This window comes from Musca domestica, unplaced genomic scaffold (assembly GCF_030504385.1).
Source record: "Musca domestica strain aabys unplaced genomic scaffold, Musca_domestica.polishedcontigs.V.1.1 48, whole genome shotgun sequence".
NCBI lineage: Eukaryota > Metazoa > Arthropoda > Insecta > Diptera > Muscidae > Musca > Musca domestica.
Window position 1 is genome coordinate 5136245 of NW_026712340.1, and position 72089 is coordinate 5208333.

Here is a 72089-nt window from a genome sequence, read left to right on the forward strand (position 1 = left end):
ATAGACATATATATCGCACATATTTTGCTATATATCTGATTTGTTGGATAATAACATCAATGTAAAGGTCAGAAGTAACCTTGTGATGGCTTTGTGATTTCGCCGGGATTTAAAATATTCACGGTTTAATGAAAAATTTTGATTTTTTTCAACACAAAAGATATGGTCTATTTTACCCGCTAAATATTATCCGATGACCACCCAAATTAGTAGGCTTCTTCCCCGCCCTAAACTCTATCTATATCCGAAATTCCGAAAATCCGTCGATTGGTCTATAATTGCGACCTCTATAGCTACTGCAAAATCCGACATTTTTTCAGTATTTGGTCCATTTCAACCCCTAAACATTTGGCGATCATCTCCAAAAACAATAGGGTTCTATTCTGGTCCAAGCCCCACCTCCATTCTAAATTTCGTGAAGATCGGACCATAATTGCGACCTGTAGAGTGATTACAAATTAACATGGACAGACGGACAGACGGACATACATAGCTAGATCGACTCAGCTCGGCGAGCTAGGAAGATCCATATATACTTTCCTATATGGGAAACCAATATTTCGTGGTGTTACATAAATTCTGGCCCAATCAAACTTATAATACCCCCAACACATAGTGTTGTAGGGTATAATTAGCAAAGTGGTGTAGGACATCATAAAGTCGGCTCCGCCCGACTTTAAGTCTTTCTTTACTGGTTTTTTACTTGCTTCGTTGTAAAAATGCTGTAACTTTTTTACGGATAGAAGAATTTTTATATCATACTTGCTGGGGAGTAAATATTTTCATGTTAATATTTTGCGATGTAATGTGGGCTTTTTTCTTTATTCGACTAAAATTGTAGTAAATCGGAACGAATGTATGATAGTCTCATTATCTCACCCCTTTACTCCAATATTGGCCAACATGCTAAAATGCAACAGGATTCTTGCTTCACATGGGGTCAATTCAATTAGTCATACACCCCCTGATATATTTTCAAAATATAAGTTTCGAAATTAATGCAGGGTTTCCTTGTGTGTTTGCGATTCGTCAGATAACATCCAAAATTTGGATTTTTGTGGATTATCCTCATTTTGAAAAAGATTTTTCAATTTTTCCCTCCAAAAGTATATTCCATGTATATATTGTATATCAAAAACTAAGTTTAAATTTTTCCTATTTTCCAACTTTTCTAGAGAGTTTTCTCAAAGTTTCTGACATTATCACTTCAATTACAAACATTATCACTGCAATTACAAACAATCTAAAGAAAATTTGAGTCAAATCAGTCCAGCCGTTCTCAACTGAAGTCATTATCAACAAACGAAATATGATTTTAATATAGATATAAATTTTAAAAAGTAGTCGTGGCCAGCCTTTCTGCTCCAAATATATACTTAGAGATAGGCGGAGAGTCAACAGTATCTCGTATACTAATTTTCAATATCATAGGCTGAGGGTTTATATTTATGCGTTAACCGACAGATATTGTCTTATATTATTTTCTAGCAAAATAACTAATATGTAACATTGGAAAAAATATTACCACCATCACCCCACATTTTTCTTCTGTATGGAAGACAACCTTGTCAGATCTCATTAACTTTACGTTCACGCTAATTGGATTTATATACATCAAATGGCACAGCACCTTCCAACGACGAGAGCGACAGCTATAAATAAATGCATGCTGCAGCTAAGCCAACCCCATCTCCATACCCCTAACGGCTATCATTCAACCATCCATAGGGTCTTTGTTTGCCTTTTGTTTTCAACTTGGACAAATGTCAGGAAACCAAAAACTCGAAAAGAAAAATGTATGAAAACAAGAAGTCAACATAACGGAGCTCTGGCAAAAAAAAAAAAATGAAACCTGAAATCAAGGCAACGCGAATAAAGAAAAGCTGCAACGCGTGCCAATGTTTATTTTGGCTCAAGTGAAAGAAACTTAATTTCTGTAAACATTCCCAATCATAACATGGCTGGCCATGTCTAGCCGTATCAGCCGTCGTGAATACAAGAATACGGGTGCAGCAGGGTAACTCCCTGCCCTGGCAAGACAAACATTATGAATTCATGTTCCAAACTAAGTGGTGGTGGTGTGAAAGGGTGTCTGACTGGCATAAGGTTGCTGACAGTTACTCCTCACTCAATGACTGACTGGTTGACTGACTGCAGTTCATGTCAGCCGCCATTTGATATGTGTCTGTTTGTTTGTGCTTGCACTGTTCTCTTATTTGTATCAATTAATATTTTCTAGGAGATTATGCTAATCTAAATTAATTTTATTTTTATAGCTCTTGCAATACGCTTCAAATGGCCGAAGGATTAAAATGGAATGCTCCAGATTTTTGCTTGTTTGATGACAAAAAAAAAAATGGTTTGTGTTTGATTAACAAGTTTGATGGATTAAATACAACAAAAGGATTAAACGAAAACAAGGCACCCCTTATCCTCATGGGTTGTTGAAAGCCATCAAGATATTTTCTTATTTTAAATCAGTAAATAGTAAAAAAAGGGGAAGACACTGATGTACCTTTTGATAGCATAGACCCATATGTGTGTTATAGTATAATAATAATACTCGGGAGCTGTAGGGCTAAAGAATGAGAAAATATTGAGATGAATGCAGATTCAAGAAACTTAGTATAAATATTAGTTTTTTACAAAACAGACAAATAATGACAGGTTAGCAGAGGTATCTGGTTGTGAAAATACATCGTATTTGTCAGTCAGTAGCATTTTAAAATAATAATCTAAGGATAGTGTCCCTATACGATTCACCTACGAAATTTAATTTTTAAGGCTTATGTATGAATTTACCAATTGAATCGGTACAAATTTTCGTTTAATATTCATAATTAAGCCCAGTACTACTCGATTTAATGACGTTTATAAGCGTTCGTTCGACCCTCAAGAAGTCGTGTATGGGTCAAAAACTTTACAAAAACAACTCTTATATTGGCTAATGAAGGATCCGATATTGTGTTTTGAAAGAACAAAATCAGGTGCGAAAAGGGACAATTTTTTTGTAAGTAAATATTATTTTTTCTAAAAGTTACCTTTTCTTCCAACGAGAGAACAATGGTCCACTGGCTAGTTAAAGCACTTCTCTCCCACTAAGATGCCCTTGCTCAAAGGTGCATTTATTGCCCGACTAAAATGAAATTTTCCAAATAATATTTGTTTGGCCCAAGGACGAACCCTATTTAAATTGATGAAAATCGTTGCAAATTTATATATATATCCTCAACCGATGTAGGGTTAACTGTGCACCAAATGGCTAATATCAGTCCAATTGAACTGAATCTTGGCAATACTGACTGAATTCATCCTAGAAATAAGTTCTTCAAATTTTTTGAAATTCGGTTCAAACATAGCTATAGCTCCCATATGGGGTTTTCATCCGAATTGGGGTTTTAAATCCCTCTCATGCGTAATATGCACTCCGCAACAATGATTTTTGGTACCAGATATCAGATACAGCCCGGAAATACCCCTGTCAATATTATCGAGATCGGATCAGATTTGAATATAGCTCCCATATATGTTTTATCCGATTTTTGGTACCAGCTCAGAAATAAGTGCCTAAAATGTTGTCAAGATCGGTTCAGATTTGGATATAGCTTCCAGGTATATCTTTACCCGATTTCAGGTTTATTGTACACCAAATGGCTAATATCAACCCAAATGGACAAATGGAGCCAAGAAGCCAGTACTTTAAATTTTGATGAAAATAGGTTCAGATGCACATTTCTACAGCCAACAATTATGTAACATCTCGAAATATTGGTTTCCCACATAGGAAAATATATATGGATCTTCCTAACTCGCCGAACTGAGTCGATCTAGCTATGTATGTCCGTCCGTCCGTCCGTCTGTCCATGTTAATTTGTAATCACGCTACAGGTTGCCATTATTGCCCGATCCTCACGATTTTGCATGGAGGTGGGGTTATGGTCAGAATAGAAGCCTTTTTGGAGATGATCGCATAATATTTAAAGGTTGAAATGGACCAACAACTTCAAATGTTGCTGATTTTCCACAAGTAGAAACCAAAAAACACGAAATCTCGCATGAAATTAAAGATTAGGACATCGGGTAGTACGGACCACTACAACGTTTCCATTCTACCGAAACGCTGAAAATAACTTGCAGGCGAAATCCAACTTACACAAAAGGCGAACTTCTGGCTTTTTTATGCTGATTTCGTTGACGAATATAGCAAAATATCGTAGACTAGCAAATCATATAGATGAGTCTAATTTTGGAGATACAGAGGGGACTCTTGCATTTTGAGATAATCGCAAAATATTTAGGGGTTCAAATGAACCAAATACAGAAAAATTTTCCTGATCACACAATTGAAACCAATCGACACGGAATTTAGCATGATAAGAGAGTTAAGGACAGGGAAGATGGCTAGCATTTTGGATGACTATTGGATTATATTTAGCTGTAAAATGGCCCGCAACAACTAATAGCTCGACGGTGTGCGTAAATGTTGGGCAAATGTCCCTGATCAAAAAGCTAGAGTAATATCTTCGAAAATGGAAATGAAAATCTTCCAAAATGGATTTGGACGTAAGGGGACTCTAACATGTTGTAGCGTATCACATTGTCGGCCCCGCACGGCTATATCCTCTGCTTACTTGCTTAATAAAATTCTTATCGAAGTGGTACTAGTGGTACAAAAGTCTCCGACAAATTTGTTGAAAATTTATTAAGAGTTGTATATAGTTTCCAAATTGTGACTACTCTAAAGCCATGATACGCATTCAAATAAGGTTTATAGTTGGTATGATCATATGGTATGGTATGATTTCACATAAATTCAGAATATAAACTTTTTTGTTACGGAAGCTCTATTAAACACGCATAGTGGTGTAGGGTATCATAAAATCGGGTCCACCCGACTTTTGACATTTCCTTACAGTTTTTATTTATTTATTAATTTATTTTTTTTTGGTAATTTCAATTGTAAATACAAAATACTATAAGAGCGAATCTGGGTGAACGGAAAATACTTTTAAATTGAATTTTCATTAAGGTTAGTTTGTAAGGTTAAGGTTTGGAGGTGACTTGGGAAATACGTAGTAAAACCCATACCATTTTTGGGGAAGGTTGAAAGTATTTCACTTTCAAGTTTACAATGGACCCACATCAAACTTGTCTGTCCAAAACAATACCAACTTTTCCATATTTAAATCCTACAAACCAACATTGACGTCAATGTCAATTATTAGCTATATCCCTTCAACCAATACCAAATTTAGTAATAGTTAGTATAGAATATCAAAAATAATCTACATTTCTCCATCCTAGACACCAAAAGTGATTCAAAATTAGTACCATTTAGTAAATTTCGAACAGTTCCATTACGCATTTCCAAAACTACTTTCAACCGACACCCCAGTATAAAATTTCGGAATTCCAGCTCTATATATTCGCGCAATCCCAACATTTCGCAACATTTAGTACATTTTGTATGATTTGAGTATTCATTTGTAAAACCATTCCATATCTCAATCCTAGACACAAACAGTAGTGGCAGTACAAAATTGTACGGTTTCTACTCTATCCCTTCTCCCAACCTCAGATTATCTAAATATAAAATTTCAGAATTTTATTATGTTTATTATGTAGCATCTAGTACTAGTCGAACAATTATAATACACCTTTCCAAAATCCACTCCATATCTAATCCACAGACACCAACAGTGAGATCTATATCGAATTTAAGGATTTCAAGTCTATTATTTCATCCAATACCAAATTTAGTACAATTTAGCACAATTAAAGTACATATTCCCAAGTGCACCTCCCTTACTCAAAACAATATACCAATAGTGATCTCCATATCAGATTTAACATTTCCAAGTCTATCTTAAGACCCAATCTCAAATTTATTACCATACTTTTTGTACAGTTATACTACGCATGATCGAAACCACCTTCTTCTCTCAAAGAAAGACACCAAGAGTGGCATCCGTATCTACTTTCAGGATTTCAGCTCTATCCCTTTACCTAATACCAATTTAGTAAAACTTTGAACTTCTCGTGCAATCATATTACACATTTTCACATATTCATATCTCAATCCCAGACACCAACAGTGACATCTATATAAAATTGTAGGATTTAAGCTTCACCCATTCACACAATACCAAATTTAGTACTATTTCGTACTTTTCGCAAATTTATAGCACACATTTCCAAAAATGCGAGCATATTTCAATTCCAGATACCAACAGAAACCCCAATACCAAATTTAGTACTGTTTAGTACTTTTCGTACAAATATAGGACACATTACAAAACCACTGCCAAATCTCAAAAAAGTCAAAATTGAGAATATTATCTCTATCAAATATCTACTATTCAGTACGTTTCGTACTATTATAGTAAAGATTTCCGAAACCACTTCCATATCTCCCTAACACCAAATTTTAGATTTCAAGCACTATCCGTTCACCTAATACAAAATTGTACCAAATATTGTACTAATTAGTACTTTTTGTGCACTTGTAGTACACATTTCCAAGACCACCCTCTTATATGAAACTTATTATCCAACGTAATTTCAAGTTTTTACCTCTATCCGTTCATATAAAACCAAAGGAATATTTTTTTTAAGTTTTATACCATTTTAGAACTTTTTGAACTTCCAAAAACCCTTTTGCACAAATATCTTGCACTCCATTCGATTTTAAGTTTTTATTACATTTTAGTACTTATCGTATGAATTTCCAAAAATCTAGCCTTATCACACGCCTGCACACCAAAACTGACCTTTATGCAAAATTTCAAGATTTCAGCTTCAGGCGTTCGTTTTGTCATTAATTCTTTTTATACCCTCCACCATAGTATGGAGGGTATATTAAGTTTGTCATTCCGTTTGTAACACCTTGAAATATACATTTTAGACCCCACAAAGTATGTATATTCTTGATCAGCATAAAATTCTGTGTCTGTGGAAATCACTATAGCTTCCGAACGAATTGAAGTAGATTGATAACATTTTACTAAAGTGTATATTATGTCTGCAGGACTTTTGGTATGGAAAATGGGTCATGTGGGTATAGCCCTAATATAACGGTACCTCCGGATATTTGGTTCTTTGTTGATTTTGGCGACATTATTCACCGGAATTCTTTCAAATTTGGTACTTGAAGTTTGAAATGAACACTACAGCCTAAGATAGAAAATTGTCTGCGTAGGTCCACGTCGTTGTATAGCCCCCATATAACGGTTCACCCCGATATTCGGTATTTTGATGAATTTAGCGACATTATTCACCGCAATTGTTTTAAATTTGGTATTTGAAGTTCGTAATGGAAGCTACAACCTGTGACAAAAAGTTGTCTGTGCAGGTCCACGTCTTCGTATTGCCCCCATATAATGGTACCTCCCGATATTCGGTATTACGTTGATTTTATCTACATAATTAACAGATTTTTTTTAAGTTTCGCATTTGAATATTGTAATGGCCTATGACAAAAGTTACCTATGCAGGTCCATGTCGTCGTATAGACCCTAATGTAACAGCTACATTCGGCATTTTTACGATTTTAACAGATTTTTTAACGAATTTGATTGTTTTTGAGAATTGCCAAAATCGTTCCAAATGGTGAGGGTATTCAAATTTCGGCCCGGCCGAACTTACAACTTTTTGACTTGTTATGTATTTAGATATTTTGCTTTGTGGGAAAGCATTGGAAAAGTTTACAACAATTATTAGATTGACTTCAGTTTTTCAGCAAAGCAAAGGTCTCTGTTACTCAAACATATCATGTATGAATTACCACGGACTTACGATGACATATAGAATTTTCTTCAAACTTTTAAAATTTAATTTTAAATTATATTTTAATTGACTAATCACAACAAAGCTCGAGATAAAAAATCTGCTTAATTCGAACAAAATTCCATTTATCGAATACATTATCTGCCTATCACAACATTATTTAAAATAAACATCAAATATTTCAATATTTTCTTTAAAACAAACATGTCTTCTTGCAACAAAAAATTTCACCAAAACATTTTTTAATCATAACAAGTAAGCAAAGGCTACAGTCGAGCGGGGCCGACCGTTGAATACCCTACAACACTATAATAAACCATACAGTTTATATAGGCGAAGTACTCGACAGAATTCCACAAGATATTGAGACAAATAATTAAAGAAAATCATCAGGTTTCGTTCTCTAATTTTCGAAAAATAACAACTTAAACTAATTTGCTCATTTCCAATTTATTGGTAGATGTTGCACTTAAATGGTCTTCCTAGATCTGGAACCAATATTTCCCAAAGACCTATAATCTCTCAGAAGTGGCAAAAGATTAACATTTATTATTGGTTTTTGACTGAAACGCATCTATATGAGATACAGACATTTGACTATATTCTTCAACGAAATCAGCGTTAACGAAATAGTCAGTAGTGTGTCTTTCCTGTATTTGTGAATTCTCCAAAAAGTGACTGGAATGGACATTTTCGTATTTTGTCTAAAAAAGTTGGCAAACTCCTTCACACATTGAATATTTTTGGATGGCCATCCAAAACTGCTTGGCTTTTGCAATGTCCGGTAAACCTAATAATTACAACCTGTTGACAATTTTGCAGTTTTTTGGTCCATTTCAACCCCAAAATATATGGCGATCATCTCCAAAAAGAGTAGGCTTTTATTCTGACCCTCATCTTATCTCCATGCAAAATTTCGTAAGGATCGGGCAATAAATGCGATCTGTATATGATATTCTGATATCCTAACTACTTGGTTTTGTTAGCTGTAGAAATATTACCAAATGTTTAATTCAAAATCAAAATATGCCAAAAATGTGACAAAATTGAAAAAATATGAGAAAATATTACAAAATCAATATTTTCATCTTTAGAGAGATATTTTTATGCGATTTTTTTAGACGTTTTATGTTTCTTGCCAAGAGGCCATTCTGAATTCATGAGAACTTTCGAAATCAGTTCAGCCGTTCTGGACATATAAGAGATTTTTCAAGCATATCTTCTTTGATAAACATATATATCGCACATATTTTGCTATATATCCGATTTGTTGGATGTTAACATCAATGTAAAGATCAGAAGTAACCTTGTGATGGCTTTGTGATTTCGGCGGGATTTAAAATATTCACGGTTTAATGAAAAATTTTGATTTTTTTCAACACAAAAGATATGGTCTATTTTACCCGCTAAATGTTATCCGATGACCACCCAAATTGGTAGGCTTCTTCCCCGCCCTAAACTCTAGCTACATGCGAAATTCCGCGTCGATTGGTCTATAATTACGACCTGTATAGCTACTGCAAAATCCGACATTTTTTCAGTATTTGGTCCATTTCAACCCCTAAACATTTGGCGATCATCTCCAAAAGAAATAGGGTTCTATTCTGACCCCAGTCCCACCTCCATTCTAAATTTCGTGAAGATCGGGCCATAATTGCGACCTGTAGAGTGATTACAAATTAACATGGACAGACGGACAGACGGACAGACGGACAGACGGACGGACGGACATACATAGCTATATCGACTCAGCTCGGCGAGCTAGGAAGATCCATATATACTTTCCTATGTGGGAAACCAATATTTCGAGGTGTTACATAATTTTTGGGCCAATCAAACTTATAATACCCCCAACACATAGTGTTGTAGGGTATAATGAGCAAAATTAAGAAGACGAAAAAGAAAAACTCACCTAAATGAGTGAGTGATGGTTTGTTTATTCATTTTTTGAAATAATCACCTGGCTGACGCGTGCACACACAAACATAGCAATTTTAATTTGTCTGCAACGAGCCAAGGAAAAAAATGTAAGCTGCAACATATTGCCAGCCAGACAACATTTGTGGTAGACGGCAAATTAAGTTGTGTGGTTTTCAGTTTACCCACGTAACCACCAGAGCGAGCGTATATTAACCTGTGAAACGCTCCTTTCAAATCCACAGGTTTGTTGTATTTTCTCGCTCTGTGCATCATATCTATCATTTCGAAGGGAGGGGGTTTATGCAAAACTGAGAAAACCCACTCATAAATCGTTTGATTTCCAGTGTTATCGCTGCGGTGCATAGTCTCCGCCATAGCCTTAAAGCCGACACTTGTAATGCGCCGCTGTCTGTCTGAGTGGAGCCATGGAACATGTAACAAAGCCGAATTTACTATTTTTTGCAACTCTCCAACTTCCTTCTCTCTGGTCGTCCGTCATAGTCATAGCTAGCGAAACAACAAGTCAACGAGCCATCATCAGTCCGCATCCCACACTTTTGCCAAAGATCTTTATTTCATCAGGAGAGAAATCCTACTTTTGAAAATCGTAATTTGTCTTGTTTTGTTAGTCAAAGCTGTGTTTCGTGTTGAGAAATTGCCATCAGAGACAGACGCACCTTTTCGAAATGCAAAGATTTTAAATTGACATTAATTTTATGTGAAGCAACAATTATTTGCACAAAGATGGCATATATAAAATGTAAATTTTTCAAGAATTAAATTATATGTCAGAGGGATGGGTTTGTTGTAGCGTAACATGACAGTTTGTATCAATGCGATATACCACAGTGATCTATTCTTACGTTTAATATATATTACCTGAGAATTTTCTAGAGGTCCACTTCTTTCCCTTTCCTACAAATGCTGATAATTAAAAAATAAAAGTCTTACAAAATGATAAATAAATAAAAAATTGCCCTCCAACACTCTATATTGGTAATTCCTGAAAACACCCATTGTTTCTCTCCGTATGAGACGCTGATGTTCTCTCAGGCATACAAACCGTGACCGTAGAAATAAAGAGATAAATAAAACCAAAGAAGGATTAGTTTTAATATAATATAAATAACCGTTTATTGAGATGTTGTGAGAGTTGGTCAACCCGAGTTGACAGATTACCTTTTTTATGCGGTTAGCTCCGTAGCTAGCAAGAGAGACACTATGAATGCCAAGTCGCAATGCATCGAGGTGGCTGGAAGCACCGATGCTTCCAGGAAATCTCTAACAGCAACACGGGCTGAGAGAGTACCCAGAGAGAGTTGTAGGGAAATGACTTGGAAAAGCTGCCTACGGTCCGAGCTGTGCGAACGTAGGCCCCAAGGAGAGTTGTAGGGAAAATCTTCAGACTGGGAAGGCTTTCTCCCTACGGTCCGAGCCAAGCGAACGTAGGCTCCAAGGGGAAGTTGCAGGCAACCTTTTAGCCCAAGAATGCATCTCTCTACGGTCCGTACTAAGCGAACGTAGGCTCTCTGGATCGTTTGGCAATTTGCAATTCTAACTTAAACACCAATGTTAGATCTAAAAAGGTATGTACATGATGAGATAAAAACAAGTAAGCAAAGGCTACAGTCGAGCGGGGCCGACCGTTGAATACCCTACAACACTATAATAAACCATACAGTTTATATAGGCGAAGTACTCGACAGAATTCCACAAGATATTGAGACAAATAATTAAAGAAAATCATCAGGTTTCGTTCTCTAATTTTCGAAAAATAACAACTTAAACTAATTTGCTCATTTCCAATTTATTGGTAGATGTTGCACTTAAATGGTCTTCCTAGATCTGGAACCAATATTTCCCAAAGACCTATAATCTCTCAGAAGTGGCAAAAGATTAACATTTATTATTGGTTTTTGACTGAAACGCATCTATATGAGATACAGACATTTGACTATATTCTTCAACGAAATCAGCGTTAACGAAATAGTCAGTAGTGTGTCTTTCCTGTATTTGTGAATTCTCCAAAAAGTGACTGGAATGGACATTTTCGTATTTTGTCTAAAAAAGTTGGCAAACTCCTTCACACATTGAATATTTTTGGATGGCCATCCAAAACTGCTTGGCTTTTGCAATGTCCGGTAAACCTAATAATTACAACCTGTTGACAATTTTGCAGTTTTTTGGTCCATTTCAACCCCAAAATATATGGCGATCATCTCCAAAAAGAGTAGGCTTTTATTCTGACCCTCATCTTATCTCCATGCAAAATTTCGTAAGGATCGGGCCATAAATGCGATCTGTATATGATATTCTGATATCCTAACTACTTGGTTTTGTTAGCTGTAGAAATATTACCAAATGTTTAATTCAAAATCAAAATATGCCAAAAATGTGACAAAATTGAAAAAATATGAGAAAATATTACAAAATCAATATTTTCATCTTTAGAGAGATATTTTTATGCGATTTTTTTAGACGTTTTATGTTTCTTGCCAAGAGGCCATTCTGAATTCATGAGAACTTTCGAAATCAGTTCAGCCGTTCTGGACATATAAGAGATTTTTCAAGCATATCTTCTTTGATAAACATATATATCGCACATATTTTGCTATATATCCGATTTGTTGGATGTTAACATCAATGTAAAGATCAGAAGTAACCTTGTGATGGCTTTGTGATTTCGGCGGGATTTAAAATATTCACGGTTTAATGAAAAATTTTGATTTTTTTCAACACAAAAGATATGGTCTATTTTACCCGCTAAATGTTATCCGATGACCACCCAAATTGGTAGGCTTCTTCCCCGCCCTAAACTCTAGCTACATGCGAAATTCCGCGTCGATTGGTCTATAATTACGACCTGTATAGCTACTGCAAAATCCGACATTTTTTCAGTATTTGGTCCATTTCAACCCCTAAACATTTGGCGATCATCTCCAAAAGAAATAGGGTTCTATTCTGACCCCAGTCCCACCTCCATTCTAAATTTCGTGAAGATCGGGCCATAATTGCGACCTGTAGAGTGATTACAAATTAACATGGACAGACGGACAGACGGACGGACGGACATACATAGCTATATCGACTCAGCTCGGCGAGCTAGGAAGATCCATATATACTTTCCTATGTGGGAAACCAATATTTCGAGGTGTTACATAATTTTTGGGCCAATCAAACTTATAATACCCCCAACACATAGTGTTGTAGGGTATAAAAACAGCAACCAACTCGTCCGAAAGCTGTTAAAATTATTCCAGTGGCAGCTCATTATATTGTTTAGAAGCAAAAGCATTTTGGTGAGAATTTTCCAGACAAAAAGTTATTCTTGATGGAATTCAAACCACAACTAGCTATCGTTAGAGTACTCCAGCATTTAAATGTAAATAAATCTTTTGTGTCTCGTACCATCGCTCGTTACCGTGATACTGGTAGCGTAGCCAGACGTCAAGGAAGTGGACAGAAGAAAACAGCAACATCAGCAGAAATAGTTCGAAAAGTAAAGAAGCGACTTGATCGAAATCCGCGTCCCAGTGGCCAAAAAATGGATCGTGAGCTGAACTTATCGCAATCTTCCATTCGGTAAATATTGAAAAATGAGCTCGGGGTAAAGCCATTGAAATTCCAAAAAGTGCAAGAACTTACACCGCAACAGAAAGAAAATACACCCAAAAGAGCTAAAGAGTTGCTTCGCTTGGCCGAAAATGGTGAACTGCCGAATTTGGCTTTCTCCGGTGAGAAAACATTCGTTGTTCAGCAGTTTGTAAACAAACAAAATGATCGTGTTTACTTCCAAAGAGGTCTGTCGAAAATGTGCGCCTTCGGTTGTGCACTTTCTTGTGGGTCGCCATAACAACCGATTGTCGCTCTCCGACAATGGCATCAGAATAATGCGGAATATTATCGCGAAAATATTCTGGAGGGTGTATTAAAGCCTTGGGCATTCAAACATTTTGGACGCAGACCTTGGACATTCCAAAAGAACCTCCGGATACCAATTCATTGGACTATTGTGTCGTGCCAAAGGTACCAATTCGAACAAATCTAAACTTATTCCAAAATTTGATAATTTGATATTTCCGACATTTTTTGCTCACATTCAGTAAAATTAAAATAAACAAGTAAAAAAGCTGTAAGTTCGGCCCGGCCGAACTTTTAATACCCTCCACCATTTGGTACAAATTTGGCAATTTCCAAAAAAAAAATCCGTTTAAAATTCTGTTAAAATCTTAAAAATACCGAATGCCTATACGACGACGTAGGCATGCATAGGCAACTTTTGTCATAAGTTATTACAATATTTAAATGCGAAACTTGAAGAAAAATCGATTTAGCTAAAATCATCAAAATACCGAATATAGTGGGGACCGTTATATGGGGGCTATACGAAGGCGTGGACTTGCACAGACAATTTTCTGGCATGGGCTGAAGTATCCATTACGAACTTCACATGCGAAATTTGAAACAATCCCGGTAAATAGTGTCGCTAAAATCATCAAAATACCGAATATCGGTGGGTACGGTATATGGGGGATATACGAATACGTGGACCTACATGGCCCATGTTTTATGCGGAAGTATCTATTACGAACTTCAAATACCAAATTTGGAACGATTTCGTTAAATAATGCCGCTAAAATCATCAAAATACCGAATATCGGGGGGTACCGTTATATGGGGGCTATAAGAAGACGTGGACCTACATGGCTCATTTTTTGACTTAGGATGTAGTATCCATTACGAACTTCAAATACCAAATTTGAAACGATTCCGGTAAATAATTTCGTTAAAATCATCAAAATACCGAATATCGGGGGATACCGTTATATGGGGGCTATACGAAGACGTGGACCTGTACAGATAATTTTCTGTCTTAGGCTGTAGTATCCACTACGAACTTCAAATGCCAAATTGGAAACAATTCCGGTGAATAATGTCGCTAAAATCATCAAAATACCGAATATCGGGAGGTACCTTTATACGAACTTAACCTGCCTACTGGCAAAATATACATGTGTGCAAAGTTTTAGGCTTCTATCTCAATTTGTTCGAAAGATAGCGTGATTACAACAGACAGACGGACAGACAGACAGACAGACAGACAGACACACAGACAGACAGACGGACATGGCTAAATCGTCTTAGAATTTTACGCTGGTCAAGAATATATATACTTTGTTGGGTCTGACATGAGTAATTCGAGGAGTTACAAACGGAATGACAAAATTAATATACCCTCCATAGTATGGTGGAGGGTATAAAATTGTAAAAATTTCTTTTAATACCCTCCACCTTAGGGTAAAGGAAACATTAGAAGAAATGTGTCAAAAACCATTAAAATACCGAATATCGGGAGGTACCGTTATATGGGGACAACACCAAAACGTGGACCTATAATTACAACGTTTCGCCACAGGAACTAGGAACCATTATGACCCACAAGTACCAATATTTAGACAATTCAGTGAAAAAATGTGGCAAAAACCATCAAAATACCGAATATCGGGAGGTACCGTTATATGGGGGCTATATCAAATCATGGACCCATGCATGCAATGTTTCGCCACCGGAGCTAGAACCCATTATGACCAACAAATACCAATTTTTAGACAAATCCGTGAAAAAATGAGACAAAAAAATTAAAATACCGAATATCGGGAGGTACCTTTATATGGGGGCTATACCAAAACGTGGACCTATACATGCAATATATCGCCATACGCACAGACAAATCCGTGAAAAATGTGTCATAAATCATCAAAATACCGAATATCGGGAAGTACCGTTATATGGGAGCTATACCAGAACGTGGACCGATATATCTCATTTTCAATACCAACCATCCTAGACACAATACAAATTGCTCTGCTAAATTTTGGCGCTCTACGTCAAATAATGTGGGCTGTTTCGTGATTTCAACAGACAGGTGGACATCGTTAAATCGACTTAGAATTTTATGCTGATTATGAATATATATACTTTATGGGGTCTGCGACGAATATTTAAGGATGTTACAAACGGAATGACAAAGTTAATATACCCTCCTTTCCATGGTGGAGGGTATAAAAATGTAAAAATTGTGGCATTTGACTTTATTTTCTTTAGAGTTTTCTTTATCTTACCCTGTAATATACATTTGAGTAAAATTTTATCAACCTACTTCATTTTGTTCGGCAGCTAGAATGATTAACATCGCTAAATGGTCATAGAATTTTATACTGACCATGAATATATATACCTTTTGGGGTCTAAAATGTATATTTCGAAATGTTACAAACGGAATGGCAAACCTCATATACCCTCCATACTACGGTGGAGGGTATAAAAAGGCCTAACACGAACTGCTGGAACGAATCTAAAATAATTTGTAACAGGTTCTGTCTTTTGGGGCAGAAGACTGCTGGAATAGGCCATTATTTTTTGTATCTATAAAAGAAGAAAATGTCTGTGAAATAAAATGAATTCAGCTCAGATTTGGATATAGCTCCCGTATATATTGTCGACCGGTTTACTGGATGCCCCAAAAAACGATATATATGTTCGATTCCAATGAAATTTGAAATGTGTGACGGGATTCGATCAGAAAATAAAGTTGTCAAATTATATTGAAATCGGTTCAGATTTGGATATTGCTTCCATGTATATATTCCCCCGATTTCGTTTATATGAATCTCCAAACACGTTCGATTTTAATGAAATTTGGAATGAGTGATGGGATTTGATTGGAAAATAAATTTGATTATTTATAATGAAATCGGTATAGATTTTGGATATAGATACCATATATATTTTCGACCAATTCGACATATTTAATGCACCAAACTCGATGTGCATGTTAGATTCCAATGAAATTCAGAATGTGTGCCGAAATTTGGTTACAAAAATAAATTTGTCAAATTAATTAGAAATCGATTGAGATTTATATATAGCTTCCATATATATTCTCGGCCGATTTCACATATTTGATGCACCAAACACGGTATGTACCTATAATTTCAATGAAATATGGAAGGTGTGACGGAATTTTGTGTAAAAGTAAATGTTCATATTTCACTGGCAAAATGAAAGTGGACCCAATATTTAATCCTGATACGTTTTCTTTATCTCATGGGGAAGGGTTTTTAAAGTTCGTCCCAGCCAAACTTAACGAGTTTCTACTAGTTTAAAACCTCAATTTAGGAACAAACGCAATATGTTTGTTATGTGTTATTGAGAGGTATAGCTTGTTTCTCTTCATCTTCTATATCTATCTATATATATAAATGAAAGTTGTGTTAGTTACTACGCTTATAACTTAAGAACCGCTGAACTGATTTTAATAATTCATACAAATTCGGAATTGTCTCTTATCCGAAAAGGATAATATCCAAAAAAATCGCGTAAAAATGTGATATGTTAACATTTTCATTTTGACTTTTGAAATGTACAATAGTAATGTTTTATTTTTCATGATTTTTTCCATTTTGACTTACTTTTTTCTAATGTACATTTGTAGTGTTTTTTATATTTATACCCTACAACACTATGTGTTGGGGGTATTATAAGTTTGATTGGCCCAAAAATTATGTAACACCTCGAAATATTGGTTTCCCACATAGGAAAGTATATATGGATCTTCCTAGCTCGCCGAGCTGAGTCGATATAGCTATGTATGTCCGTCCGTCCGTCTGTCCGTCTGTCCGTCTGTCCGTCTGTCCATGTTAATTTGTAATCACTCTACAGGTCGCAATTATGGCCCGATCTTCACGAAATTTAGAATGGAGGTGGGACTGGGGTCAGAATAGAACCCTATTTCTTTTGGAGATGATCGCCAAATGTTTAGGGGTTGAAATGGACCAAATACTGAAAAAATGTCGGATTTTGCAGTAGCTATACAGGTCGTAATTATAGACCAATCGACGCGGAATTTCGCATGTAGCTAGAGTTTAGGGCGGGGAAGAAGCCTACCAATTTGGGTGGTCATCGGATAACATTTAGCGGGTAAAATAGACCATATCTTTTGTGTTGAAAAAAATCAAAATTTTTCATTAAACCGTGAATATTTTAAATCCCGCCGAAATCACAAAGCCATCACAAGGTTACTTCTGATCTTTACATTGATGTTAACATCCAACAAATCGGATATATAGCAAAATATGTGCGATATATATGTTTATCAAAGAAGATATGCTTGAAAAATCTCTTATATGTCCAGAACGGCTGAACTGATTTCGAAAGTTCTCATGAATTCAGAATGGCCTCTTGGCAAGAAACATAAAACGTCTAAAAAAATCGCATAAAAATATCTCTCTAAAGATGAAAATATTGATTTTGTAATATTTTCTCATATTTTTTCAATTTTGTCACATTTTTGGCATATTTTGATTTTGAATTAAACATTTGGTAATATTTCTACAGCTAACAAAACCAAGTAGTTAGGATATCAGAATATCATATACAGATCGCATTTATTGCCCGATCCTTACGAAATTTTGCATGGAGATAAGATGAGGGTCAGAATAAAAGCCTACTCTTTTTGGAGATGATCGCCATATATTTTGGGGTTGAAATGGACCAAAAAACTGCAAAATTGTCAACAGGTTGTAATTATTAGGTTTACCGGACATTGCAAAAGCCAAGCAGTTTTGGATGGCCATCCAAAAATATTCAATGTGTGAAGGAGTTTGCCAACTTTTTTAGACAAAATACGAAAATGTCCATTCCAGTCACTTTTTGGAGAATTCACAAATACAGGAAAGACACACTACTGACTATTTCGTTAACGCTGATTTCGTTGAAGAATATAGTCAAATGTCTGTATCTCATATAGATGCGTTTCAGTCAAAAACCAATAATAAATGTTAATCTTTTGCCACTTCTGAGAGATTATAGGTCTTTGGGAAATATTGGTTCCAGATCTAGGAAGACCATTTAAGTGCAACATCTACCAATAAATTGGAAATGAGCAAATTAGTTTAAGTTGTTATTTTTCGAAAATTAGAGAACGAAACCTGATGATTTTCTTTAATTATTTGTCTCAATATCTTGTGGAATTCTGTCGAGTACTTCGCCTATATAAACTGTATGGTTTATTATAGTGTTGTAGGGTATTCAACGGTCGGCCCCGCTCGACTGTAGCCTGTCGATTGACTTGATTTCTTGAGAACTGAAATTGATGGCGGGTTACATGGAAGTGTAGTACCGAATTATGTGGTGGCGAAACGGAATAGATGATATCGAAATCATTTAATGCGGTCACACCAAAGTTAAAAGATAATTACGTTTTCAAAAAAAAAAAAAAAAAAGAGATCTCATTGCAACAATTCTCAAAACGGGAATATATCGAAAAAAATTTCCAATGGAATTGAATTTTAAAATAAAAGTACATTCTATTGACAAACTTTGTAAGGATCTTTTAACAGTTGCTGTAAAAAATCAGCTAACAAGTAGAAGATTTTTTCAATTTTTTATTCTTCTTTTGTCAATTTTTTTTCAATTTGTAATATCATATTGAATTCAGTGGATTTTTTGTGAACAAATAAAGAATAATTTTTCACTATATACAATGTTTCACAAAAAAAAAAAAATGAAATAAGTGCGAAATACGATGGTAACTGACATCTACCTTTCAACTCCAGGGCCTACATCGTGCTTCAGCTGGAAGATGCGCAGACATTTAAACAAACAAAAATGACCGAAAAACTAACTAATGGGCCTTATTTCAAAGCGTGGCCCTACTTCTTTCATGTGACAATAATCCGATGAGAGCTCAAAATGCAAACATTTTTGGGAGTACAATCAGTAAAATACCAAATATAAAGGGTGCAAAATAGTAGAGCGAATGGGACTTTTAGTAAGAAAAGGATTTCTATCCTTCCAAAAATTCTTCCTGAACATTTTAGATACCATAAATCGCTTTTGCAGGTCATGAAATCGATCATAAATAACCATCGTATGATTTAAGCCGTTTTTTAGAGTCTTCGCCACTTTCTTTTATTTTTGGCCCTTATTTGGCATCTTTGTTTCTAAGGGGGTAGAGAACCTCTTCGCATAAAATTTTCGGAGTAGGGCCCATATTGGTCTTGTAAAAAATTGTATTTATGCTACCCTGGGGTAAGGAACCATCGTACAGATAATTGCCACATAGAAATTTATTCATGTAAAGTCCCCACATTGGGGTAACCCCAAGTCCACTTTCAAATCTAATGTGTGGTCAGAAAAGAAAAATTTGTATTCTATTGAATTTGTAACCCCCAAGATAATATTGGTTGGGAACGTAGATTTGGGATATACATCTATATGAAATAAATTGTGAAAACATTAACAAATTACAAATATAAGAAAGTAACACGGGACCGAATATTTGTTGAATCGTCATTGAATTATACTTTGATGAAAAATATGGACTTTATGGGGTCTCCAATTTACAATTTAAATGACAAATAAAATTAGTTCCCATATTACGGCAATGGGTGTAAAATAGGAATTATATTTGACTATTCTGAAATCAGTCTGACCTCAATTATGAGGTGGATAAAACTATTTTTACTTATTTAAATCACGTGATTTTTTTTTAGTTTGACATGCTATGTTGATCTGCTATATTTTCGATTTGGCCTCTATTTGTCATCTTGGATTATAAGGGGTGAAGAAAGTTTTCAATGTAGGTCGATGTTTCGCATTTTACCATATTTCAAAGGATTTGGCTAAAAATGTGAATTTGGGGGGTGAAAATCTTAAACAAAAATTTTAACATATCTAAAAATTTTAGAATTTTCTCCATGTAATAGTATCCCCTCAAGTCCACCTTTTGGCGGACAAACAGACCGACATGGTTAGGGGGACTTATGAGGACTCCAATGCACAATCTGAGGTGCTAATGGGTTTAAAAAAGTAATTAACTTTGGATATTCTTAAATCAATTAGCCCTCAATTATGAGGTGTACAAAGTACAGTAAATTCCAAATTACTGCTCATTTGACTAAAAATTAAAAACTAATTGACCAGTACGTGAACATTTATAACATTCATATCTTTGACAAATATGCATAATAGACAAAAACAACGGGCCGGCAACGCGGACCGGGCCAGCTAGTATACATATAAATGTGATGAGACGGAGTAATGGTCACATGCATAACGCAAAAGCCAAACAGATGAAGTACATAATATATTGTTTTCAGTGGTATTATCATTAAGCAGGGACGTAGCCAGCATTTCATTTCAGGGGGTGAGACAACCTTCCAGCCTGATACCAGATTTTTTATGAATATTTTAATTGAAAAATTCAAAGTAGTTTTGGCTTTGTTTTTATACCCTACAACACTATGTGTTGGGGGTATTATAAGTTTGATTGGCCCAAAAATTATGTAACACCTCGAAATATTGGTTTCCCACATAGGAAAGTATATATGGATCTTCCTAGCTCGCCGAGCTGAGTCGATATAGCTATGTATGTCCGTCCGTCCGTCTGTCCGTCTGTCCGTCTGTCCGTCTGTCCATGTTAATTTGTAATCACTCTACAGGTCGCAATTATGGCCCGATCTTCACGAAATTTAGAATGGAGGTGGGACTGGGGTCAGAATAGAACCCTATTTCTTTTGGAGATGATCGCCAAATGTTTAGGGGTTGAAATGGACCAAATACTGAAAAAATGTCGGATTTTGCAGTAGCTATACAGGTCGTAATTATAGACCAATCGACGCGGAATTTCGCATGTAGCTAGAGTTTAGGGCGGGGAAGAAGCCTACCAATTTGGGTGGTCATCGGATAACATTTAGCGGGTAAAATAGACCATATCTTTTGTGTTGAAAAAAATCAAAATTTTTCATTAAACCGTGAATATTTTAAATCCCGCCGAAATCACAAAGCCATCACAAGGTTACTTCTGATCTTTACATTGATGTTAACATCCAACAAATCGGATATATAGCAAAATATGTGCGATATATATGTTTATCAAAGAAGATATGCTTGAAAAATCTCTTATATGTCCAGAACGGCTGAACTGATTTCGAAAGTTCTCATGAATTCAGAATGGCCTCTTGGCAAGAAACATAAAACGTCTAAAAAAATCGCATAAAAATATCTCTCTAAAGATGAAAATATTGATTTTGTAATATTTTCTCATATTTTTTCAATTTTGTCACATTTTTGGCATATTTTGATTTTGAATTAAACATTTGGTAATATTTCTACAGCTAACAAAACCAAGTAGTTAGGATATCAGAATATCATATACAGATCGCATTTATTGCCCGATCCTTACGAAATTTTGCATGGAGATAAGATGAGGGTCAGAATAAAAGCCTACTCTTTTTGGAGATGATCGCCATATATTTTGGGGTTGAAATGGACCAAAAAACTGCAAAATTGTCAACAGGTTGTAATTATTAGGTTTACCGGACATTGCAAAAGCCAAGCAGTTTTGGATGGCCATCCAAAAATATTCAATGTGTGAAGGAGTTTGCCAACTTTTTTAGACAAAATACGAAAATGTCCATTCCAGTCACTTTTTGGAGAATTCACAAATACAGGAAAGACACACTACTGACTATTTCGTTAACGCTGATTTCGTTGAAGAATATAGTCAAATGTCTGTATCTCATATAGATGCGTTTCAGTCAAAAACCAATAATAAATGTTAATCTTTTGCCACTTCTGAGAGATTATAGGTCTTTGGGAAATATTGGTTCCAGATCTAGGAAGACCATTTAAGTGCAACATCTACCAATAAATTGGAAATGAGCAAATTAGTTTAAGTTGTTATTTTTCGAAAATTAGAGAACGAAACCTGATGATTTTCTTTAATTATTTGTCTCAATATCTTGTGGAATTCTGTCGAGTACTTCGCCTATATAAACTGTATGGTTTATTATAGTGTTGTAGGGTATTCAACGGTCGGCCCCGCTCGACTGTAGCCTTTGCTTACTTGTTAAACAATTAAATTAATTTTTTTACAGAGTCTGTTTTATTACAGACTTTATGTTTTCACCTCACATTGAAATTTTAAAAATGTTTTATAAAATTTAATGATTTTGCCAATATAATTGTATATTATATTAGAACGGGTCCTCGTTATATTATCTCGATTAAGAAATCTGCGTTTAAAATTGAAATTAATTTGTCTAAGTAATGTCCTTTTATTGCAAGCCCAATTAAAGAATCAAATTTGCATATCCTATTTCAAATTTTGTATATATCATTTGGTACAGCCAAAATGTGCCTCATCGAAATAACGATTTTAGACCCCTCTCTTTGGACCACATGTCTGTCTGTCTGCTGGCTGGTACGCACGATACTTATTGAAGGGTCTATCCGATTTGGACCAAACTTCTTAAATCGTAATATTATTATCAAATTTATTTCGAACTCAGATATGGTCCACTCCTTCTGGTCCCTCCCCCACAAAAGGCCAAAATTTTCAAAAAAATATACTTCAATGTACAGAGAGAAAAATGATAATCCGAGTTTGATCCAACTTTGCAAGTCCTAATATTTGCATCAGTCAGGTGAGAAAATGGAAAAGGTCAAACTTTTGAATAATTATAACTCTAATAAATTGTGATATAAGAGTCCGATTGTCTTCAAATTACACACATCATAATATTGTTTATTAACCCAAGGTCAGGTGTGAAGATGAAATATATCGGTCCACCCCTTTTGGTAATTCCCCACAAAGGGTCAACATTTTGAATATTAAATTAAATAATGCGAAAAATTAACATCCGATTCCATTCATACTTGGCACATCTCAATATTTCTATCAAAACAAAATCTGTTATAAAGATAGTAGAAATCGGACCATTACTTCTGGTACCTCCTCCACAATGCGTCAAAGTTTTGAATAACCAAAATGATTATAAAATCCGATGTAAGCATTCGGTTCACTTCACATTTCACACATCCCACATCCCTGTCACAAGATCTGTTGTGAAGATGATATATATCTGCGAATACTTTCTGGTACCTTAACCACAAAGGATCACAATTTTTAATACTTTTATCTTTCATAACTTGCAAAACAAATCAGCGATGATTTACAAATGACTATATCTAAATATATATCTCAACCAGAAACCAGAGATGAATGTGGAATTAATGATTTCCCATAAAATTGGATATAAATGTTCGATTTTCTTGTAATTTTGCCAATACCGAGTATATGTTGTATATCACGCACATTTACAATTTTTCTAAACATTATCACATATTTCATACAAAGTGAAGGAAGTAACTAATAATCAACAATTTGTATAATCATAGCAGAAGTCCAAAATATTTTTAAATAATGGAACATTGGATGAGGGTATACATCTGTCGGTGAAACAGACTTATAATTTTAAACTTGTTTCCAATTCATTTTTGAAATAATGCTATTCATTTCTTTAAATTATTAAATTCCTCTGTATGATTTGCTGTATCTCCGGTGATATCGGCAATTTTAGTATTTTTTCACACAAAAGTTGAGGTCCATTTGGCGTGTAAAAATAGTATCCGATGGCCATCCAAGAAACATCGATTGGACTTAACCTGTAGAGCAACTGTAAAATCGGTAAATTTTTAATTTTTGGTCCGTTTCAACGTCTTAACATTGTGCAATAATATCCAAAAAATAGGCTTTTATTCTGACTACAAAATTTCGTGAGAATCGAGTCATATATGCGAACTGTTTATCGATGTCTGTCTGTTGAAAACACTATAGAGTCCACATGAATTTTTTTCATAAAGGTTTATATTATATGCAGGCTGTTTGGTATTGAAAATAGGCAACCTTGAAGGTTTCTGCCACAATTTCCAACTAAATTAGATGAAATTTGGCAATTGGGGTTCTCGGTTGATCATTTCAAAAACTGTTCGATGCAGGTCCGCTAATTGGTATAGCTTCCATATAACCTACCTCACGATTTGCGGTATTTTGAAATTTGAATTTCCAACTGATGAAACTTTTCATTATTTCATTTTCGTTTGATAAACATAGTGGCGGAGGGAATAAAAAATGGTCCCGTCGTAACGTAAAGTTCTCTTTTACTTGTTTTTTTTAATCCTGATAAAAAAGTCGAACGTTTCCGTGATCTACGAAAATGCAAGCATATTTTCGAGATAATGGAAAATATATTCCGAATACCTGGAACCTTCGAAACAGAGTTTAAAATTTAGTTTAGAACAGGCGAAAAGCATGACCAGATTCTTAGCTACGTCGGTGTCATTAAGCACAGGTTCTTATCAAACAATGAAATTTATTTTTGTTTTAAAAACCCAACAATTTCTTAGATTTCAGTTCGTAAATCATAACAAGTGTTGACGGTTCTGAAAGCGGTGGCAATTTTGAATCTATAAAAAAAATATGAATTATATTAAATGGTCTTCATATTTTATTTTCATTATATTATTGTATTTTAATATTTTGGAACAATGCAATATGGAAGTGGTATGTAAAGGAATTTAGTGGTGTCAAAGTTAAATGAATATTGATATATTTAACTATTATTAATTAGATTAATGTATTTGTGTTTCGATATAGTATTCGAGCAGTATATATTTTTTTCTGTTATCAGGAATGTGTAAAACAAAATTTCGATAAAAGCTATCTATTTCGAAAGAAATGCTTTTAAAGGCAAAAAACGTTATGCATTAGCTATTATCTTCTTGGCCACATTTGTTTAAACAGCTCACGGACGTTTCGTGATTGGTTCCACTTTCAAACATCTTCAGTTTGGACTATAACTTAACGACGAATCGTCGTAAAAATGCACAACACTTGAAAATCAGTGAATTTTTATTTCTCATAGCGTGATTCGTCCATTTTATGGCAAATCTCATTATACCCTACACCACATAGTGGTAAGGATATTATGTCTTTCTGTATTTGTTTGAAACATGGAGAAGGAGGAGAGGTAGACCCATAGTTACTTTTGAGGATCTTCACGTAGTCACTTTCTGAGCCAATTTATGCATGCCGGTCAGTACGTTCGTTCAAGTATTTTTGAAATTTTCTAAACAATATTTGTTTGGTCCAGGGACGAACCCTATTGAAATCGGTAAGAATCGGTTCAAATTTAGATATAGGTCCCGTATATAGCTTCAATATATTTCGGGTTATTTGTGCCCAAATGACCAATGTCAGTCCAAATGTCCTGAATTTTGGCACATCCGACCGAATTCAGCATAGAAGCAAGTACTTCAAAGTTTGGTGAAAATCAATTCAAATAAAGCTATAGCTCCCATATCTATGTGTCATTCAATTTGGGATTTAAAGTCCCTCAGATTCGTATTATGCACTCCACAAGAATGATATTTGGTACCAGATACAGCCCAGAAATACCTTTATCAAAATCGGATCAGGTTAGAATATAGCTTCAATATATATCTTTATCTGATATCAGGTTTCATGTGCACCAAAGAGGAATATCAGTATCAGTACAAATGACCTGAATTTCGGTAATTTAGACTGAATTCATCCTAGAAATATGTACTTCAAATTTGGTGAAAATCGGTTTAGATATAGCTATAGCTCCCATACATATATATTTTATCCGATTTGGCGTTAAAGTCCCCCACATTCGTAATATGCACTACACAACAATAATCTTTGGTAACAGATATCAAATACTGCTCAAAATTAAGTGTTTAAAATTTTGTCAAGATTGGTCAGTTTTAGATATGGTTATCATATAAATCTTTATCCGATTTCATGTTTTTGTGCACCAAATGACTAATATTACCCAATTGTACTGAATTTTGGAACTTCCGATGGAGTTTGACCTAAAAGCAAGTGCTTCAAATTTTGTTTAAAATCGGTTCGGATATAGATATGGCGTAATATGCACTCCACAACAATGATGTTTGATACCGTGCATAATATACTACTCCAATTCTGCCAAATTTTATCGACATTGTTTCAGATTTTTATATACCTTCGATATACATCTTTATTTTACGGATATTGCTCAACATATATGTAGTATCAGCCTAAATTTAATACATTTTTTTTTTTTAAATTCAAACGAATTTTTCCAATTTGGTGAAACTCGGTCCGGTATGTCTTTGCTTCAATAAATATTATATAATATAATCCTTATCGAAGTCATGCACTATACAGCAATGTTATTTGGTTCATATTTGGTATGATCTACTTCACATAAATTCTTAATATAAACTTATTTGTTACGGAAGCTCTACTAAATACGCATGGTGGTGGAGGGTATAATATAGACGGCCAGTTCGACTTTTAAATTTTCCCTACTGGTTTTTAGTTCAATTGGTAATTGATATTCGGGAACTTCAAGAAATGTTCTTCAATTCATCACAATAACTGGCTTAAAGTCCCAGATTTTAAGAATATCTAATTAGGTCAAATTTTCACATTATAATATTTCCTCAATAATTAATTTTAACAATTGTTTATATTTTTTACCCTTTTTCAGATTTCACCAAAGTTTTGCGAATCAGATGACATGGAAGGCTTGATTCGTTGGTACAGTGATGTTTATAAATTTGTAAAATCTAATGAAGATTTGAATAAACGCCTAACTGAACTAGAGGGTGAAATTAAAAGACTCAACAGAAAACTTGAACATCAAGAGGAACACATAAATGGTGAAATCGTCATACAACGACGCATGGATGGCTCTGAAAACTTTTATCGCGTATGGGAGGACTACAAACATGGCTTCGGCAATCAAAGCAGAGAGTTCTTTATTGGTCTACAACGTCTGCATAAACTCACCAATAGTCGGCGCTTTGAGTTGTGGGTGGTCATGGAGGATTTTGATGATGTTCGTCGTTATGCCAAATACGATAATTTTGTGGTAGCGAGTGAAAAGGAAAACTATAAATTACAAAGTTTGGGCCAATACGAGGGTACAGCTGGTGATTCTTTGACCTATCATTTGGGTTATAGTTTCACCACTAAAGATCGAGACAATGACGTTGATCAAGGCAACAATTGCGCTCAGTTATATGTGGGTGCTTGGTGGTACAAAAGCTGTCATGCCTGGTAGGTGACTGAGAAATTTCGGAATGGAAATTTTTGGATGCATAAGAATCATTCTTCTCTTTTACAGTAATCTAAATGGCGAGTATTTAAGGGGCTCAACCACACTCTATGGTAGAGGAGTTATTTGGAATGCCTTTCGGGCCCTTTATTATTCTTTGAAATTTGTTGAATTGTCCATACGTCCTAAATTATTTTAATGCTTATTAATTGAAAGGCAATATTAATTATATGCTACTAACTTGCATGCAATTAAATAATGTTTTTTTTAATGGAGGATACAGTATGTTGGCCTTTCAGTTTTTTACTTATTGAAATAATCACTTATATTAAGGTACTGGGGATTTTGCGTTGGATACGTTAAATCAAGTGGTTTTTATCAAGGCTGTGGTTTTTATACTCTCCACCATAGTATGGAGGGTATATTAAGTTTGTCATTCCGTTTGTAACACATCGAAATATACATTTTAGATCCCACAAAGTATATATATTCTTGATCAGCATAAAATTCTATTTCGATTTAGTGTCCGTCCATCTATCCGTCTGTGGAAACCACTCTAGCTTCCGAACGAAATATAGTAGGTTGATAAAATTTGACTCAAATTATATTATAATGATTTCCGACATAGGAAACTACATATAGATCTTCCTATCTCGCCGAGCTGAGTCGATCTAGCTATGTATGTCCGTCCGTCCGTCTGTCCACGTTAATCTGTAATCAAGCTATGGCCCGATTCTCACGAATTTGAAAATGGAGGTGGGGTCAGGGTTAGAGTACAACCCTATTATTTTTTGAGATGAGCGCAAAATTTTTAGGGGTTGAAATCGACCAAAAATAGAAAAAATTCTTGATTTTGCTAGTGCTCTACAGGCCACAATTATAGATCAATCAACGGAATTTCACATAAAGTTAGAGTTTAGGGGTGGGCAGAAGCCCACCAATTTGGTTGGTCATCGGACCATATTTAGCGGGTAAAATAGACCAACTTTTATGAAAGAAAGTAAGAACATTTCCACTAAACCGCGAATATTTTTAATCCTGGCGAAATCACAAATTCACCAAATGTCACTTCTGACCGTTACATTGATGCTCATATCCAAGATATCGGATATATAGCAAAATATATACAATCTCATATAACAAAGAAAGGGATGGTAGTTAGACTTCTTATAAGTCAAGAACCGCTGGACCGATTTTCACAATTTTCACCAATTCGGAATGGTATCTTGCCAGAAAAGGATAAAATTAAAGAAAATCGTCACTATCACTATGAGTTGAGGGTATTATATACAGGTCGCAATTATCGTTCGATCCTCACGAAATTTTGCATGGGCGTAGAGTTAGGGTCAGAATTAAAGCTTACTCTTATTGAGATGTACATTTAGGGGTTCAATGACAAAAAAATTAACATTTTCCTAATTTTGCAGTCGCTCTACATGAGGAGAAATAGCATTTTGGATGACCATTGGATTATATATACCTGTCAAATGGACCAAATGTGATTTTTTTTTGGGTACATGAGGGAGTGCGTAAATAATAGTAACATCTGGACAGGGCTCTATAACATTATATCAAAATCGAAATATTCCAAAATGAATTTTGATATAAGGAGGCTTCCAACATATTGTAGTGTTGTAGGATATCACATGGTCGGCCCCACACGACTGCTTACTTGTTTATTAATATAAATTATATTTTATAGTACTACCGTACAATAGTACAGGGTTGCCCATATTCGCCGGACCCATCTGGCAACGCCATAACTTTTGACAGAGATGTCACATCGCTTAATGACATGAACCAGTACATGCCACGCGAGCGCTCTGAAATAGTTGAAATTTACATTCAACAGAAGAAGTCAATTGTGAAAAAAATGTGAGAAGTGCGACTTCACCATTAAGCGTTTATACGAAAAATTTTCGACAGAGCCTTTCTAATCCGAAGAGGCCATATAAAAGTCGACTAAGGCGATCGGCCGAGAATATCGCTGCCGTACGAGCCAGTGTTGAGAGGTCCCCAAGAACATCCCAAAACATCTCAGCAGTTGGGAATGGCTCGGTCCACTTTACAACGGATTATTCGCATTGATTTGCATTTGTTCCCGTACAAAATTCAATTGACGCAAAGAATGTTGCCTGCGGACAAGCCTCGTCGATTGGAATGGGCCCAAAGATCCGTCGAATATGGGCAACCCTGTATATGATATATTTATGCTATACATATGTATACATTTTTCTGATAAAGTCAATTCATATATGACTCCGAATGTCTCACAAGTCTCTTATAGGGAGGTTCAAGACATCTTCTTTGAATAGAAGACCACCGAAGAAATTGCCATAATGTACCCTATGCCTCAAAATATTTCTTTCCACACAACCGCAACCCCTCCCCGTCCCCCGTTAAACATTAGTTTTCTAAGTTTGTTTTTTTTTTTGTTGTAAAATCTCCAAGATCTAAATGGCTTTTCAATATCGAACGGAAAAACAACTATCCATTTTTAAGTTGCTTCCTTAGTGTTTTTCCTTTGTTTCTATTGTTTTAGCACGACCATATATTAGTTTTTACCACATTTTTATGTTTTCGCCAGGTAGCCTAAGGTGTTACTATTTGGGGTTCCTCCCATTTTTGTCTGGCCAGATATAAGAAATTTATTTCGCTGACGAAAACAAAGCAACTTTAACCTTTACTCTGCGATAAAGAAATGCAAAGGAAAAACAAAAAAAAAGGGAGGTCTATATATTTTACAGGCAAAACTTGAACCTGCATATTTTCGTAGTATTTTTGCAAGCCGTGGATGAGGGTGGCAGCGGATAAGCTGTTCATGAAATTGCTTTCGACTGCATTCGAAATGTGTTGTTGTTTTCCTGTTCGGACTCCTTAGACTGGCTGAGGAGTATTGTTATTAGGTTATGTTTACTTGCCATACTCTTTCCTATCATTTACTGAAAATCTTTAACATCTGCCGCTGGTTTCGTTTGCGCTATGCTGAGGAGACCTTTGGTCGGTCTGTTTGTCGGTTGTTCGTTCCTTCGGTCGTTAATATGTTATTGGCAACATCATCATTATAATAATGGCTGGCATTATTTACACCTTTAGGTACATATAAAGGAGGAGTTTATCTTTTAGAGAATACAGCTTGAACCTAAATTTTGGTAGATTTAAAACATTTGCTCTAAATATTGGGTTTGAGATTTCTTCGATTTCATTTGAGCTATAATTTGGAAAACTTTGAGAACACTCTGTACCTTGAAGTGATTTGATAATATCCCTGGATTTTGCTCGAAGAACAGAAGTAAACTTAACTTTTAAATCTGTGGTCTACATAATTTCATTCCCCTTGGCATCTCTGGCTTATCCTTATCGTCATCACCTACATCGTCATGGTCATGGTCATCATCATTGTTATCATTAATATTTTCAGTGTGTGTTACTGGTTGCCAATAATTTACCAACATCGATTAACTATTCGAACGTGATATGGTTATTTAAGGGTTGCACTTTAGATGCTTAACTTAAAGCTGAATTCTCAATGACACAGGGGTTGCGGTTCAGTCTTAGCGTGGCCTTACGAAGAAGGAACTACCAACCACATGACACAGCTGAAAATGAAACTGCCCAGGATGATGATGATGACGAAAGCGACAATGTGGTGGAAGTAATAAAAATCTGTCACAGTGGAAGTCAGTAAAACCTTTTACATTAAATACTGGTGCATGATGATACACCAAGTAGATTTGCACAGTGTGTGTTATGCGAATCGTTTTTACTTTTTGGAAACCTGATATTTATATTACACTCCTAATATTACTCGGTAGTTTGGTGTCACTACAGCATTCGAGAAGGTATGATGAAAGCGGCTGCAAGGTTCATGATATATAGAAAATTGATCTCTGTTGTTCAAACAACGGAAGCTTTAGGCAGTTCTTCGATGCTTTGATAAACTTTAAGATTCAGGCCAACTACTTACTCGTTTCTTCAGGTCCTGTGGTCCTGTTTACGTATTAGAGTCATATGTAAGGAGACTTTTTCCACTTTCCTCTTTGTAAGATGGGTTTCTCGTCGGCTGAGGGAAGTTCCGTCGCAGCCAGGGTTTTCATAAGAAACCACTAAACCTATATGCAATGAAAAGAGTAGAACTCTCCCTTTCCTAGAGGTAAAAAGTAAAAAAGCAGAAAGTTCGGCCGGGCCGAACTTTGAATACCCCTCCACCATTTGGAACGAAATAGAAAATTTTCAAAAAAATATAATCCATTAAAAATTCTTTCAAAATTATTAAAATATCTAATATAGGAAGGTGCCGATATATGGGGGGATATACGATATCGTGGACCTATAAATACAAATCTATATCTGGGTGTAAATATAAATACAAATCTATATCTGGGTGTAAAGTACTCACAAGGAACTCCTTGTGTGGATTTTCAGATAATTCCATTGGAAAATGTGGCTAAAATCATCAAAATACCGAATATAGGGGAGTACCGTTATATGGGGAATATACGATATTGTGGACCTATATAGACAATTCTTTTTGAGGGGGTGAAATGCCCACAAGGGACTCCTTTGTGGAATTTCAAACAATTCCCTTGAAAAATGTGGCTAAAATCATCAAAATACCGAATATCGGGGGTATCGTTATATGGGGGCTATACGATATCGTGGACCTATATAGATAATTCTCTGCCGAGATATAAAATACCCACAAGGAAATCCTTGTGTGGATTTTCAGACAATTCCGATGAAAAATGTGGCTAACATCATCAAAATACCGAATATCGGGGGGTACCGTTATATGGGGGATATACGATTTCGTAGACCTATATAGACAATTCTTTTTGAGGGAGTAAAATGCCCACAAGGGACTCCTTTGGTGGAATTTCAGTCAATTCCATTGGAAAATGTGGATAAAATCATCAAAATGCTGAATACCGGGGGGTACCCTTATATGGGGGCTATACGATATTGTGGACCTATATAGATTATTCTCTGCCGAGGTATAAAGTACCTAGAAGGAACTACTTGTGTGGATTTTCAGACAATTCCATTGAAAAATGTGGCTAACATTTTCAAAATACCGAATATCGGAGGGTACCGTTATATGGGGGCTATACGATATGGTGGACCGATATAGCCCATCTTCGAACTTGACCTGCCTGCAGACAAAAGAGAGATCTGTGCAAAATTTTAGCTTCCTATATTAATTCGTTTAGACTGTAGCGTGATTACAACAGACGGACGGACAGGGCTAAATCGTCTTAGAATTTTACGCTGATCAAGAATATATATACTTTGTTGGGTCTAAAATGATTATTTCGATGAGTTACAAACGGAATGACGAACTTAATATACCCTCCATACTATGTATGGTGGAGGGTATAAAAATAGGGTGTAAATATGATAATATGGATTTCATGAATATATTGGCAAGCCGACTTCGGGTGTCTGGGGATTATGATAAAGATGTTCGGGTTGTGGACGATTTGAAGATAATCGGGAACTCTGATGATGTTCAAGTTGTAAACGATTTGAATATAATCGGGAGCACTGATGATGTTCGAGTTGTAGACGATTTGAAGATAATCGCGAACTCTGATGAACGGACGTTACAGTTCGGGTTATAGACATGTTCGGGTATAATTGGAAACTCCGGTCGGGGACAACGATGATGATGTTGGCTTTTAGACAATTCCGCTTTTTGGGCTATGATCGGGAACTCTGCTGAAAAGTGATCGGCTTACAGGTGCTCGGGTCATAAGTTAATAGGAGGTTAGTTAGTCGGGGTATACCATGGTGAACAGCGAGCCGAAACTCCTGAGAAACAGCGAGCCGAATCACCCGCAGAACAACGAGCCGAAACCCCTATGTAAATGAATAACCGGCCACTCAACTTAATGAGAGAGTCAGTATTGAGAAAGGTATTCCGAGCTAAAGCTTTTGTTAGTCGGAGGATGGCAAATGATTCGGAAGTCACTAGTTACCCTGCAGTAGCAAGCCTATCCCATCTTCCAGCAAACCGGATACTATATGTGACCAGCCATAGCAAGTCAATGCGAATTCTTTTTTGCTGCGGTTGTTTGTTCGTACCAATGTACAGCATGAGATAAAAAAAAACTGTAACAAAGTCAAACGCCATAATTTTTAGATTTTGTAAATATTCTTGTGTGGCTCTTGCTGAGTGCGATGGTGCTGAGTCCTGTTGGAATGTCCAAGGTCTGCGGCCAAAATGTTTTCGCGATAATATTCGGCACTTATTCTGATGCCACGGTCGATTAATACGAGCAGAGAGTGGCCCACACCATGGCCAGCGCCTGAATTCTGGTGGCCAACCGAAGGTGCACATTTTCAGCTGACCTCTTTGGCAAGTAAACACGATCATTTTATTTGTTTACAAACTGCTGGACAATGAATGTTTTCTAATCGGAGAGAACCAAATTCGGCAGTTCACCACTTTCGGCCAAGCAAAGCAACTCTTTAGCTATGTTGAGTCTATTTTCTTCCTGTTGCGGTGTAAATTCTTGCACTTTTTGGAATTTCAATGGCTTTAACCCGAGCTCATTTTTCAATACTTGCCGAATGGAATATTGCGATATGTTCAGCTCACGAACCATTTTTCGGCCACTGCGACGCGATCAAGTCGCTTCTTTAATTTTCGAACCATTTCTGCTGATGTTGCTGTTTTCTTCCGTCCACTTCGTTGACGTCGGGCTACGCTACTAGTGTCACGGTAACGAGCGATGGTACGAGACACAAAAGTTTTACTCCCATTTATAGGCTTTTGTATGCTTGTAAACAATATAATGAGCTGTCACTGGAATAATTTTAATAGCTGTCGGATGAGTGGCTTAGAAATGACAGCAGTCTGAATTTGGTTGCAGTTTTCTCATCTCACCCTGTATATCCAATTTTGTGCGAATTCATAAATACCATATTCATCCCAGTTTTCTGGTGGAGAGAAATATTGGGATATAGCAAGTTGTAAAGAATCGCTGACTTGTTTCACACGTTATGACAGATGAAAGTATTGACAATTGTGACCCTTAGTGGATAAGGTACTAGAAGGGGTTCACATTTAATTACTGGAGTGCTCTAACGATAGCCACTTGTGGTTTTCCAGCCAAATATAAGGAAATCACACTGTCACGCTTGAATACGGGACTAACGACGATCGGGGATAATAACGCTAAGATACAGTGACGTTTCGTGGTTGATAGAAGTATTGGGTTGTTGGCGATTGCCGATTGAATCGAATTTTACTGTTGTGATGTTTTTGTTCTAAACAATTCGAAGATAATCGGAAATTTTGATGAACAGACGTCGAGTGTCCGCGGACGATTTGAAGATAATCGGGAATATTCAAGTCGTCTACAACCCGAACAGAGTTCCCGATTATCTTCAAATCGTCAACAACCCGAACATTATCAGAGTTCCCCATTATCTTCAAATCGTCCCTGCACACCCGACGTCTGTTCATCAAAATTTCTGATGTTCGAGTTGTGGACGATTTGAAGCACTGATGATGTTCGGGTTGTAGACGATTTGAAGATAATCGGGAACTCTGATGAGCGGATGTCAGGTGTACGGGGATTACGAAGATGATATTCGGGTTGAAGGCGGTTTGGTTGTTCGGGTTTTCACGATGTCGTTCGGGTTATAGACATTGTTACAGTTCGGATTATCGGGATCGGGAACTCCGGTCGGGAACCACGTTGATGATGCTTGGGGTTTAGACGATTCCGCTATTTGGGTTATGATCGGGAACTGTGGTGAAAAGTGATCGGCTTACAGGTGCTCGGGTCAGCAAGCCTGTTCTATCTTACAGCAAACGGAATATTGTATGTGATCGGCCATACCAAGTCAATGAGAATTCCTAGCCTTATGCTGTGCACGGCATACCACCGAAAATTAAATTGTTTACTAAGCCCCCAACGAATGCGGTGGTGGTTGGTTGGTGTTATTAAGGTCGCACGTCCTATAGTCTGGTTGTTGCCGTTGTTAGCTTTGTGAAATAGGTGCAGTTGTTTGTTCGTACAAACGTATGTCATGAAATCATCACGTTACAAACCACGAGCCCGAAGCTGCAGTGGTGATAGCGAGCCCAAACTCCAGTAAGAACTGCGATTCCAAAGCTCCATTAACAATGTATTGATTGTTACGTAAACAATCAAATATTTCCACCTAACAGTTCTTCTCTTAGTTCAAGGACACTAAAGGATTTCAACATCACCACGTACCTTTTAGGCAAGCCCCCTGCAATAGCGAACCTGATCTTTCAGTCGAAAACAAAACTATAAATGTAACCACCATAGTAAAGTTAATGAGAATTATTCATTATGTTCAGTAAGGTTGATGATGTCGCAAGAGCGACCATTCGATGATACGCTGTATAAGTACTGTTGAACTATCTGTCGGTCTATTGCGTTGCTGCAGTTGGGGATGTGGACTGATTTTATTGTAATTGAGTGTTGTTGGTTCTGGTTTTTATTGGGTGGTGGATGGATGTTGTTCCGATTGTTGTGCGTACTTTGTATGCACGCGATCGTTTCTGTCACGTTACGTCTTAAGAATTTTATAGCACATTTTCAGGCGTTCCCTACAATTGTTTAACCCTTCACCATTTCCCATTTTTATTAGAATTTTTACGAGTCAGTTATTTTCCCGAAAACCCATTCCGTCCACTGTGTGTTGAACCAAACAATTGAACCATCTGTCAATTGCAAGTGTATAAAAAGTAAAATACCATCAAACTCCCGCTCTCCGCTCAATAGAAGGTGTTTAATACGTTGTAGTTGTCTTCGTCAAGGATAAAATTTGGCAAATGCCATCATCATCATCATCTCCTTCACGACAAAAACTTAAATATCTTAACCAAAAAATGACAAATACCGCACTTCACAGCTATGCCACTAGCAAATCTCTACCACCCAACAACCCAAGTGTCCTCAACAGAAGTCAATTGTTAACAAATGAAGTGTAAAAGAACTTCGAGTACGGGACATCACATCCTTTTTGTGGAAAAACTAAGTCAAAGTCATTATCAAAATATTTCCTAATTACTTAAGATGACATGGAAACAATGGAGATTCATGTTTTTGGGGAAGGGTGGATGTGTCTGTGTGTGGGGAGAGACAAAAATTTGTTGGTTGGTTGTTTGGAAGAACGGTAAGGATGGTACTTGAGTGGACTGAAGAATGCTTTCGACAGAAAATTATTGATAATTAAAGTATCATCATTGACGTTATCATCATCATTATTTTTGTTGGTCCCATCATCATCATCCTGCTCAGTGAACAGGACGAATCATAACAAAAGAGTGAAATGACAAGTTGAAACAAAAAAGAAACAAGTAACATTTTAAGTAGATTTGATACTAAAAGGATACTTTATGAGTTCTTAAAAACTTGTCAACATCACTTGCTTTTACGCACTACTTTTTGTCCAGCTTTAACTCCCATGCCAAATATTTTTTCATTGGAATTTGGTATTTAATGGAGATTCAGACACGTGACTTATTTTCGGTGACAAAATAAGGTCAGATGGGTTATAAAACTACTTCAACCATGTTTAGCATCCAAGATAATATCTTGACCTTAAAGTTCGTTTGTCTTTTTATTAACGTTAGGAAATTTACACACAAGGATGTTAAGGATGTAGTGTAAAACCAAATCCAGGGAGAAATAATGTGTCATTTAAAGCTGCAAATCTAATTTCTATGCCATACCATATAAAGTATGCGATGTTACATACATAAACTCATACTGTGTAGGTATCCTGAATGAACACTGATAGTGTCGGGTGATATTCCGACAAAATTGTATATACCCGGCCATAAGAAGTCATTACATATTTAATATAGGATATTTATAATATAGAATATTTCTCTCGAAATGAGAAAAAAGAAAGTAAAGAAGGAATTTATTTATTTCAAATTTTATGCGAATAACCTTTAACCAGAATTTTATGTTTTGTGAGAGGTGTTCCAGAAAGAGTTGGCTGATACATTTCATATTCACATCAGTTCTCTGGTATAAAGAAATATTTAGATATACCAAGTTTGAAAAGAATCGCTGACTTGTTTCGAAAGTTATAAGAGATATAAGTATTGAAAATTGTCACCCGTTGTGGGGAGGCAACTAAATGCGTGAACCTACATCTAACATCTTCATCCACGATCCTACGATAGTAATATATTGCGAATTGTGAAATGTGAAGAGCATCCGATACGTATTTCCTATTTTATAAAAGTTTTGGTTATTCAAAATGTTGACCCCTTGTGATGGAGGTACCTGACGAAGTGGTCTATTCTATACGTGCTTCATACCAGACTTTGTGTTGGTAAAAATATTGAAATGTGCGAAATATTCCACATATTATGAGGGTCATATTTATTCAAAATGTTGTAACATGATATAAACCATCTTCACACCAGATTGTGCGTTAACAAAAATATTAAGATAGAATATTAGGATGTGAGTTTCGAAGGGTATCGGATGCCCATTTTGCGATTTATTCAAAATTTTGACCCGTTGTGGTGAGTTTATCCACCTTTCACACCAGGCGGATAAAATATAAATTATAAAAATACTATAAGAGTTTATTTATAACTATTGAAATTCTGAAACTCTTTGGGGAGGTACCTTATGGAGTTTGCCGATATTATCAGTTTTATACCCTCCTCCATTTTATGGAGGGTACATTAAGATTGTCATTCCGTTTGCAACACCACGAAATATACAATTTAGACCCCACAAAGTATATATATTATTGATCAGCATAGAATTCTATGTCGATTTAACGTTGACTGCCCGTCAGTCTGTCTGTCTGACCGCCCGTCTGTCCGAAACTCCAACTTCCGAAAAAAATTTAGTAGGTTGATGAAATTTTATTCAAATGTGTGTTTCTTCTGCAGGACTTTTGGTATTGAAAATAGGCTATATAGGTCTACGTCTTTGTATAGCCCCCCATATATATCCGGTATTTTCATGATTTTAGCGACATTATACACCGGAATTGTTTCAATTTTCGTATTTATTGTTCATAATAGGTACTAAAGTCTGTGACAGAAAATTGTCTATGCAGTTTCAGGTCTTCGTATAGCCCCTAAATATCGGTACCCTACATTCGGTATTTTCATGATAATAACGACATTATTCATCGGAATTCTTTCAAATTTCTTTTTTTTAGTTGGTAATGGGTATTACAACCTACGACTAAAAAATGCATATACAGGTCCACGTCATCCTTTAGCCCCCATATAACGGTCCCTCCTGATTATCGGTATTTTGTTGATTTTAGCAACATTATCTACCCGAATTGTTTCAAATTTCGTATTTGGTTAAGGTCTTCGTATGACCCCTAAATATCGGTACCTCCCTATTTTCTGTATTTTGATGATTTTAACAGAATTTTTAACTGATTCCATTTATACCCTACAACACTATGTTCTGGGAGTATTATAAGTTTGATTGGACCAAAAATTATGTAACACCTCGAAATATTGGTTTCCCACATAGGAGAGTATGTATGGATATTCCTACCTCGCCGAGCTGAGTCTAGTTCTAGCTATGTATGTCCGTCTGTCCATGTTAATTTGTAATCACTCTACAGGTCGCAATTATGGCCTGATCTTCACGAAATTTGGAATGAAAATTTTTTAGTTGCTCTACAGGTCGCAATTATAGACCAATCGACGCGGAAGTTACCATGTGGCCAGAGCTTAGGGCTGGGTAGAAGTCTACCAACTTTGATGGTCATCGGGTAATATTTAGTGGGTGAAATAGACCATAACATTTGTGTTAAATAAAAGTAAAATTTTCCATTAAACCGCGAATATTTTTGATCCCGGCGAAATGACAAGCAGTTATAGGGGTCACAAATAAAAACCAAAAGACACGAAATCTCGCATGTTAGCGTTTAGGATAGCGGGTAAAATGGACAACCACTTTTGTGTAAAAAAATACCAACACTACTTAAAGATGTTTTCCGAAATACACACAAGGCGAACTTCTGGCGTTTTTATGCTAACTTCGTTGACGAATACCCCAAAATATCGTAGACAAGCAAATCATATAAATTTGGAGACATAGAGGGGCCTTTTGCATATGGAGATAATCGCAAAATATTTAGGGTTTCAAATGAAAAAAAAGAAAAAAAAAACTCCTAATCACACAATTGAAACCAATCGACACGGAATTTCTTATGAGATGAGAGTTAAGGGCAGGGGAGAAGTTTGGCATTTTGGATGACCATTGAATTATAGTTAACTGTAAAATGGACCACAACAACTTGCAGCACGACGGAGTGCGTAAATATTGGGCAAATGGTTCGGTTAAAAAAGCTAATGGTTATATTTGGGCAGTGCTCCCTGACATTATTTCAAAAGCGAAATTTTCCAAAATAGATTTAGACGTAAGGGTGCTGATAATATATTGTAGTGTTGTAGGGTATCACATGGTCGGCCCCGCACGACTATAGCCTTTGCTTACTTGTTTTTATTATTATTATTTATTTATTATCATTTTTTTTTTTTTTTTTTTGGAAAATTTCCATGTTTGTTCCAAATGGTGGAGGATATTCAAAGTTCGTCCGGACGAACTTACTACTTTTAAGCTTGTTTCTGGTCAATTAATACTAATAAAGAAATAACGATGTGCAAAGTCTGCACAAAATTTGATTATACTTTGTTGTTGTTGAGGCAGATGCCAGAAGGAAATGACCGATATTGCCCATTTCCGAACTCCAACTATGTTTTATAATAATATTGGGATGGATCAAGTTTGGACCAAATCGGATTCACCCTTCCAATGTTATCGAGCGCAGCAGACAACCAGCCAGCCAGGCAGACCGATAAACGGACCCCCGTAGATCGACTAAAAATGTCCTGAAATGGATATTGGCAGTATCGCATGATATATACCCTCTGTACCATTTACTACTTTTCAACAAATTATAGTGAGCCTAAAAATGTCTAACTTAGAAGTAAAAGCTACCTATGAGGTAGAAAGGGAGTCGGCCGGGGGATCCCAAGCCCCTGCCAAAGTCGTAAAAATATTTATATTTTCTGAACATTTTGTCTTAAAAATCCATTTTTTTGTGCATAAATATGCAAAGTATTGTATGGTATCCTATAGCCTGCCCCCAACGATTTTTGTCCTTTCCTTACTGGGTATACATATAATCTATGCTTTTTGCATTTCTCTTTTTACTCTTTTTTTTAGAAAATTCTTCATTTTCCAAAAGATTTTGGCTAAAATATTGCACTCATATTGGTTGTGTAATGACTTTCCGGAGAGTTGTGGTCAAAATATAAACAGTGCTGCTTAAATAAACACACGCTGTTATAATCACCGGATTAGTGTTGCCTTTTTCACCAATTAATAGTCCCCCGCTGTGGTTCACTGAATTCACTTAAATTATCAAGTCAATGAAATCCTCTAATATGGCTTGTAAACTTTATTTAAATTATTTGTCTTAAACGCCAGGGACTTAGTAGCGCGCACTCTATCATGGATATGTCTAATTGCCGTCATTAGCACTTTAAAGTGTTTTCCTGTCAGTTTGGTTTTTGTGTGTTTTCTTTTTCCGATTTCGTTGGCTTTTTCACTTCCCCGTGCAGTTTTGGATGCGTGAGTTTCCTTAAAAACTAAAGACACAGTCACACTTTCGACGGAATGTGTGTGTGTGCGTGTGAGTAGGTTTTTGGATTTTTTTTTTAAACACACAGATCATTAGATATTGGCGCCACTGTCAAATGATACGGCCACTTCAGCCACGTACTGTTTACGTTTGCATATCCATACACGCTGTGAACTATAGTCATACATACACATGTATAAATGTGTATACACATGTACGTCCATGTCATCGACGTGAAGAGGTTGAATGAAGTTGACTTTCAAGATTTCTTTATGGGTGGAGGAAGGTATCAGAGAAGAAAAAAAATATGTCCATCTATCTATCCATACATGAAGTACACCATGTGGAAGAAGGAACACACTTCTTTTCGCCCTCCATCCATCTTTGGCCTGAGGCAGGGAAATGAAGGAAGCTTTATACGCACATACATACAATATATTCAATACGAGCAATGAATACGTGGTCATATCACCACATTTCGTATAACTTGACTGCTGATTTATGCAAAATGTGGTTGGTTGGTTGGCTGGTGTGGCTAAGACAGCGACAGTACTCCATGCGAGCCTCTCCAAGCAATGCCGCCATCGTCATCGCCGCCGACGTCACGGCATGGCATGATATTTACAAGTGACTACTACCAGTCACTTGTTGTATGTAAAACGACGAGTATGAATGACTTCCTTAGGCTATTTTTCAAAAGATGACACATATTAACATGACACTACACTATTCGCGCATATCGAGTTTTCTTTTTTGCAAATATTTTGCGTGATGGGATAGTGGGTATAGCAGTTTTGGTCAGGCGTTTGTAACATTTTTTGTTTGTTTCAGAAACGACGAATACTTATTGCGGATAGATGATCTTCAGCAGTTCTTCTGTCTACCGGAGTGTTGACGGTTTTTAGAAGTTCAACCGTTCTTCTATTTTTTGAAATGCGCAACAAGTCTGCACTAAAGTCCTCAGGTTTACTATAAAGGGAAGGCTTTCCGAAGGTTATCTTCAAATCTATATATACATATGAATGTGTAGTGAATACCTGGCTGACTGAAAATTAACGCCCAGACGAAACGGACGAAATGGTTTTTGAAATTCAAACTATAAGCTTACAAAAAGTTTTAAAATGTTACTATACTTCTAAAATGGTATCATTTGGTATTAAATAAACGGATATACAGGGTTGCCCATATAAGACGGACCCATCTGGCAACGCCATAACTTTTGACAGAGATGTCAGATCGCTTAATGACATACCGCGTTTGAAGCGTCAGTCCAAGCAGATTTTTACCATGAACCAATAGACGCCACACGAAATAGTTGAAATTTACATTCAACAGAAGAAGTCAATTGTGAAATCTCAACGTGCTCTTAAAACATTAAAAATATTCTGGCCGAAAATGGCCATGCTGTTACCATCAATCAGGAGCGTTATCGCGACATGATGACCAATTTTGTGATGCCAATTATTCGTCGAAAGCGTATGAGGCAGTTCTGGTTTCAACAAGACGGCGCTCCACCGCACACAAGTCGCATAACAATCGATTTTCTGATGAATTTGTTTCCGGGCCGTTTGATGTCGAAAAGTGGTGATTTGGACTGGCCACCGCGTTCGCACGATTTGACGCCGCCTGACTTCTTCTTGTGGGGATATTTGAAGTCAAAGGTTTACATTAACAAGCCAAGGACCGTAGAAGAGCTCAAGGACAACATTCGTGAAGAAATAGCCGCTATTCCGGCCGAAATGTTGGCAAAAACGATTGAAAATGCAGCAAAAAGGGCACAATACGTCATCTATGCCAGAGGCGGCCATTTGAGAGATATTATATTCAAAAATTGATGTAAACAAATCTACTTGGAACAAATTAAATGAATTACTTTGCCAACAGCCAAATTTTTATTTTTTTCTTTGATTTAAAAAAAAAAAACATGGGTCCGTCGAATATGAGCAACCCTGTACCTTATAACGTGGAATCTGGTATGAGAATTCAGGTTGGAAAGTCAGTTTGATATGTGAAGGTGGTTTTGGAATTATGCGCCAAGTGTGCGAACTGTACTAAATGGTATTTAGAACAGTTAAGATTAGGGTGAACGGATGGAACTTGAATTTTAAATTTTGTATTGGGGTTCCAGTTGGCGGTGAGTTTGTGATAAACTACTAGTGTATGAAAAGTACTGAATAGTACTATATTTGGTATAATTTGGTGCTGGGTAAGCAGATAGCGCTTGAAAACTGAAATTTGGTATTAAGGTTGCTGTTCATGTGTAGTCTGGACATATGAAGGTGGTTTCGGAAAAGTGTGCTAAAATTGTTTGGAATGTACTAATTGGTATTAAATTGGGTATTGGGTGTAGGGATAGAGCTTGAATCTCGAAATTTGATACTGAGGTGTCTGTTGGTATCTATGTTTGAGATATGGAGGTGGTTTTGAAAATGTGTACCATAATTGTACGAAAAGTACTAATTAGTACTAAATTTGGTATTAAGTGAAGGAATAGAGATGAAATCCTAAAGTTTAATATAGATGTCAATATTGGTATGTGTGGTTGAGAGAATTAACATTTTTTTGATATTCGTACTATAATTGTGCTAAATGGTACTAAATTTGGTAATGGGGGAAATTAAAGGCCTGAAATCCTAAAATTTGATAATAAGTTCACTCTTTGCATAAGTGATTTAGATATGTAGGTATAGTTGAAAATGTGTATGATAATTGTTCGAAAAATACTAAATGGTACTTCTTTTGGTGTCTAGGATGAAGATATGTAGATTGTTTTGGATATAGGTACTAATTGTTACTAAATTTGGAATTCGATGAAGGCATAGAGCTGAAATTTGATATTGAAGTCACTTTTGGTTTCTAGACTTTATACGTGGCGATGTTGAAAAAGATTTGAACAGAAAAAAATTCAAAATTATATCGGGTCCTTCTACATTGGTTTTACTAATATCTTCCTCCATAATCTTCAAAATGAAGGTTTTTTGGCGCAAAAAACGGAAAAGTGTGCTAAAATTGTTTGGAATGTACTAATTGGTATTAAATTGGGTATTGGGTGTAGGGATAGAGCTTGAATCTCGAAATTTGATACTGAGGTGTCTGTTGGTATCTATGTTTGAGATATGGAGGTGGTTTTGAAAATGTGTACCATAATTGTACGAAAAGTACTAATTAGTACTAAATTTGGTATTAAGTGAAGGAATAGAGATGAAATCCTAAAGTTTAATATAGATGTCAATATTGGTATGTGTGGTTGAGAGAATTAACATTTTTTGATATTCGTACTATAATTGTGCTAAATGGTACTAAATTTGGTAATGGGGGAAATTAAAGGCCTGAAATCCTAAAATTTGATAATAAGTTCACTCTTTGCATAAGTGATTTAGATATGTAGGTATAGTTGAAAATGTGTATGATAATTGTTCGAAAAATACTAAATGGTACTTCTTTTGGTGTCTAGGATGAAGATATGTAGATTGTTTTGGATATAGGTACTAATTGTTACTAAATTTGGAATTCGATGAAGGCATAGAGCTGAAATTTGATATTGAAGTCACTTTTGGTTTCTAGACTTTATACGTGGCGATGTTGAAAAAGATTTGAACAGAAAAAAATTCAAAATTATATCGGGTCCTTCTACATTGGTTTTACTAATATCTTCCTCCATAATCTTCAAAATGAAGGTTTTTTGGCGCAAAATATAAAAATGTTCCTATTATTCTTTCCGAAATACGAAAAAACTTGAATAATATATAAAACCTGGAATGCTCGATTATTTAGTACGATGTATGAAGTTTAGATTAAAAAATGTTGTCAAACTGAAGAAATTGTGCATTCTGAGTACTAAAAAGACCTGAGAGTAATTGATGCAACTAATGTAATATTTTGTTGTGGACTTTTCGCTGACGAAGTTGCGGGGGTGCTAGTCTTATTTATTAATTCTACAAATTTGATTAGATAAAAAAGTCATAATGACATTTGATTTGAAAATTTCTTCCATTGACACCATCCCCCAAAAAAATTGGATATTATTGTAGATTTTGACTCAGATTAGAAACATGTAAATTTAAAAGAAGAAAGCTTATACATTAAAATTTCACTTTTATTTGAGAGGGGTTTCTTTGCCTCATGTAGGAGGGACTTAAAAGGTATTTAACTCAACGTTTTTTATACCCCACAGCACATAGTGGGAAGGGTATTATGTCTTTGGACATTTGTTTTTAACATGGAGAAGGAAGCGAGATAGACCCATAGTTACTCTTAAGAATCCCTTTCTGAGTCGATTTATTTATGTCAGTCCGCCTGTTCATGTATTTTTGTGAATTTATTATCCGATTGAGATGAAATTTTCCAAAAAATATCTGTTTGACCCACGGACTATTGAAATTGGCAAGAATTTGTTCAAATTTATATATAGCTTTCTTATATTTCTAGAAAAAGTACTTCAAATTTGGACAAGTTCCTTACATGCGTAATAAATGTTAATAAATATTAGTACACCCTCCAGCATCCATAGTATTGAGGGTATATTAAGTTCGTCATTCCGTTTGTAACTAATTGAAATAATAATTTTAAACCCATCTTGATCGGCGTCTAATTATAAGACGATTTAATCCTTTCCGCCTGATGCAATCACGCTACAGTTAAAACGTATTAAGTTAGGAACCTAATTTTGATAATTTCAGCTAAATTTTTTAATGGAATTGTAATAAAATCCACACAAGAGGTTCCTTCTGAGTACTAGAAGAGAATTGTCTAAATAGGTCCATATTTTAATAGGTTCATATATTAATATATAGATATTCTGTATGTTCATGATTTTGCGACATTATTCAACGGAATTGTTTTGTTTTTTTCGTTCGGTCCCACGCCTCTCACACCCGCCCCTGCCGACCGAGGGGGCAACCTCCCTATAACGTAGTGAGCGCGTACACACCGAAGTCCGGACCAAGGCGGGTTAGTAATGGTTTTACACCGGCTACAGAAACTACATCAGCCAGTGGTTAAAATACAAAAGACATTTTAAAAGTCACACACAGATTAGTAAACATAAATTTACAAAGCAACAATCTACAAGCACTGCGCATTGGCCACGTCTACTGTTCCGCATAGGGATTGTAGATCAGATGCCAGATGATCAAGCAGCTTGATGAAGTAAAACAAACATTATATAACATGTACAACTGGTGCTCAAAGGCGAAGTTCTACTGGTTCCGCGGAGGGAGTTGTAGATAATATGCCGTAAAAATGAGCTTATAGAGTTAAGAAGATATAAATATAAGGTTACATAAACAAAATATTAGCATAGACACAGCACAACAAAAATTACATATGCAGAATACAATTTTTTATTGTGTTCAAGGGACTATATAAGCAAATAGTGTTACATAAACTGTTATAAATTACACAAAGTGATCTCAGTGGGCTATTAAGTTCATAATTTCTTCTTGCTATGGACAATTTTAATGGTTCAAAATTGCGAGTTCTACGAAAGGGAACATTATAGTTTATTTCACCAGTGAGAAAAGGGGAATCAATCAATCCACGTATTAATTTTATGATAAATAATGCTCTTAACATAAAACGTCTTTTTTCAAGAGATGGAAGATCGATTAACATTAAACGACTTTCGTATGGCGGAAGAAGTTCAGAGGGGTTCCAATTTAAACCACGCAAAGCGAAAATTAAAAACTGATTTTGTACCGATTCAATTTTATCAGAATAATATTTATAAAATGGACTCCATAATATACAACCATATTCTAATACTGGACGAACTAGACTAACAAACAATCTTTTGGTTACGTAAGGGTCATTAAACTCTTTTGACCAACGCATGATAAAGCCTAGTAAATATTTAGCTTTATTAACACAAGAATCAATGTGTAAATGAAACCGTAGCTTAGTATCTAAGATTACGCCCAAATCAACGAAAGATTCAACATTATCCAATTTATAAGAGCCAATATAATAGTTAGATAGTAATGGCTGATTTCGAAATAGCGACAATTTTTTGCATTTTTTTAGATTAAGAGACATACCATTTGCACTACACCAATTTACGAAGGTGTCTAAATCATATTGTAATGAAATTGTATCGTTAAGTGAGTTAATGTGAAGAAAGAGTTTCACATCATCAGTGTACATCAGAATTTTAGAAAAACGAATAATTTTCGGAAGATCATTCAGTTAAAGAACAAATAGTAGTGGACCCAAGTGACTTCCCTGCGGTACACCAGATGAAACATAAATATTTTTCGAAGATGTATCATTAAAGAGAACCTTTTGGGTGCGACATTCTAAATAGGAGGATATCCAGTTTAACAGTGATGTTGGGAAACCCATTAGATCTAATTTAAGGAGCAATAACTTGTGCACTACCGTATCAAAAGCTTTGCTAAAATCCGTATAAATTACATCAGTCTGCTGTTTACTAACAAAACCGCTATGTACATGACAAACAAATTCTAAGAGATTAGTTATTGTAGATCTACCTTTCATGAATCCATGTTGAAAAGGTGAAATTATAGATTTTAGGTAGTGTGATGTCCTACGCGAAACTAAAAGTTCGAAGAGTTTGGGAATAGCGCTTAATTTAGCGATACATCTATAATTATCGACTAAACTCCTATTTCCTGATTTATGAAGAGGAATGACAAAGCTCGACCTCCAGTAACATGGAAAATAACCTTTCATTAGGGAAAAATTAAAAATTTAATTTCGAATATGAAGTTCGGAACCCTTATTACAATCTATGATACAAATTACTTATGCAGGAACACATCTTTGAATAGCCCCCATACAACGGTTTTCATTTGAGCGGTATTTTTCGACGGTAATTTTTTTTTTTTTTTTTTTGAAAAATTTCAAGTTTCTTCTAATCGGTGGAGGGTATAAAATGATCGGCCTGGTCAAACTTTTCACTTGTTTAATATAATTGTTATCGAAGTCATATCATGCACTACACTATATTATTTGGTACTACAGGTACAAAATCCTTCGTTAAATTCGTTGAAAATCGATTCAGAATTGGATAAAGTTCCCAAATTGTGACTACTCTGAAGCCATGATAAATAAAGTTTATAGCTGTATGATCTGCTTAACATAAATTATCAATATAAACGGGAGCTCTAGTGGTAAGGTATCATATAGTCGGCTCGTTCGATTTTTGACCTTTCCTTACTAGTTTACTTGTTACACTTTCAATATTAAATATTTTTTTTGTCTTTTACATAGACCCTTATTTATTGAAACGACTTGCTTATCATTTTAGCGAAGGGTTGATGGACCCGTCTTAACCAAACCAAAATTTTCACCAGCTGCCGGTTTTTTTGCAATTTCTGATTTTCCCCTTCCTTTCGTTGTTTCCCTTTTAATATGTATAACTCCAGTGCCTCTGATGAAAGTCAAGCTGATAGGCCAGCAAACGACACTCGATTTCGAAATTATTCATAACACACTGGCAATTAATTTATCCATCAGATAAGTGCAAAGATGGCTATAATAGATTTTCTCGAAAAACAATGTTTTCTTTTATTTTGGCATACGTCGCCAATACGTTCAGATGTCGATCATGTGAAAATGGAGAAATGGGAAATGTGGTCAAAATGGACACACACGTCCCTAGCTGGTCAGTCACGTGTCATCTAAAGACATCCTTTTGCAGAATTTGTCTTTCCTCTGCGTTTTATTTTTTCTTTATTTTTATGTCATAAAAAAAGATTCGCCATTGTCTAGTGAAGAAAAAACATTGAAAGAAAACATTTGTAACGGTTTGCAAAAAGAAGGACATTCGCACTCGTTTGACGCTAATGTCCTGCCGAGGTGGTGGTTCATTTTTTATGATGTGGAAAATTGTTATGAATTTTTGTCTGCTTTCGTTTACCACATGTCATTGTTTCGTTTCGATTCCCCCTTTTTTGGTGATTTTAGTTCTTGTTTCTAGTTGTTGTGTGGAAGAGTTTTGTTTTGGTGTTTTATTATGGAAGGCATGTTTTAGACATAATTGCCGGATATTTTGAAGCGAAATTGTATAAATGAACAGTCGTTTTTTTTTGCTCCATGTTCTTTGATGATGTCATGGGGTTAAAGGTCATTTAAGTTGTTTATGGTAAATGACATGTCATGGTAAATGTTGAATGTAATGATTTATTGCATTATTGATACGATGGGTAAATTGTTGGAGATTGGACAATAAATTTACGTTAAGAACAATCGATAGTTTTTTTTATTGACATTACACCTCCTATTTTGAAATAGTATAAAATTCATGAGTTCCAGTTCAAAAAACTCCATGTTTCGCAAGGCAAGAAAATGAAGCAGTTTTCATCTTCCAAAGGAATTTTTCATTCGTCCTAAGCCTTGTTGCATAGTGTAATATATAATTTTCAAAGGTTCCAAATTATCCTTTCCAGGATTTTTATGTTGCCCCTGATATTGTTTCAATTCTATTCCTTACTCAAAAAAATTCAAACACTCCCAAATATTTGAATATGAAAATATCCTCCATCATTTACATTTACATCACTAGATAAGAGGTGCTATCATTTATCATTAGGATTTGCCTTAATTTCCGATTTCTATTTGTTAACGAAATTATTTTTTATTTTCACTTAAGGTTCTCAATACGAAACAATTGCCGGTTATCTTGGCAGATCTACTTTACTTTGATGCTTTCTTTTCAACTTCTCTTTCATGGTATAAACCCGAAGAAGGAAAGTAAGAAAAAAAGCAACAACATTTATTGGTTATCAGAAAAAGGAAAAATGTTTATAAATTAAACCAACACTAAATCAATATCGAAATCTGTGACGTAGACACATAAAATCTTTGCAAGCTATTGATACATGTGTAGGCATTTTTATCAAAGTCCGATTCTTTTTGCTTGTTCCCAATGGTATTGATGGTAGGAAAAGTCATTAATTTAACTTAACTGTCATTTTCAAGATTCAAGAGTTAATACCCAGGGAAAAGAACAGAAGCAGTTGAATGGAAGAAAAAAAAACTGTTTCAAAAAATATATCTGAAAATGAAACTGAACTAAATACTTTTAGATGAACTCAATTATTGGCGCAACTACAGTATGCGGTAAAGAAATTGGATCCATATAACATGGATTTGTTGCTTGCCATTCTTTATCTAAATATGTTAAGGAGCTAACCGAATGGAATGAATGCCATGTTGAAGGGTTACAAATTGGAAGAGAGTTATTAACTATAGGCATTTATAGATGGACTGAAAACAAGAAGAAATGCGTAAACGCGATAAAGGTAAAGGAATATGAGAAGACGTGTTGAAAGTATGTGAAAGCCAACGAAAATCACATAGTATGGAGTAGGAAAAAGGCATTTGAATATTTCCAACATGTCAAATCTAAACCAGCAAGGAAAAGTAAAAAGTCGGGCAAGGCCGACTATATGATACCCTACACCACTATGCATATTTAATAGAGCTACCGTATCAAAAGAATTTATTTGAAGTAGATCATGCCACCCATCAACTTTTGGCTTTAGAGCTGTTATCATTTGGTTTCAGAGGGAACTAATATGGCATTTTCAGATTAAATGAAATCTTTTGCAATTGAAATGAAACTTTTTGCAGCGGAAATGAGACTTTTTGCAGTGGAAATGAAAGCTTTTGCTGCGGAAATGAAACCTTTAGCAATCCAATGAACCTTTTAGATTAATAGAAGGAAAAATTACAAAACATTAATATATAGTTAAAGAGAAATTTTTATTGATTCTTAATATCTATACTTTTTATACCCCACAACACTATGTGTTGGGGGTATTTAAGTTTGATTGGGCCAAAAATTATGTAACACATCGAAATATTGGTTTCTCACATAGAAAAGAATATATGGATCTTCCTATCTCGCCGAGCTGAGTCGATCTAGCTATGTATGTCCGTCCGTCCGTCTGTCCATGTTAATTTGTAATCACTCTACAGGTCGCAATTATGGCCCGATCCTCACGAAATTTAGAATGAAGGTGGGGATAGGGCCAGAACAGAACCCCATTTCTTTTGGAGATGATCGCATAATATCTAGGGGTTGAAATGGACCAAAAACTGAAGAATTTCCTGAGTTTGTAGCTGCTCTACGGGTCGCAATTATAGACCAATCGTCGCGGAAGTTAGCATGGTTCTAGGGCTTAGACCTGGGCAGAAGCCTTCCAATTTTGATGGTCATCGGGTAATATTTAGTGGGTGAAAAAGGCCATGACATGTGTGTTAAATAAAATCAAATTTTCCATTAAACAGCGAATATTTTTAATCCAGGCGAAATTACAAAAAGACGATCAGGTCAATCCTGATCGTTACGTAGATGCTGATAGTAAATATATCCGATATATAGCGAAATATGTACAATACATATATACAAAGGAAGGGGGTGTTAGCTAAAATGCTTATATCTCAAAAATGGCTAGACAGATTTTGACAAATTTTGTCAATTCAGAATGCCCTCTTGGCATAAAAGCACAAAATCTAAAAAAATTGTTTAAAAGATGCCAGTAATGATGTTAATATAAATTTTCTTGTATTTTGTGAAATTTTTTTTTAATTCTTCATATTTTTTATCGCATTCGATTTTTTTCAATAATTGAAGTATACATTTTGTAATATTTTTTCACCTTACAATACAGGTTGGGGTTATTATATACAGATTGCAATTATCGTCCGATCCTCACGAAAATTTTCAAAGGGTAGGGTTTGGCTCAGAAGGGCTAAGCCAATTTTTTTTAAAAAATGTCCGCAATATATTTAGGGGTTGAAATGGACCAATTAAAAATGTGATTTTGCAGCCGTTATAAAGGTCACAAATAGAAACCAAAGGACACGAAATATCGTTCAAAGTTAGAATTTAGGACAGCGGGTAGATGGACCACTACTTGTGTGTGAAAAAATACCAACATTACTTGCAGGCGATATCCGAAATTCACAAAAAGCGAACTTCTAGTTTTTTGTGCTGATTTCTTTGACGAATATAGCCAAATATCGTAGACAAGCTAATCATATAGATGAATCTCAATTTGGAGATACAGATGGGCTTTTGCTTTTGGAGACGATCTCAAAATACTTAGCGGTTTAAATGAACCAAAAACAAAAAAAAAAGTCCTGATCACAGAATTGAAGCCAATCGACATGCCTGAGAAGAGAGTTAAGGACAGCGAAGAAGTTTAGCATTTTTGTTGACCATTGGATTATATTTAGCTGTAAAATTGACCAAAACAACTAACAGCACGACGGAGTTCGTAAATATTGTTCAAATATTCCTGGTCAAAATGCTAAGGATAACATCTGGACAGTGCTCTATGATATCATTTCAAAAGCGAAATCTTCCAAAATGGATTTGGACATAACAAGGCTTCTAACATATTGTAGTGTTGTAGGGTATTACATGGTCGGCCCCTCACGACTATAGCCTTTGCTTACTTGTTTAATATTGTTTCTTAAATTTTCAGCTTCCATAAAACGTAAGTGTAGATGCAGAAAGGTTAAAAAAAGTTTTTCAAGGTCTTTCCTCCAAAAGACCTTTTTAAAACCTCCTCCTCATTCCGTTTGTAATACCTCTAAATCTTCATCGAAGACCCCATAAAGTATATACAATCATGTTCAAAGTTGATTTAATGATGTCCACATGTCTGTCTATTGAAATCACGATATTGAAATAAAATTTGATGAAGTGCTTTGAAAATTGGTATAACATTGTATTGTGTCTAGAATGTTTGGTATTGAAAATTATAGCGGGATGTTTCAATAAGGCATTGTATTGTGTACGCGATAGAGCGAACCATTCACATAGCAAGACTGCTCTATCTCCATAATAAATAAAGCTGCGAAGCGGGTAAAATTAATAGTATACTATAACTATAAAACATCACATTTCGCTTTGCTGTCCCGTCCATACATACAAAGGCCAAAATTTCTCATTTTAGCGTTAAGCATTTGGAATTTATTAATATGAAAACGTTTTATTTCAAATCAACAAAGAACCGTTTGTTATTACAATAATTGAACGTTTAGGTAATAATATAAAATGTGGATATAAATAATCAATAAAAATTCATTAACTATATATTCGTTATAAATAGTTTATTTAATTTTAAACCTAGGGTAAGTGTACCAGTAGTCGGCACTTTTAAGATCTTCGCGTTTTTAATTGCTCACCATTCTGAGTGGAACTTTTCAATTATGACAAAGTAAATTTATTCAGATTCGAAATTTTGTATAGTTTTTGCAATAATAAATAAAGTTTTTATATCTTTTTATTAAATTTCATAAATTTGTAGTTTTATTAAAACAATGCTTTTTTGCCAGTAGTCGGCATCACTTGCCAATTGTCGGTATGGCATGTTCCAACAGTCGACATACCAATTTTTTGTAAGAATAATTAATAATAATAATAAATTAATTCATTAAAATATAATATTTTTGTTTAGTTAAACTGATTAGACGTCTTTATTGTACTTTTCTTAAGAATATGGATTGTTGAGGACCTTCACCGACAAAAATTTAATTTTTATTAGAATAAATCATCTTTTCTTAGCGAAATTGTACACAAAGATAGCTGACAATATATTTGAAGTAAACAAAATACATTTACTTATAATAGTTTCATTTATTGGGACATGCCGAACTTAGGTACACTTACCCTACTAAAAATAAAAATGTTTTGTTATTTTTCCTTCTATAAATCTAAAAGTTCCATTTGATTTGAAATTTAAAAACTGAAATTCGATAACTGTTGGTATATATAGATTTGACTCATACTATGGTGGAGTTAATAAAATTGGCTTCATTTTTGAACAGCAGCTATGAAGTCATTAAATTGTGTCAAATAAAATGAGAAAAACATAATCTAAAGGACGAGGTGAAAGTGAGAAAGGACAACGATATATAAAAAGATCAGTGGTATGCCTTCGAAAACCCTTAACCCTTTTTTAATCTTTGGAGGACATTATTTGTATTATATTTGGAAATTTAAATATCTCATGCTATACTGCTCTTAATACTATTAAAAACAAAACATTTAATCTGTCGGTTTTGCCGACAGATGTATACCCCCAGGCAATGTTCGATAATTTAAATATATTTTGAATTATTGTTATGAATATTGCCCATTTCGTATCGGTCCTAAATAAATATGATATAAATATTGCGACCTGTCAGGTTTGGACTATACTGGTTCCTTCCTTCACTTTGTATGAGATATGTGATAATTTTTTGAAAATATTTAAATGTGCGTGAGGTACCAGTCCACCGAAGTATTCCATTTTCATACTTCATCTAATACAGTTAAAAATTTTGGTGTGAACAAAATTACAAGAAAATCGAACATTTATATCCAATTTTATGCGAAATCATAAATTCCATATTCATCAAAGGTTTCTGGATTTGAGAAATATTAAGATACAGCAAGTTGTAAAGAATCGCTGACTTTTTTCGCATGTTATGACAGCTAAAATTGTTGAAAATTCAAAAAGTTTCAAAATCATGAACCCTATGATCTCTTCTATCTTTATAAGAGCTCTTGTGTTGTTAGAAATATTGAGAAGTGTCAAGTCTAAATGGACTCGGATGTTAATTTTGAGTTTTTTGAGCTTCATTGATATTCAAAATTTTGAACCCTTGTGGGGGAGGTACCGGAAGGAGTGAACCGATATATTCCATCTTCACACCAGACCTTGCGTTAATAAACATATTGTGATGTGTGTAATTTAGAGACAATCGGTATCTTACATATCATTTTGTAAGAGTTACAATTATTCAAAATGTTGTCAATTTGTGGGGCATGTACTTGTTGGGGGTGGACCGATATTTTCCATTTTCGCAACTTACCTAGTTTGAGTAAAATCGAATTTTCCTTTCTCTATCAGTGCAGTAAAATGTTTTTTTTTTTTATTTCAACAACTCGATCAAATTTAGATAATAATAGTACGATATACCAATTTTGGACCCAATCGGATACTCCCTTCGGGAGTTATCATGCGTTATCATAACTCCCTTCGGGAGTTATCATGCGCACAGGCAGACGGACGGACGGACATCGCTAAATCGACTCCAAATGTTCTGAAACGGATTTGATGAGGCACGTTTTGGCCGTATCAAATGGTATATACCCTCTCTAGCCATATAGCTGAAAAGAGCTGCAATAACATCTAAAATAGATACAACGCTTTTTCCTCGTGCATTACATGTGGAATTCGAAAAACTAGAAAACATGGCCTATAGTGAAATATTCCTTTAACTCACATTGGGCTTTGTATGCGGACATTAAGCTACATTTTGCTAAAAGATGTTACAAGCGTTCTAATTTGAGTTCAAGATACTGTTTTAAGTCTAAATGATTTTAGATGTAACTGATAATAGAATCTACGATTGTTTGCTTTTTATACCCTACACCACATAGTGGTAAGGGTATTATGTCTTTGTGCATTTGTTTGTAACAGGCAAAAGGAAACGAGATAGACCCATAGTTACTTTTGAGAACCTTCATAGAATCACTTTCTGAGTCGATTTATGCATGTCAGTCCGTCCGTCCGTCCGACCGTCCGTCTGTCCATGTATTCTTGTGAACAAAATGCAGGTCGCATTTATTATCCGATTGAGATGAAATTTTCCAAACAATATTTTTTTGGCCCAAGGACGAACCCTATTGAAATTGGTGAGAATCGGATCAAATTTAGATATAGCTCCCATATATATCTTCATCCGATTTCGGGTTAAATGTGCACCAAATATCCACTATCAGTCCAAATTACCTGAATTTTGGCACACCCAACCGAGTTCGGCCTAGAAGCAAGTATATCAAATTTGGAGAAAATCGGTTCAGATATAGCTATAGCTCCCATATATATCTTTCATCCGATTTGATCTTTAAGTCCCTCACATTCCTACTATTCACTCCACAACCGTGATATTTGGTACCAGGTATTAGATGGAGCACAGAAATAGCTGCTTTAAATTTTATCGAAATCGGTTCAGATTTGGATATAGCTCCCATATATATATTCATCCGATTTCGGGTTAATTGACCACCAAATGACCAATATCAGCCCAAATGGCCCGAATTTTGGCACATGTGACCGAGATTAGCCTTAAAGCAAATACAAGAAATTTGGAGAAAATCGGTTCAGAAACAGCTATAGCTCCCATATATATCTTCATCCGATTTCGGGTTAAATGTGCACCAAATGTCCACTATCAGTCCAAATTACCTGAATTTTGGCACACCCAACCGAGTTCGGCCTAGAAGCAAGTATATCAAATTTGGAGAAAATCGGTTCAGATATAGCTATAGCTCCCATATATATCTTTCATCCGATTTGGTGTTTAAGCCTCTCACATTCGTAATATGCACTCCACAAGAATGATATTTGGTGCCAGATATAAGATACAGCCCAGAAATAGCTGTTTGTAATTTTATCGAAATCGGTTCAGATTTGGATATAGCTCCCATATATATCTTCATCCGATTTCGGGTTAATTGTGCACCAAATGGCCGATATAAGTCCAAATGGACTGAATTTTAGTACATCGGACCAAATTCAGCCTAGAAGCAAGTATATTAAATTTAGTGAAAATCGGTTCAGATATAGATATAGCAACCATATATATGTTTCATCCGATTTAGAGTTTTAGTCCCATACATTGGTAATATTCACTCCACAACCGTGATATTTGGTACCAGGAATTAGATGGAGCACAGGAATAGCTGTTTTAAATTTTATCGAAATCGGTTCAGATTTGGATATAGCTCTCATATATATCTTCATCCGATTTCGGGTTAAATGTGCACTAAATGGTCAATATCAGCCCAAATCACCAGTCTAGAAGCTAAAACGTAAAATTTGGAGAAACCCGGTTCAGAGATAGCTATAGTTCGTAAAATGCACGATAGAATTAGATAGATTTTGATTTTGTACCAAATATCTCATAGAGCTCTGAAATGCCCTGTATAAACCTTTTTACGAGAGCTCTACTAAATATGCATAGTGGTGTAGGGTATCATATAGTCGGCCCCGCCCGACTTTTGAGCTTTCCTTACTGGTTGTTTCTATCTTAGCAAAATAAACGATTGTTTTGTATTTTCTTTATATGTTAGGCTTTATTTCCGCCCTCATCAGCCTAAGCAATGGGCAAGGGATTTTGGTCATTGCTGAGGTAAGATATTTTTTTTTTGTTTGTTCTACTGGCGCCCTTCTCTTCTTCATTTTCTTGGCAAGCTATTTTTATCGCTTAATCTTGTTTTTATGTTTTCTCTTCTTGCGATTTATTCTATGTTCCGTAATGGTCATTCTATTTCGAAGGTGGTTCTCTAGGAGGATTATTTTCGTTTGAATCTTGATGCCGTGTCTTCTTCAGTTGTTGCTAAGCCTAAAGTTATTTCATTGTTTGTTTGAAACGCCTTAAAGGAATGCGTACATATATTTTTTCATCTCTGGCCGATTGTATTGTTCTGCGGGATTTTTCGCTTTTGGAAATTGACAAATTAAAACGCTCTGTTACATAGTTTGGAAATTTTTCCTATTTCGAAGATAATGTCTAAAATTTAAAAAAAAAGTTATGGAAAATTTGTTTCTGAGTTAATAATCCCCATGATAGAGAAAATGTTATGTTGAGATTTTCAGCGAAGAAAGTCAAGAAAATAAAATGGAGATGATAAGGTTGTCCAATGAATTTGATAACGCAATGCAACTTGCTATAGGTTTCCTCGACTAAGACTGAAGCTTATTTTTCTGTGTGAAAATTTTTCCTATTTCTTAAAAGCATGAAATATTAAAATGAAAACTTACCTGTTTATTATGGGTATAATACATAAGCCTTAAACAGTAAGGAAAGGTCAAAAGTCGGGCGTGGCCGACTATATGATACCCCACACCAATATGCGTATTTAGTAAAGTTTATATTGAGAATTTCTGTGTAGTAGATCATACCAACAATGAACCTTATTTGAATTTGGAAACTATTTGGGAACTATATCCAAAACTGAATCGATTTTCAACAAATTTGACGGAGGATTTGTACCTCTAGTCTAGTACCAAATAAAGTTGCTATTTTGCGGTTGAACATGAAGAAATCTATCCAATTTGGGCTGGTAAAAATCTATCCAATTTGGGCTGGTATTATATATGGTGGACAATAACTATAAAATCGGATGAAGATGTACATCGAAGGTATATACAAATCTGAAACGATCTCGATAAAATTTGGCAGAGGTATTTTCGAGCTGTATCTGATGTCCGGTATCAAATATCATTGTTGTGGAGTGCATATTACGCATGTGAGGCACTTTAGCACCAAATTGAATGTAACATATATATGGAAGCTATAGCTATATCTGAACCGATTTTCACCAAATTTAAGCTACTTATTTCTAGGATGATTTGGGCTGATATTAGCCATTTGGTGCAGAATAAACCTGATATCGCATAGAGAGCTATATCCAAATATTAACCGATCTCGGAAGAATTTGGCAAAGCTATTTCTGAGCCGTTTTTATACCCTCCACCATATATTAAGTTTGTCATTTCGTTTGTAACACCTCGAAATATACATATTCTATGTAGATTTATCAATGTCCGTCCGTCTGTCCGTCTGTGGAAATCACTCTAGCTTCCGAACGAATTGAAGTAGGTTGATAAAATTTCACTCAAATGTGTACTATGTCTGCAGGACTTTTGGTATTGAAAATGGGCCATGTAGGTCCACGTCTTCGTATAGCCCCCATATAACGGTACCTCCCGATATTCGGTATTTTAATGTTTTAGCAACATTATTTACCGGAATTGTTTCAAATTTGGTATATGAAGTTTGTAATAAATACTACAGCATAGAACAGAAAATGGGCCATGTAGGTCTACGTCTTCGTATAGCCCCCATGTAACGGTACCCCCTGATATTCGGTATTTTGATGATTTTAGCGACATTATTTACCGGAATTGTTTCAATTTTGATATTTGAAGTTCGTATTGGATAATTCAACCTATGACAGCAAATTGTCTGTGCAGATCCACGTTTTGTAACCACCATTGTACCTCCCTATATTCGGTATATTGATGATTTTAGCTACAATATAAACAGATAGATAGACCCTAATATAATAGCTACATTCGGTATTTTTAAGATTCTAACAGAAGTTTTAACGGATTTTATTGTTTTTGAGAATAGCCAAATTCGTTCCAAATGGTGGAGGGTATTCAAAGTTCGGCCCGGCCGAACTTACAGCTTTTTTACTTGTTTGATACATTTCCTCACATATTGATGTTACACAGTGCATATTACGGTTGCAGAGGACAAAAATGACAAATCGGATGAACAATATATATGGGAGCAATGGCTACATCTGAACCGATTTTTATCAGATTTGGCATCCCTATTTTCAGGCCTAATTTGGTCGTATGTACAAAATTTCATACAATTTGGACTCATATTAAACGATGGGTGCACAGTAATATGAGCTAAATCAAAATTTCAATAGGGTTCTTCTTGGGGTAAAACAAAACAAAAGATTTGTGCAAAATTTCATCTAGATCGGGCAATAAATGCGACCTGTACTTTGTTTACAAAATTGCATGGATAGACGGACGGACGAGCAGATGAACGGACATGTATAAATCGAGTTAGAAAGTCCTTCTATGCAAATCATGAAAAGGAACTATGGGTCTATCTCGTTTCCTTTTGCTTGTTACAAACAAATACACAAAGATGTAGGGTATAAAAAACACGTCTCAAATTACCTTGAACCACATTATTAACGACGTTTAAATAATTTAAAACATATTTTATTAAAATACCTAAGTATACGAAACCGCCTTCCAGACAAACTATAATTTTCTTTCGTTTTTTTTTTTTTTTTTTGTTCGTTGCTGCTGTTCATTTTTTGATTTGTTACTAATTTTGCAAATCGTTAACAACTGTCTATGAAAAAGGCAATTTAACAGTAGCTGCAATTTTCAAATACCTTACCGACATTTCTAACGTGTCTGTCTGTCCGTCCGTCCGTCCGTCCGTCTGTCGGTCTATGTTTTCGCTTAACCGGCGAAAACAAAAAACTTTATATGGTCACGAGGTATAAAGATTATGGTTTGGTTGATGGTGTCGGCGTTGATGATGGTGATCATCAGCAATGTAGACTTCATTGCTCCTCTTCTTGTGTTTCTGTTGATGTTGATATGTTTTGAAACTTCATCATAACCGCAATGTGGCTAGCTATGTTACAATTGAGTATGACTCGCATTGGAGAATACAATGGGTGGAAAGTTCATGCATTTGTTGTTTTTTTTTTTTTTTAAATATTCTCTTAAAATGTTATGCCTAAAACATTTTCTCAAGGCTTCCTAGGCACTGACTATAATGAATCAGGAATTTCTGAAATGAATGGTCTTTAAATGAAACTAAAGCAAGAATGTTGAAATTTTGCACGAGGCTCAGTCTTGGCGTTTTTATGGCTGTTTTTATACCCTACAACACTATGTGTTGGGGATATTATAAGTTTGATTGGGCCAAAAATTATGTAACACCACGAAATATTGATTTCCCACATAGGAAAGTATATATGGATCCTCCTATCTCGCCGAGCTGAGTCGATCTAGCTATGTATGTCCGTCCGTTCGTCTGTCCGTCTGTCCATGTTAATTTGTAATCACTCTACAGGTCGCAATTATGGCCCGATCTTCACGAAATTTAGTATGGAGGTGGGTTTAAGGTCAGAATAGAACCCTATTTCTTTTGGAGAAGATCGCATAATATTTAGGGGTCGAAATGGACCAAAAACTGAAAAAATTCCTGATTTTGCACTTGCTCTACAGGTCGCAATTATGCACCAATCGACGTGGAAAATAGAGCTTAAGACTGGGCAGAAGCCTTCCAATTTTGATGGTCATCGGGTAATATTTAGTGGGTGAAAAAGACTATAACATTTGTGTAATATAAAATCAAATTTTCCATTAAACCGCGAATATATTTATCCCGGCGAAATCACAAATAGACGAACAGGGCAATTCTGACCGTTACGTAGATGCCGATAGTATATATCGGATATATATAGCGAAATATATACAATGTGTATTTGCCAAGGAAGGGGATGTTAGCTAGAATGCTTATATCTCAAGAATGGCTGGACCGATTTTGACAAATTTTGTCAATTCTGAATGTCCTCCTGGCCTTAAACAATAAGTTCTAAGAAAATCGCATAAAAAGATTCTAATAATGATGTTAATATAGATTTTGTTGTATTTTGTGACATTTTTTTTATTTTTTCGTATTTTTTTATCGCATGCGATTTTTTCAATTTGACTTATAATATTGAGGTGTACATTTTGTAATATTTTTTCACCTTACAACACAGGTTGGGGCTATTATACACATATTGCAATTATCGTCTGATCCTCACGAAAAAGGGTAGGGTTAGGCCGAGAAGGGGCACAATTATGAACCAATCGATGCGAAAATTTACATGGAGTTAGAGTTTTGGAGTGGGCAGAAACCTACCAATTTGTGTAGCCATCGGATAATAATTAGCGGGTAAAATAGACCCTAATTTTTTTAGGAAATTAGCAAAATTTACACGTAACCGCGAATATTTTCTATCCCAGCCAAATCACAAATATATTAAAAGAGCACTTCTGACCATTACAGTGATGCTAATAGCCAAGCAATCGGATATATAGCAAAATAGGTACAATATATATGTAAAAGAATTGATCTTATTTATTCTGCATATAAATCAAGAACCGCTGGGCCGATTTTCACAATTCCAATAAATTCGGAATGGTCTTTTGCCAGAAAACGAAAAAATCTAAGAAAATCGCGGAAAAATATACCAATAAAAAAGTGAATATCTTTTTCCAAGTCTTTCAATTTTTGTCAGATTTTTTATCGCATGCGATTTTTTTAATTTGACTTACAATTCTGAATTGTAAACTTTCTAAATTTTTTACACCCCCAACACTACGTTTTGAGGGTATTATATGCATGTCGCAATTATCGTCCGATCCCCACGAAATTTTGCATGGGGGTGGGTCGGAATTGAAGCCTATTGTTCTTAGGATGTGCATTTAGGGGTTCAATTGGCTAAAACATTTTAAATTTTTCTAATTTTGTAGTCGTTCTATAGGCCACAATTCAAAACTAATCGACACGGAATTTCGCATCGGAAGAGAGTTGAAGACAGAGAAGAAGTCTAGCATTTTGGATGACCATTGGATTATATTTAGCTGTAAAATGGACCACAACTTTCGTGTGCAATTGTTTTGAATACTTCACAATACTACGGAGTGCGTAAATATTGGCCAAATTCTCCGGGTCAAAAATCTAAGGGTAACCTCTGGGCAGGGCTCTTTGGCATTATTTCAAAAACGAAATCTTCCAAAATAGGGTTGCATATAAAGGGACTTCGAACATATTGTAGTGTTGTAGGGTATCACATGGTCGGCCCGGCACGACTATAGCCTTTGCTTACTTGTTTTTATACCCTACACCACAAGGTGGTCAGGGTATTATGTCTTTGTGCATTTGTTTGTAACAGGCAAAAGGAAACGAGATAGACCCATAGTTCCTTTTGATGATCTGCATAGAATCACATTCTGAGTCGATTTATGCATGTCCGTCCGTCCGTCTGTCCATGTATTTTTGTAAACAAAGTACAGTTCACATTTATTGCCCTATCCAAATGAAATTTTGCACAAGTCATTTGATTGGCCCAAGGACGAACCCTATTGAAATTGGAGATAATCGGTCAAAATTTAGATATAGCTCCCATATATATCTTCGTCCGATTTGCCTTTTATTGCACACCAAACGTGTAATATCAGCCCGAATAGTATGGAATTTTGCAGGTACGATCAGACTAGACCTCAAAGTAAGTATGCCAAATTTGATCGAAATCGGTTCAGATATAGCCATAGCTCCCATATATATTGTTCATCCGATTTGCTATTTTTGTCCTCCGCAGCCGTAATATGCACTCTGTAACGACAATATTTGGAAAAATATATCAAATACAGCTCAGAAATACATTTGCTAAATTTTATCGAGATCGATTCAGATTTGGATATAGCTCCCATATATAACTTCGTCCGATTTGCCTTTGAAGTCTAGAAGCTAGTATGTCAAATTTGGTGAAGATCGGTTCAGATATAGCTATAGCTCCCATATATATTGTTCATCCGATTTGTTGTATTTCTTACCCACAACCATAATATGCACTCCGTAACAACGATATTCAGGGAAATATATCAAATATAGCTCAAAAATATCTTTGCCAAATTTTATCAAGATCGGTTCAGATTTGGATATAGCTCCCATATATATCTTTATCTGATTTCAAATTAATTTTGCACCAAATGGGCAATACAAGTCCGAATTTAAAAGATAGAAATGCTTCGGCATATTTAGTCCTTTTAACTTTGAATAATAATTATAATCATAGCATGTATGATTAAATTCTCCCATAAAAACTTTTAATTGTTATGTGGAGCTCTACTAAATTAGCAAAGTGGTGTAGGGTATCACAAAGTCGGTCCCGCCCGACTTTTGGACTTTCTTTACTGTTTTTTTTTTTTAAATTCGTACTAAAAGAAATAATATATATACTGAAAATTTAACACTTCGTATTGAAATAAGAGCCACTGATGGAGTGCAGGTTGGTTGCATTAAAGGGTTTTGAAAATTCGAACTTAATGGCTCTGCAATGGTACTAAACTTCAAAAATGGTAACGTTTTATACTATGTAAACGGAACTTAAATTTTGGTATGAAAATCAAGGTTGGAAAGTAAGTTTGATATCTGAAAGTGTGAAAGAGTACTACATTTTACTATATATGGTACAATTTGGTATAGGGGGAACAGATATGGTTTGTAATCTGAAATTTGATAATAGGTTCGCTGTTTACGTGTTGCATTAAAGGGGTTTTGCTTTCCAAAATACTCCAAACACCATTGTGCGCTGGAAATGAAATGAAACCTCATTTTGTAACTATTCTTGGGTGGCGCGTATTGAGTGCGATGGTGCCGAGTCCTGTTGGAATGTCCTAGGTCTGCGGCCAAAATGTTTGTGTGCCCAAGGCTTTAATATACCCTCCAGAATATTTTCGCGATAATGTTCGGTATTTATTCTGATGCCACGGTCGATTAATACGAGCGACCATCGGCTGTTATAGCGGCCCACACCATCACCATGGCCGGCGCTTGAGTTCTGGTGGCCAACCGAAGGTGCACATTTTTGGTTGACTTCTTTGGCACGATAATTTTGTTTATTTACAAATTGCTGGACAACGAATGTTTTCTCATCGGAGAAAACTAAATTCGACAGTTCAACACTTTCGGTCGAGCGAAGCTACTTTTCAGCACTTTTGAGTCTATTTTCTTTCTGGAATTGGAATTTCAATGGCTTTCCCCGAGCTCACGAGCCATTTTTCGGCCACTGCGACGCGGGTTTCGATCAAGTCGCTTCTTTACTTTTCGAACCATTTCTGCTGATGTTGCTAATTTCTTCCGTCCACTTCCTTGACTTCGGGCTACGCTACCAGTATCACGGTAATGAGCGATGGTACGAGACACAAACGTTTTATTCACTTTAAATGCTGGAATGCTCTAACGATATCCACTTGTGGTTTTCTAGCCAAACATAAAGAAATCACACTATCACGCTTGAATTCCATCAGTAATAATTTATTTTCTGGAAAATTCTCACCAAAATACTTTTGTACGCTTGTAAACAATATAATGAGCTGTCACTGAAATAATTTTAACAGATGTCAGAAGAGTGGCTTAGCAATGACAGCAGTCTGAAGTTGGTTGCAGTTTTTCATCTCACCCTGTATTTATCTGCAAAATCTTACCCAAACATGCCGAAAAATTCCACCCACTGTTCCTGAGGCCGCTGGAAAAATCAACGCATCATTGGAATAAATGTTAGTTTTAACACCCATACAAAGTAATTGCATGTACTCAATAACGTGAACCGATGTTCTCATCATCATAGTGGTCTTCATCGTGGACGACGGCGACGACGTCGTCATCATCATTATCGTTGGCACGAATGTCTAGGTGTTGTGTAGTTGGATGGTCATATCTTGTTTGGCGCTTATTTGTTATAACTGCCACATTTTCTTGAGTTGCCCCACAAAGTTGGCTGGTTTCAGTTGTGTGGTTGGATGATTGACCAATATATACCGGCTAAGGCTATTTCTTCACAAAAAGCCAACGAGGCAGAGTTTTTTCCTTTCTTCTTATTCTTAGATTTATTATTTCTTGTTTTCCTCTTTTTTAACCACACAAAATCTGTCTATCCAGACGACCACTGGCGATTGTGTGGCACTTAACTTTGTTAGATTTTCTTCTTTTTTTTCAACTTGTGTGTTATGTGTCGATTTGAGACATATGATACTCTGATGGTATGACGAGTGGGAATCTCCTGATACTTATTATTGGCATTATTGTTATTATTGCTATTATTCTGCAAATTCCTTCTACCCGCATTGTGCCGTCTTATCTGATCTGGTTGTTTTTGGTAGAGGTTTGCTTCACTTTTCAAAATATCTTGGCTATTTTGAAGATTTTTTGCATTAGTCCATCTATTGCCTCGTTGAGATTTTGTCTGTCAAAAATCGTGAATTGATTATTCGAAGGGAAATTATGTGGTGGTACCTTTAAAAAATCATTACTTTAAGGGATATATATTTAATTCCCAAACGTAGTGAAAAGACTCGGAAAAATAATAATCAGCGTAAATGCTTGGCAAATGAATACAGAAAAACGAACAACATGAGACAAGAGAAAATCTGGCCATGATCCTATCAGACAGTGAAATAGGATTATTTTAATTTTTAATAAGGGTACATTATTAAAATGTAAAATACATTTCTCAAAGATTAATTTGAGTTTTGTTTTATCAGATAAATGTAATGCAGGGAGAGAATTGATAATAGAGAGACTTTAAGAGACTAGAATCAATCTAACTTTAACAAGTAAAAACCAGTAAAGAAAGTCTTAAAGTCGGGCGGGACCGACTTTATGATACCCTACACCACTTTGCTCATTTAGTAGAGCTCCGCATAACAATTAAAAGCTTTCATGGGAGAATTCAATCATACGCGCTATGATTATAATTATAATTTAAAGTTATGCCGAAGTATTTGTATCTCTTAAATTCGGACTTGTGTTGCCCATTTGGTGCACAAATAATTTAAATTTTAAATTTTATAATTTAAATTGGATAAAAATATATATGGGAGCTATATCCAAATCTGAACCGATCTCGATAAAATTTGGTAAAAATATTTCTGAGCTGTATTTGATATATTTCCCTGAACATCGTTGTTACGGAGTGCATATTACGGCAGTGGGTAACAAATACAACAAATCGGATGAACAATATATATGGAAGCTATGGCTATATCTGAACCGATCTTTACCAAATTTGATATACTAGCTTCTAGACTCAATTCAGTCGTAAGTGCCAAATTTCATCCCATTTGGGTAAATATTAGACGTTTGGTGCACAATCAAAGGTAAATCGGACGAAGTTATATATGGGAGCTATATCTAAATCTGAACCGATCTCGATAAAATTTAGCAAATATTTTCCTGAGCTGTATTTGATATATTTCCCCAAATATTGTTGTTACAGAGTGCATATTACGGCTGCGGAGGACAAAAATAACAAATCGGATGAACAATATATATATATATATATATATATGGGAGATATAGCTATATCTGAACCGATTTCTATCAAATTTGGCAATCTGATCGTACGTGCAAAATTCCATACTATTCGGACTGATATTACACGTTTGGTGCACAATAAAAGGCAAATCGAACGAATATATATATGGGAGCTTGACCGATTATCTCCAATTTCAATAGGGTTCGTCCTTGGGCCAAACAAATGATTTGTGCAAAATTTCATCTCAATCGGATAATAAATGCGAACTGTACTTTGTTTACAAAAATACAGACAGACGGACGGACGGACATGCATAAATCGACTCAGAATGTGATTCTATGCAGATCATCAAAAGAAACTATGGCCGCTCCAAACTTTTAATACCCTCAACCACTGGATAAAGAAAACATGTTTATACACTACACCGCATAGTGGTAAAGGTATTATATCTATGTGCATTTGTTTGTAACATGGAGAAGGAATTTTGAGGATCTTCGAAGAATCACTTTCTGAGTCGATTTACGCATGTCAGTCCACCTGTCCATGTATTTTATGAACAAAATGCAGGTCGCATTTATTATCCCATTGAGATGAAATATGGCAAACAATATTTGTTTGGCACAAGGACGAACCCTATTGAAATTGGTGATAATCGGATCAGATTTAGATATAGCTCCTATATATCTTTAACCGATTTGGGGTTAGTTGTTCACCAAATGGCTAATATAAGTCCAAATGGCCTGTATTTTGGTACATCCCACAGAATACAGTCTAGAAGCAAGTAAATCAAATTTGGAGAAAATCGGTTGAGATATTGCTATCCGATTTGGGGTTTTAAGTCCCTCGCATGCGTAATATGCACTCCAGAAATATGATATTTGGTATCAGACAGATACGCTAGAAAATACCACTGTAAAATTTTATGGAGATCGGTTCAGATATATCCCTACCCGATCCGATATCAGCCCAAATAGACTGAATTTTGGCAATTAGACTAAATTCATCCTATATAGCTATAGCTCCCATGCAGGGTCAGATAAAAAAACTGCAACAAAGTCAATTTTTACATTTTTACACTTTTTTTAAATTGTATTGAAGAGAGCAAAAAATGTCGGAAATAGCATTAAATTTTAGAATAAGTTAAGATTTGTTCGCAAATTTGTGCAAATTTTCAGCTGACCTCTTTGGCAAGTAAACACGATCATTTTGTTTGTTTACAAACTGCTAGGCAACGAATGTTTTCTCATCGGAGAAAACCAAATTCGGCAGTTCACCACTTTCGGCGAAGCGTAGTAACTCTTTACCTCTATTGAGTCTATTTTCTTTCTGTTGCGGTGTAAGTTCTTACACTTTTTGGAATTTCAATGGCTTTACCTCGAACTAATTTTTCAATATTTGCCGAATGGAATATTGCGATATGTTAAGCTCACGAGCCAATTTTCGACCACTGCGACACGGTTTCGATCAAGTCACTTCTTTCACTTCTTTGTCGTCGGGCTACGCTACCAGTATCACGGTAACGAGCGTTAGCCAAATATAAAGAAATCACACAATCACGCTTGAATTCCATCACGAATAACTTTTTTTTTTCTGGAAAAAGCTTATGTACGCTTGTGAACAATATAATTACCAGTCACTGGAATAATTTCAGCAGCTGTCGGACGAGTGGCTTAGGAATGGTAACCTGAAATATGAATCTGAAACCAAACTATAACTGCTCTTAAGGTTGTATGATCTACTTTAAATAAATTGTTTTGTAACGGAAGCTCTATTGAATGTGCATAGTGGTGTAGGGTATCATATAGTCGGTTCAGCCCGACTTTTACTGGTTTTATATTGCAACAGTGTAAGATATTCAAAAACCGAGGTATATACCTTCCTGACACGCCTGCTTGGTGGAGTTCTTATCAACCATAGGATAGTATGAATGAATCCTATGGTAACACTCAACCTTCGTCTCCTCATGTAGATGGTCCACTGGTATCATGAGACCGACCTATTGCATCATGAGAGGTCAAAATTGTCTCCTTTTCGGCCGGCTTGCGCCTGGATCTTCTTCTTACTTTTCAATTTATCGCAGATAACTGTGGCTTGCCCAGAAGACTTTAACATACTGTCGAATGCTACCCCTGTTATGTGAGGGCGGTAATGGCGAAAAAGTTCGATAGGTGTTCAGTGTCACACATATATCATCAACAACAGCTCGCGATACCATGATAGTACAATCATCCACATACGTTGCTATCTCTATGCCGTAAGGCGTTAAACTTCAGAAAGAATGAGGTTAAACTGTTCGAGAGATATCATCCCACCTTGGGGATCTCCCTGCTTCACTATACGGGGTTTGGACTTAGTGTTCCGGGATTCCATATACGACTGGCATCCACACACATATAGTTGATGGTCCAACGTCACTGCTGGTGTGTAAGTTTAAAATAAAGCGGTTGTTTTGGAAAGGCGCACTACAAGTGTATATAAAGTAGTAATTGGGAGAACTGATCTTTGTTAGTGTGTAACATGGAGAGTTGGATGCGGTTTTGGGAATACCCACAAAAAATTACGCAAAGTACGAAATAGTACTAATTTTGTATTTGGGAAAGTTATAGAGTTGGACATCTAAAATGTTGTATTAAGATAACTTTTTATATACGTTGGACAGCTATATTGAACTCACATCATAATTCGATAATAAAAAAATCGTAGAATAAATTGTGAAACAGCTAAATCGACATAGAATTTTTAAAAATTTTTGGTGTTGAAAAAATCCTACACTTAATTTATCTGAAAAAATTACAACTGCTAGATTGATTTCGGTTGGAAGCCATATTTTTTAGCATTCTTAAAATTACTCCGCATGAATTCCTCCTTTTCCGATTTTAATGGTGTATATAACAAAAATTATCCATATAGATTTATTTTCCTAACTTGTGATCTCCAATAAATCACCAACCATAATACCCAAGACATAAATTCGACTCCATAAAACCTGTCCGCATAGCCCCACTAAGTCATCATTGCTAATATTACCCCTCTAATACAATAAGTGTTATCTTACAAGAAATTCGTGATACCACAGACACCACAACATAACATGGACGGAATGACTGAACGGCGACCACTGGCCTAATCTTGTTGCAAGCGGTTCGGCATAAGCAAATAATTATAGCCTTAGGCTTTGTCATAACATGTTAAAATTACAACAATCTAAAAATCAATTAAATTTATATGATTTTTAACAGTTGTTGTTTTTGCTGCTGCTGCTGTTGTTGTTCTTCGCCTTAGCATAAATATTGTGTTTTACGTTGCAAGTTGGTGTTTTGCATTTTTTTTTTTGTTGTAGTTTGCCTTTGGGGCCTGCCGTAGACGTGGAGACATGTAATTAAAATGCCACAAGGCATTTTAAGACACAAGTCCGTTGGATATTTTCCTTGTGAGAGCACAAATCTTAATTAATTTTCCCATAATTTGAAAATTTAACGAAAATGCAAGACGGATGTGTATTGTGGTATGATGTGATGGTAGGGGGAAATGGGCTGCTGGGAAGTTGGCGGGGGCATTATTAACATTAACAACTTGAACGAATAACAACAAGTTGTCTAAGTACTTGGAAACCATAAATATTTTAGTCAAAATTTGTTGGTTGACTGTTCATTCAGTCTAATGACCGTTTGCTCTGGCTGTCTCTCCTTCCTCTCTGCGGCTGTGTTTTTCTATCTGCCGCTCAGTTGGCTTATCGGTTACTGTGCAAAGTCATTTATTAAGCAATTATTTAAATAACATGAAAATCTTAGCAATTTGTTGTTGTTTCTGCTGTCTATTGAATATTTTTCTATGGCTTTTGTCATAATTTACAATGTTTAACCCAAACAAAGCTGCAAAGTTAGCTATGACCGGACCAGCAAGGCTTGTGGCAAGATGCTTCAGGGAAGCAGAGCAGAAGAAGTTTACTTTACAAAATTTATATAAATTAAATTCCACAGATCATTTACACACCAATGCAGATGCCTAGCCAGACGAATAAAATATAAATGGTTGGGAGTGACACAATTGCAGCAGCGGTAGCGGCAGCAGCAGCCGTACTGTAATTGTGGTAATCGAAATGACATTTCATGAAATTACATTGCATAAATTAATCGAATAAATGTTTATTTTGTAAAAATGACATTTTATACATTCTGGAAAAAGTTACACATACTCATACACTTCTACATAACGGCCACGGTGCAAAGGAGGTGACATATTTATCAAACTAAAAGAGACATTTATGTTGTGTAAAGCAAACAAATATTTAAATTATGGGCGTGTGTGTTGTTAAATTTGATGCATACTTTTGGGGGAGAGAATTGACAAATTTTACATTTCCACATGGAAGAGAGACAAATGAGCGGTGAATGAGGGGGAAAGTTATTACATGCATTACAAGCATAGAATTAATGTTAATAAATTATTCTGATTTATTGTAAATTATGGTCATTAGAAAACAATGGCATTTGGTTAACGTTTGTCTGTCTCTTGCAGCTTCTTAATGTGTTTGATGTAAACCTAGAAAGTAATATTTTAAATTTGAATTTATACAATCAGTATGTCACAATGAAATTAACATTTTGAATGACAGATATATATTAAAAAGAAGTATGATTTAACGTGTATTGTGACTTATACACATACCAAGGTATAGCATGGCTGTAGCAATTTTAAGCAACCAATATCATAGATTATATATCTATTTTAATAAAAGGATTTGGTCGAAAAAAGTTATCCAAATTTTAAACCTAAGTCCATCGGAAATACACATTTTCTACCCTCCACAATTACTTTTACACCAAATTCCGCCACACCTTTCATATTTCATTGAAATTGGTGCGTCAAATATGTGAAATCGGCCGAAAAAAAAAAAAAAAAAAAAAAAAAAAAATATATATATATATATATATATATATATATATATATATATATATATACATATATATATATACATATATATATATATATATATATATATATATATATATATATATATATATATATATATATATATATATATATATATATATATATATATATATATATATATGGGAGCTATATCCAAGTCTTAACTAATTTCCAATTAA

General features: G+C 35.4%; 1 protein-coding gene across 1 annotated transcript; it reads left to right on the forward strand.

The window, feature by feature from the left end:
- Positions 1 to 24978: 24978 nt before the first annotated feature.
- On the forward strand, positions 24979 to 27943 carry LOC101898482 (fibrinogen C domain-containing protein 1). The gene is made up of 3 exons (XM_005180670.4): positions 24979 to 25114; positions 27111 to 27682; positions 27750 to 27943. The coding sequence occupies exons 1-3, from the start codon at positions 25031 to 25033 to the stop codon at positions 27877 to 27879; spliced, it is 786 nt and encodes a 261-aa protein (XP_005180727.1). The 5' UTR covers positions 24979 to 25030; the 3' UTR covers positions 27880 to 27943.
- The last annotated feature ends 44146 nt before the right edge of the window (positions 27944 to 72089 follow it).

What these genes read in the sequence shown, in the direction of transcription:
- LOC101898482 (XM_005180670.4), top strand. Translation starts at nt 25,031, where the DNA reads ATGAATTATATTAAATGGTCTTCATATTTTATTTTCATTATATTATTG. An exon ending in AACAATGCAATATGGAAGTG is followed by an intron (nt 25,115 to 27,110) that starts GTATGTAAAGGA and finishes ACCCTTTTTCAG; the next exon opens with ATTTCACCAAAGTTTTGCGA. An exon ending in TACAAAAGCTGTCATGCCTG is followed by an intron (nt 27,683 to 27,749) that starts GTAGGTGACTGA and finishes TCTCTTTTACAG; the next exon opens with TAATCTAAATGGCGAGTATT.